This window comes from Adiantum capillus-veneris, chromosome 24, assembly GCF_014529385.1.
Source record: "Adiantum capillus-veneris isolate H3 chromosome 24, ASM1452938v2, whole genome shotgun sequence".
NCBI classification, from domain to species: domain Eukaryota; kingdom Viridiplantae; phylum Streptophyta; class Polypodiopsida; order Polypodiales; family Pteridaceae; genus Adiantum; species Adiantum capillus-veneris.
Window position 1 is genome coordinate 134,969,163 of NC_140954.1, and position 72,089 is coordinate 135,041,251.

The window sequence follows — 72,089 nt, forward strand, 5'->3', positions numbered from 1 at the left end:
TCCTAATAATCCCCTGAAGCTTCCCTTCAAGTTTCGTGCGATTCCGAATAGATTTGCATGGTAAACGGGTATGACGATTATCGAGCTGGGTAGAAGGACATAGACAGATTACTTGGCGATGATGCGTTTGATTTACTTGTAGAATTAGTAGATACATCTCATCGAGTTCACTTCATTAGGCGTGAAAACCTAGTGAGTTTCCATGCCTCATCCGAGTCGCTTCCCCTGTATTGATAAATATGTTGATGCTTGAGAGCTATGCTATGGAAGTCCGTCACGGCGACCCGCAAACATTGGCGCCGCTGCTGGGGAATGCACCTTAGGTGATGAGTGACCGAGTGCGCAGTTAGACTCCTTAAAAAAGACCAGTCCACAAATCCATTTTACACCTCAGTTAGGCTGCTAGACAAGTGTTTAGGGCCTAGGGGAATCTAGAGCCAGTGGACCGGCCAGATCCTCTCTTAGGAGATTTAGGGAGCTGTGAGTGAACATGTTTTAGCATTTTTGCTCTTCAATTTCTCTAATTCGATTGAGTACTGAAAATCTCACCCGAAATCCATCGTGTTTGTTGTGTTTGATTCAAATTCTTATGTTTTTTTTCAGTTCTGTACTTAGGAGTAGGATAAGCAATTCACATTCCAATCAGATTGGGGCAAAAGTTAGAGTCAAAGAACCACAAAACCATAACCTTGGCCAAAAAAGCCATAAGACTCTGAAATTTTGAAAATCTGACCAAACAGGGCTAACATTGATTCAAACAACAGAGTGGTAGCACAAAACACTAGGAAACACTTGTCAGAGGGAGCATACAAAATTTCATCAGATTTGGCTCTGGTACTACGATCGCGATCGGTGTATGTCAGTCTCAGAAGTGAACAAGATTTGATATGTGCCTTTCTAATAAGATTCTAAACAAGTTTGTCTAAAGCAACCACACCCAAAAACATCAAAAATCAAGGGAATCAGGCCACTTGGGTAAAACTAGCCTGACAGACCCAGAAACTGCAAAATCATGACTTTTGGTGATCCAAATGCAAAAAGACTTGGGGCATAGCCTTGAAACATCAGTGTCTACAAGCATGCCAAATTTGGTCTGATTTGGACTCAAAAGTACGATCACGATCGGTGTACCTAAGTGCCAGATTTTGACCAGATTTCATCTGTGGAATCTTCGGGTGTCTACAAACATAAAAGTCTAAAGGACCTAGAGCCAGAAACCTCAAGATACCTATCAAACCACCTGAATACAGATCCAAGTCGAAAATTGCTAAACTGGTTTAGAAATTGACTTTCAGTTGACCAAAACACATCAAAACTGGGAAGGAACCATACAGAGGAATAGCCTGTACACAAAACAACCCCTGGTATCCTTCACATCCCAAATCAAACATCAAAATCCAGTCAAACTGATAAATATGGGAGAAACAGGCACTTCCAACCAAGAAATGATAAAAACTTGACTTTTTTGAGTCCAAATACAAAAGTGTCTGGCAGGTAGTCTTAAAATAGCCTAGTGAACAAGCTGGTAAAGTTTCATCTGATTTGGACCCAGAAGTACGATCGCGATCGATGTACCTCTGGCCCAGATCTAGCTCATTTTTGACCTGATCATAAACCTAGGTTACACAAGATACCAGGAGTTTTCAAAACTCAAATTGGACATATTGTCAACAATCTGCAAGCAAAATTGTGTTAAGATCATTTTGAAGTATTGAATCTGCTAACAGCTGGAATGATACAGTGATCTCATAGCCATCCAGTGTATTCATTTGTAGAGACCGGTCAAGTAACGCCCATGCAGTAGCTGGAATTGAAAGATTTTTCCATCTCCAGGTAAGAGGTTTGGATTCGGTCAGTAAATCCCACTTTCTTCATGTTTTTGAGATCGGGAAAACAAATCAACACCAGACACCTAAATTTAGCGGATCAAACGAGTGCCGCGTCAACGGAGGAGAGTGTAGACCAAGGGATAGTACGCCCATTGGAACCGATTCTTGAAGAAGTCATTTCTGATACTTCTTCAGAGAGATCTTCCGAGTGCTTCACAAAACACTTGGGGCAAATAAAACTAAACGAGAGAGAAAACATGGTAGCAGGACCATCAGACCCCTCGGCCACGCTAAAGCTATTGTTCATCAAGTATCAATATGACAACAAGAAAGGTGCCAAGATATACAAAGACGGTATGGACCGCTACTGTGTGAAAATAGAAGATAGACCAAGCAAGTTCAGGGACTTAGTGCCTGTAAGCTATAGCTGAGACAGGTACCTAGATGATGAGGGTATCATGTATTTGGTAGTCCTAAATCCTAACATTGTAGACAAGTGGGGATTGATGGGCACAAAAGCCAAAATAGACGAGGAACATGAGGAAAGGGCTCCAACAATGAGCTTACCGAATGTGAAATTAAGGCGAGAAAACGAAACGATGCGAATCAACACGGATAATGTCTACCTGGGGTTATACAAGTATAATAATAGAGAGCAAGATCTCTATTATAAATGCGAGGAACCCTACGTTGGGGAGATGACTGAGCGGAAAAGACTTTATGTCTTCACCTACACCGAGGGAGCGGAAATGAAAATTGCTGCATATGACAAGTATGGAAGACGATATGCAGCAATTGACAAAAAAGAATTGGAGGGTTATACGTACTTTGGGGGACCACTTCACCATTACTATGTCACTCCAAGCCCTCTTAGAACAACACCTACAACTGTTGTGCCAGAACCGTTAACCATAGGCGGAGGGAGGACTCATGTAGCTGATTCTTTCAGTTGACCTCATTATTCGATGCCAAGCCCCATGGGAACGTTACATTCCAGAGAATCGATGGCTACGAATCGAGGTAGTACGGTTCCTATCTCTACACATACGGCTGTAGGTCCGATATTTGCAGCCATCCCATCACATTTGCCTCCTAGTAGTAGATTTGGGGCGGGTGAGCCAACGAGAGCAACCTACGACCTCCCTGATGTACGAGAACAATTAAGTCAGGACATGGGAGCAATGATAGTGACCGCAGACCATAGACGGATCAGACCGTCCCAAGTAGCGAAGTGCATGCCAAAGAAGTATAGCGGCTCGGGGGATCCATATGCCCATGTATCGCTTTTCAAAACAAGTCTTAAGAGCGGAACAGATCACTGATTTCCATACTCAATACGAGGGATTCGGACTGACCTTGGAAGGGACGGCCTTAACATGGTTTCAACCTTTAAACCCTGAATTTTTTCCGAATATTGAACATGTATTGTGCGAGTTCGCAGAAGAATTCTCAAAACGGGGTATAAAGCATAATACTGTATCGCAGATATATGCTTTTAAACAAAGGGAGAATGAAAAAGTGAAGGAAGCGACGTTGAGATTCAAGCAATACATTGAGAGATGCCCGAGAAGAGAATTACCGCAGGACGAGAGATTGTCTGTGCTCTTCGTTGAAGGACTTAGGAATGAAACCTTGAAAAAGGACTTTCACTTGAAGGCCTGTAGCACATTTCAGCAGGTTACGAGGGAAGCATTATATCTTGTCGACAACTGCAAAGCATATGGGGAAGTGTCCGAGGATACTGATTCAATAGCCAGTGGCTCTTCATCGATTAAGAGCGAACCCTCTACCAAGAAAGATGCTCAGGCGTCCTTGATGCCGACAGCTGATCAATTGATAGAGGAGGTAACAAAGAGAATGCAACAACATGTGAGATCAAATCCGGTGATGAGACAGTCTCAAACAAGGAAGTGTGACGCATGCGGGGGGGATCATCCGACGCCATGGTGCATACAACAGCCTAAAGCTCCAGTTGCGAGTGGACGAGTACTGAAATGGTGTGCCATAGAGCAGAAATGGATGAATCATAGCACTGAAGAGTGTTTTTATAACAAAAATTTTGTGAGGGAAAGACCGTATGGACCTCCACTAGGACCATCCCAACCACCTCCTCCAAGGTATCAAGTTGGACCAAATATAAATTTGGTAGCGGGAGCAGACAGACCTCAACCTGTGTTGGGTCAATAACCTCCATTACCACAGGAAAATAGGGCCATGATTAGATACGCTCAACCTTGTGAAGCATCACCAGGAACGAATAGTACACTTCAAGTGTCTTATTACGAGGAACCAAATGAGCCTTACGCAACTGAACCCGAATCACAAATATATGCAGACGAAGCATATCAACCGTGGGGAAATAGTGAGGGTATGGCACCACCAACGTATATAGCACAACCTTCGAGAGATCAATATTTGGTAGACGAGAGAACGTTAATGTTCATTGCGAACCAAAATTACAAACCAAGAGGATATCCCAATAGAGCAGGACAACCTATGGGACCACCTCCTCAAAATCAACCAACAATTGGACAGTGCTATAGCTGTGGAAGTACGGATCATTTGGAGCGTAACTGTCCTTTCAAGGAAGAAAGAGTGAAAATTTTTGGGTTTTGCGACGGATGTGGCGTGAATCACATATTACCAGATTGCCCGAAGAATCCGAAAAACAAGGGAAAAGCGACTATGAATATTATGGGGGTGATACCAAGTGCTAGCAGCGGATCAGAAACCAATCGCATGATCCGAATCAACGCGATAACCAGAGCCCAAACCAAGGAATTAGGAAAAAACGAAACTTTGGAGGAAAAGGTCAAGTTGCCCATACCAACAAAAAATGAGAGTTTATCCGTTAGAACTTAGCGAAAATCCTGGAAGGCAAAACGAGACAGGATGAAAACGAGAAGGTTGAAAACGCAAATTGCCATGCAAAACGAGTTGCATGAAACAAGGGAACAACTCAAACAAGAGAGAGAGAGAGTAAGACAACTGAGGCCATCAACAAACCGAGGAAAGCGTCCTCAGGAGGATCAGTCTTGGTTGACAAAGTGCTAGAGCCGTTAGATGCTCTATTACAAGCATACAAAGCAAGGCTAAAAACAAACCAAACGTTAGAGCAGAGATGGTTGACTTACCCTCAACCAGAAGTGGAAACGAAGCGTTTGGAAATGTGTAAACACCTCATTGAGACAACCCAAGCGATGATGGAACCTGAGATAGCTAGAACCCCAGAACAGGAAGTATTGATTCACAAAGAGCGAGACAAACTAAAAATCGATGAACCAAAACGATTAAATGAACCCAAGCGTGAAACAGTGTTGCCACTGGATCATCGAGTTGTGCCAAACACGACTGATGACGCTAAATCAATGACGATGATGCCAATTCCAGAGGTTGAAGAACAACCGCCACAACACTTATGGGAAACCATTAGAAACAGAAAGAATGGAAGCGCGACGTTACAATCTGCTCCAATTCCTGAAATTAACATGGATAACGGATTTTTTCCAGGCGATATACAATCATTATATGGGGATGCGGGAACGGAAATTTCGGTGCAAAGCAAAGCCCAATCCTTGAAATCCCTGCCTTCATTTATAGGTGAACATGAGGCACAATCGGAGATAAGGTTAGTTCCATCCCAGATGAGAACTATCCCACATATGGTTGACTCAAAGAGTCTTCAAGAGATGCTGTCGACACCTATAACATGCACCATCACGCTGTCTGAACTCTTGAGAGTCAAACCACATTTGTGGGAAGACATGGCAAAACATATGGAGCACAAGGGAGTAAAGATTCCTCTTCCGACAAACCCTCCGAGAGAAGAAAACATACGGGGAAGTCAACCCAAAACCCAACCAGTGCCCATAAACAAGGTCGGAGATCACTGCAAAGGAGAGGAGGGTAACACAACATTACCTGTTGAGTATCAGGATATAACAACAATAGCTATCCTAGACAGTGGAGCTGGAGTGGCGATTGCTACAAAGCAAATCTGGGAGAAGTGGGACGTATCGAGTAGCTTACAAAACATCCATCGGAACAACTCCATTCAACATGATTTATGGAATGCAAGCGATTTTGCCACTTGAATTCCTTATTCCCACACTTCGACTCGCGAAACAATTAGAATGGACGGGCCATGAATTATCCAATCAGGTAGATGTCCTAGAAAAACTGGATGAAACTAGATTGAGAGCAGTTGTGTCAATCTACGCGCAAAAAAGAAACATGAAATCATTCTTTGATCAACACGTAATCAACAAGGAATTTGCTACTGGGGATTACGTTTTAATGTATACCCTAAAACAACATTCCCGAAAACTCAAAAAGCGAGGGAATGGACCTTACGTGATTCATGACATATCATCTAGCAGTGCCATCAAACTTGCGACATTAGAGGGAGATGAAATGCCTTACTGGATTAGTGGTTGCAGACTAAAGAAATACAACTTGCCACTAACCACATAAATGCTTGCCAAAATACACGCCGCGAAGGAGCGCAAGAACAAAGCAAAAGAAACAAAAGCTCAAGCGCAGGAGGAGGACAAAGTCAGGATTTTAAAAAGAAAACAAGCATTACAACAACAACTAATTCCTACACCAGCGGACACGGCTCAAATTCCTTTATCTATCATTCAAACTGATGAGCAATGGGAAATAGGAATTGATGTTCGAATCAATGTCAAACTCCCGCATGGCAGGTATCAGCGAGCATTAATTGACACAGGTGCAAGAGTGAATGCGGTCAACTTCTCCACTTACAGGATGCTTACAGATGAACCCCTTGTGCAATCCACACAAGATCTACGAGCGGCAAACGGTGCAACAATGCCAACGATGGGGATAGTAAACTTACCTATCAATCTTGATGGAAATAGTTGCCCTCATCAATTTTTCGTAATGGAAGACGGAGAAATCAGAGAATCAATATGTTTAGGAGTTCCATGGATGAGAACGTACAATGCAGTCACTGAATGGTCAGAACATGCGTTAAGGTACACACACGACTCTAACATGTACATGACTCCATTCGCAAAAACAGATCACTCGTGGACAAGTATCCCCATCTACAATAAGCAACCAGCTATTCAGCCAAAAACAACCCCAAAGTTTATTCAGAAGGTCTGGATCAGGAAATCATTGCTGACCAACAAACCGAGCAAGATATGGCTACCTAAGGGCAAACTCCTGACGGAAGCAGCATCATCTCCAAAACCTTCTGAAGCTACTTCCAAGTGGAAATGGCAACCAAAAATGGATAACGCTAAAATGCCAGAGCTCGAAAGGAACACCAAAACTCAAAACATGAAGCCTGAATCTTCCAAATGGCACTGGAAACCAGTGAAAACTAGAACAGAATCGGTAACGATGCAGTAAACCACATATAAATGGGTTCCAAAAATAGTTGCCGGCACAACACCCACAATCAAGGAAAGAGCAATTCAACTACAAGCTCTCATGTTCCATAAACAGCTACCCTCGCCATCAAAAGCCACTGAACACTACATTCATCTCCCACATCATGCAGAGCATATTGTTACCCAACGCATTGTCTCAAACATCAGAATAGGGCCACATGACACGGCCATGCATCGACACAGAGTTCAAAACCCATGCACATGCACCACCCTTCGTTCGGGACGACTCGGACAAGGAAGGGGGGAGTAACAGTCAGGGCCATTAAGAGGTCCAATGTGTATATATTTACATAATGTGTGTGTTTTTTTCATTATTTAGAGTTCAGTTTTGAACAAATTCGATCAAAACCTGGCATTTTTAGCACTTTCCTTTTTGTATCATCCGACTAGCATAATAATGAGCTGTAATGACAAATCTGGAGCATTGGGATGCTTCTAGAGAAAATATATGCTTAGGGGTGAGTATAATAATTTTGGCTAAATTTTTGCTATTTAATAAGTATTTTCATTTTATTGTGTTTGATTTTCGTTAATAAAACATCTAAAATTTAAAAAAAAATCTCGATCACAAGTGTCGGAATCAAGTTCTGGAAGCAAACACCGAAGTATCATGATAAAATTATCAAGCATGGAAGATATGAAGCTAATCTGAAGATGTCAAATTTCGGCCTCAATGATCATGACTACATTTCGTCAAAATCGCATCAAACGGTCATACGATGCCGGAATGATGAACGGTTCGACCCACAAGTGGTATGCAGATTAAATCAGGATCAATGGTGAGAAAAATCAACCCTGTGTTATGAAAATCTCGGGAAGATATAGATCAGGTAGGCCAAATTCTAGCTCATTGTTCATTGTCACCTTTTGAGAGAGAAGGAGAGAGCTTTTCTGACCTAGAGAGAGCTGCCACGTTTCTGCCCCGTACGAACGGTTGGAGCCAGCATTTCACACCAGATTTCACAGGTATGTTCCCTATTAAGTAAAGATCAAGTCTATTATGCATGCAAGCGCGAATCTTTGCACAAATGGGCGAAAGGATTGAATCAAAGTCGGATTGGGTCAAAGAGGTCGAGGGCCCTTAGAGGCTTCCATACAGAACTTTTTTCAGCCACAGAACACATCAATGTGCTCCCCACAAGGTCAGGAACAAAGCCATGTGGTCAAAACCAAATTTGGTGATGGTACATCGATCGCGATCGGTGTACCTCCCTGACAAAAACTGGGCAGATTTTGCAAAACACCTCCCCTCAACCTCGCCTACAACCTGCTGGTGTCAAAACCAAATTTGGCCTCCATGGTACGATCGCGATCGATGCCCCCACTTGGAGGTTTTTCATATTTTGAGTTGGCCCATGCTTGGAACTCAGTTAAAAGTACACCCTCTTGAATTTTCAAGGAAAATGCACAAATTTTGCTCATAGAATGGGCCCAATTTGTCAAACACAACCAAAAAGGGAAAATTTGACCTACAAGTACACAAATCTAGTTAAAAATGATGATGGATGGTTTGGAAGGAACACTTGTCCGACTAAGGGTCAGGACAGTTGCAGAAAACCTCGGATGGATCTCAATATCTCCTACAAGTACAGATATGGTAATTTCAGTCTCGAATGATCACACAAAGCTAGAATTGGAGCCGAGGATCACTTAAGGATGCTGAAACATCACATGGATATCCAAGAAATGCCTGAAAAATGCACAAATCTGGAAAACCTCCTAAGCAGGGTATAAAGTGCCTGATAAGGTCAAAATCAGACAATGGAGTAGGCTGATAGTAGCAGAACATCATGGGAGCAGTGGGAGCTCCAGAACTAACTTCAACTAACTCCAAGATCCAACCAAAATTCATCAAGAAAACCAAATATGGTTAGACTTAGTAAAATATGGTTAAATAGTGAAAAATTGCTCTAAATTGTTCATTTTAAGTCCAAACTTGAAAATAAATCATCAGTGGGCTAGGCAAGCATAGGAGATCATGACCATCTAGTTTCCCCCAAATTTGGCCTCTGTACTACGATCGCGATCGGTGTACCTCAAACCCAGAATTTGACCAAAACCTATCAGATCCCTTGTACACATCTTGTTCAAGTCACCATCCAAGTTTCAAGCCAATTGGACATCAATAACTCATAAAAAATCAGAGTCTAGTCCAAAACTCCCTTGTAACCCAGAAATGGGACCTGTAAACTCAAAAGTGGTCCAAAAGACACACAGAGTGGACCAAAATGACCCTCCAACTATCAGCAACCCACTCATATGATCAAATCCAAATTTGGCCTCTGTACTACGATCGCGATCGATGTACCTCAGATCTAGAACTGGCTCAAATTTTAATCAGTCATAACTCTAGCCTTCCTAGTCCCACTGGTGAAATATGGACAAGAATGGATGAAATTTGTTCAAGTTATGATCAGTTTTAACTTTTGAACTGTTTTTACGAAAAAGTCTAAATGAGATTGATTGCGAAAAGAAAATCCTGGCAGCTTATGATTCTCCTGACACAGAATGCCTCGCCCAAAGAAAGACAGGCAGTGGACATCAGCACCATATGAAGTGGAGGAGCTTGCCACAAATGAGAAGGCTCACATCTCGGATGAAATACTGGCTCAAATCCCTGTCCACATCTTCATCTCGAAGTTTAAGGATGCTGATGGCGACTTGGTAAAGACAACTATCATGCCACGGGAGATATGGACTCTCCACCAAAAGCCGGAAGTAATAGAGGCTGTGCGGGCGATACACTTGGAACAATTTTTCATATTACAGCCATGGGGAACAGATTACATGAGGGCCCACGAACTCATGAGCTCAATACAATATGATGGGTAGGCAATGCTCACAAACAAAGATGGGTCAAAGGTTAAAGTAAAGATCACGAAGGAGATCATCAATGAAGCCTTGCATTTCCTCCTAGGACAACACGATTTGTTAGCAAAGACAAAGTCACTAGACAATGAGAAGGCATTCGTCAAAGCGAAGGGGAACAAATAAAAATACACTGACATGATCTACGGAGAGCTGGAATTGCCAATGAGATTGATATCTCAACATTTCAGAGTTCAAAAGCCTCCTCGCTACACAGAGCCAATCCTGCACATTGCCGTAGTCATGGCTCTAGTGACAGCAGAAAATAGATCCATTTGCTGCGACTACGGATCTTATATTCTGGATAATCTGATTGAAGAAAATTTGAAAATCTCGGCAAAAAACAAAACCTACATGAGTGCAGGGCCGATGCTAACCAGAATAGCATACCAGGCTTTGGGAATGATCGAGGATTTGCTGGCAGCCAGCTCACAAACGGCCTTGATCCAGAAAGCTAAGTTGGTTGCACACTCTGTAAGGACAACACCTGGCGCTACATCATCGCGCTCAGCAAAGGCCACCACTAAAAGTTCTAGTGATGAAGAGAAAACAGAGACAAATGACGAAGGGAAGTCGCAAGCGTCTAAAGATAAAGTGCCTTCAGAGTTTGATGAAAGTGAGGAGGAAGATTCAACAAAGCCACTTGAGAGAAAACGAGGAGAGAGAAGTGCAATACCGCAGTCGGACATGCAAAAAGCATATGCGGAAGCCCAGAAAAGAGTCGAAGAAAGACGCACCAAATTGCGGGCTGACAGACAGACTTGAGCAGTGGAAACACAACAGGCACAAAAACAAAGATTAGAAAGGGAAAGGCAAGAAAGGATAGAAAATGCAACTCGCCTACGAGCTGAGAAGCAAAGACTGGAAGCAGAACAAAAGGCTGCTGAAGTGGATGTATCCTCGCAGTCCACGGAACAAACGAAGGAAAAAGACGCGGCTGAAGAGCAGAATTAGGCTGAATAGCTTAAGCAGATCCAGAGAGATAGGAATCTGGAAGCGCGACGTGCGGCGGATCTCACCCGCCAAAGAATAATCAGGATTCTAAAGAAAAGGAAAGCGGAAGCATCTGCTTCGCAACAAGGTGAGGAAACTTCCAAAAGGAGACATGTGCGAGAAAAATCGAGTCCGCCTCCTCCCTCGCCAAAATCACCTCCTCCCTCGCCTAGAAAATCACCTCCGCCATCACCCAAATCTCCACCTCCTCCCCCTTCTCCATCGAACAAAAAACAGCCAACTCCTCCCCCTTCAACCTCGCAAAAGGAAGCTTTACTACCTACAGAATCCATCGGATACCAAGAAGCATGCCAAGCAGTGACTCGATTTGATTACAAGCAAACGTTGCGAGAGTTAGAACGGCAATTCCAGTGTCAATATGTGGTGCTGACTGAAAAAGAAAGGCAGGTATAGGAAGCCCGACAAAAGCAAGAATTAGGGCAAGAAGAGTTAGCCAGCCTAAGAACACAACTAGAACGCACAACGGAGGAAAGAGACCTTGAGCGGCAGTAGGCTCAGTCTCTGACCAAAGATTTGGTGGACGTCAGGACAGAACTGACTGCCAAAGAGAAAGAGTACCAAGAGCTGACGGCCAGAGTCTAGAAAGCGACAGAGCATCTTGCCTACGAAAGTGCAAGATTTAAAAGGCTTAGCAACTCCTACAGCACTGTCAAGGGCACTCTAACGGCTTTGATGGCTAATCAGGAACCTGCTGGAGCATTGGTCTCCACATCTGACAATGCCATAGTAGCGAACACTATAGCAGCGCTAAAAGCAGAGCTAGAGCAAGAAAGGCTTCAAAGACAGCTGCTCATATTAGGAATGGTGGCCCAGACAACGGCAAACGAGTTAAAATTAAAAGAAGTGGAGCAGCAACTCGCTCAAGCAAGCGCTGAATTCCAGATTCAGAGACAGATCGGTGACACATTGCTAAAGGAAAAAGAAGATCTTCTTGTCCAACAACAGATCAAAGCAGACAAGGCACAGACTCAACTGTAACTGCTGCTTGGACACCATGCGACAGACTTACCTGGAATCTCACACCAAGGGCAACAGGAGCAGGAATTTGAAGGACCCGATCTGGACATACGAAATGAACTCAGTGAAAGCATTCAGGACATGCCAGAGGGGCTAGCCAAGGAATATATGCTCTATGAAAAGAAGATATTGGAGTCAGCAGCCCTGGCATATTTACAACCAGAAGAGCGGGTGGAAGGGTTTGGCCACAAATACCTCCCGTTTCCTCTGTTGTGCCATGAAGCGAATTTGTGGAAAGAAAAGATGCGGCCAGCCTTGCCATGAAACAAAGAAGGGGGTTACGAGGGCATTGCACTCACAGTGGAAGAAGCTCAGGTGCTTGTCGATGACCACCCCAAGTGGAGGCAGAAGTGGTTGGACAAAGACCACAGGATCTAACAAATTACCACAACGCGCCTCAACATATACAAATAGATCCTACATTCTGCCCTGTCCCTCGACAACGCACTTGGAAAGATTTGACAACATGGAAGGGGTCAAGGCAGCACAAGCTAAATTACCCGGTTCTGACAGCGCAACAACCCCTTACAGTGGCGTACATGGTCAGCACACTGAACTCAACAGTGACTTTACTACGGGATGTCCCCGATTTGGCCTGCCAGATGTTACTAAAGATAGCCCGGATGATCGTCACCTGCATCCAGGTGTTTAAAGACACTGAAGGCAACAATCATCCGTGGAATCTATTCTTGGAAGGACACAGAGGCATCTGCTGGAATCTACAGGATTCACCGCCACGGCATATCTTGATGGCCATGTACTCCAGGCTAATGTACCTGCCATCACACTACTTGAAAACGTTTGAAGAGGCCTTCGTCACAGGATTCTTCGAAATGGATTCAAGGATTTTCCATCCCATGGCGAAGGACCTCAAGGCAAGGTACGTGGCATACCAACACACATTATGAGAAAATCCATTCAGACAACACCAAGAAGCCCTCGAAGCCGTACTACGAACAAGAAGCTTTTTAGCGACACTCGCTTCATTAGAGCCACATCAACGGCCAAAACATTGAACATGCACAAGGGCGTGCAAGGATAAGGAAGGGGGGAGTGTTTGGTGGAAGAGGCAACAGGCGGCCGTGGCCAGAAGGACCATAATTTCCTGAGAAACCATTGTAAAATTATTTTGTAAAGAAGCATCTCTAAGCCGGGAAATTGTCAAGGATGTATGATTATTCTTTTGGGAGCAATTGTATATTAGAGAGCCAGTTTTAAGATTAGGGGCTTATGGCCGGACAAGCCATTTTTGCAAAGACCTAATCTATAAAGGTCATTTTCTGTAAGTTTTGGATCATCTTTTTGGATGAAAAACTGAGAAGACAGCGTACGAATGAGAGCTCCTTCTTGTTCAAACTTGTAATCTTCGCCATTGCGGCTACGATAATCCAAATTCAGTTTTGAAGATTGCATTGTGTTCCTCTCCTCTTGCTCTTTCCTTCAAGTATAATCATTCAAGATTCGGTGGAGGTTTTCGACTACGTGTTTGAGGCTTTAAATCGCTGTTTTGAGTGTTTATATGCGTGTTTTATGTCGTTTCGACCCTAGGAGGGGCTTTAAGGACCCTAAAATGCCCATTACGATCAACTGTTTGCTGTTTTTGTTAACTTTGGAACGAACGATCGCGATCGTGGTACCTCTCCAGAATGCTGTGACAGTGATAGGATATGATCCTAATAATCCCCTAAAGCTTCCCTTCAAGTTTCGTGTGATTCCAAATAGATTTGCATGGTAAACAGGCATGACCATTATAGAGCTGGGTAGAAGGACATAGACAGATTACTTGGCGATGATGCGTTTGATTTACTTGTAGAATTAGTAGATACATCTCATCGAGTTCACTTCATTAGGCGTGACAACCTAGTGAGTTTCCATGCCTCATCCGAGTCGCTTCCCCTATATTGATAAATATGTTGATGCTTGAGAGCTATGCTATGGAAGTCCTTCGCGGCGACCCGCAAACATTGGCGCCGTTGCCGGGGAACGAACCCGGGTCACCCGCATGACAAGCGAGAATACTTACCACTATAATGTCCAATGTACATTATGCTGTTATGAATCCATTTGTAGGATTCAATTTGGCACATGTTGTCACATGGGATACAACATGGTCTAGGAACTCAAGGCGTTCGGTTTAGCCAGTGTGGATCAATGAATGAGGGTCTCTCTCACTCTTGTCACAGAGTGTTTAGAATTACCTCCACACACAAGTACATCTTGTACTTGAAGGATGTTCTTTTTTATACATCCTTACATGAGACATATTCCACATGTGGAGAATATCAGTCTCTGGGCTGAAAGTGGCACCATTATTTCAATTATGTGTCACGACAAAGTCCCTAGCTGCTGGTCACATCTTTTTTATAGACCATTTTTAGCACAACATATCAGGAGCAATTTCGTGGCCAGAAACTGTCGGATACTTAGAATGACTTGTTAAGGTACAAGTACTGCTAAAAAACATTACAAATGGTTGTTTATACATATAGCAAGGTTATAAGTTGTAAATGAAAAAGTTTCATTGTCTGTACCTAGAAGTGATCAATGTTTTACCTTCTATTGCCATTCAGACGTTTCAGCAAGGCTTGCAAAAGATTGCAACTGAAAGTATTTAGTTTCTTTTCAAAACTATTTACATCCTTTTTTAATGTGTGCTACGTGCATCACATTTTTCCATAAGTATTGGCAAGGCTCATTATGGATATACAGGTTCGGGTTAGTTTTTGCTAAATGCATGCACACTAGGTGTTATGGGCCCTGGTGTTTAGCAAAGGCTGATTTGGAATGGCATGCATATTCCTTAGGTTGTTGCTTATGAAGCATTTTTGCATTCTATGTGCACTATCTCTATGAGATTATTTTTGGATCCACTAATCACCAATAGAGGTCATGGCTCGGTTTGGGCGTTTGTGGATTTTTTTTCAAGTTAACCACGATGGTTATTTTGGACATTGTTCGCTCTTTACCAATGTTAAACACTACTGTGATTCCCCGTTTACTAGTCATCTGGGACGACTGTCTGTAAACCGTGAGGAAAACACACCTCAGTACTGTCAGTTATCCAAGGGGATAGGCAGATTACAAAGAGTAATCTTGTGCTAAAGGATCTACTAAGAGCATACATTAGAACAACGCATTTCTGAATAGATGATTTTTTCCCTATTCTAGAATTTGCTTAAGTACGATTTTTGACTTTGAACACCTCTTGTGGTGGGGTTGGAGATTGTATCAATACTTTCATACGTCAAGGACGTACCAGGTGTGCTGACAAAGTATGTTGGCAAGTAACCTTCATTAGGGATGAACATGTAGTTCTTTGTGTTACAAACTATTCAGAATTCTAACACGAGGACATTCTCTATCTACGGACTTTTCAAGATACTCACGCGAGTAGGAAATCTGGCTCACAACTGCATGAAAAGTTACACCAAGGTTTCTTTGCATTATTCCAGTACCTGCAGAAGATCTGAAAACTGGTTATGCCTTTGGACGACTCTTAGTTGTGGTTACTCCTTTACAGTACTCAAGTGAGTTATAAATGGAGTTACCATTTAAACCCAAGTGACTCTTAGTTGTGGTTACTCCTTTACAACACTCAAGTGAGTTACAAATGGAGTTACCATTTAGACCCAAGTGGTTGCAAAAGGACAACAATGTTGAAAATCAAGATATTGCTCTTGGTTTCATTGAACCTCCTCATTGCACCAATTATCGGTCATACAAACAACTGGCTCACTTATGGGACGTCAATAAAGAGAACATCAGTATTCTTAAGAAGATATTACTACTTGTGTTTTCGAGGATGAAAACTCTTCCTCAAGGGGGGAGTAATGTCAGGACAAGGGTCCTACGGGGCAAGGCCCAACCTAGGGAGTCAGGGACCTAGGCCAAGGGCCGGCTGGACCAGTGCGGACTGGGGATCCGCTTAGGGCAAGTGCTAGGAGCTAGCATATATAAGGGGCGGTAGGGAGGAGGATCCCAGGTTCAGTTACCCTAGGTCTTATAATTGATTTACGAGAGAAGCTATTGGATGAGGAAAGAATAGGCTCTCTTGATGGTGAATTGTTCAGCCCCTTTTGTGGAAATGTTGTCCTCTCAAGGTACATGTAGTGCTTAAGGTTCATTGTACATTCTTTGCTAAGTTAATATGGCAAAACACAAAAAGTGTGGAGGCCTATCAAGTTGGTAAGATTTCCTTCTTTGGGTACTAGATAAATTTTTTGACATTGGCTGAATCAGTTTTTGGAGGGAGTATGCCCAAAAAAAAGGCATACTCACAATTGTGAGTGGATGTGTTATATTAGACCAGAAAGAAATGTACAATTACCTCAAGCACATCGGGTGCCTTGAGGGATCAAATCACTCATTTCAGAGATACACGTCCCCTTACTGATGAGAGCTACAAAATAGATACAATTTGTGGACTGGTTGATACGAGAACTGTAATGACTTTGATTGCTTGAGTCAATTCTCCTTCGTTCTTGTGGTTTTCTATAGAGATGACCACTTCCTTGATTTCTTGGATTATCTCTTTGACATTGTGAGTGGATGTGTTATATTAGACCAGAAAGAAACGTACAATTAACTCAAGCACATCGGGTGCCTTGAGGGATCATATCACTCATTTCAGAGCTACACATCCCCTCACTGATGAGAGCTATAATATAGATACAATCTATGGATGAGTTGATTCCAAAACTATAATGACTTTGATTGCTTGAGTCAATTCTTCTTAGTTCTTATGGTTTTCTATAGAGATGACCACTTCCCTTATTTCTTGCATTATCTCTTTGAAATTGACCATCATGTGGTTGTTTTTGAAAACGTGGTCCTACATTTCTAAACTTGACCATCATGTGGTTGTTTTTGAAGACGTGCCGGTTCCTAGATTTCTAAACTTGCTTGAAGTAGCAAAAGTAGACAATTTGTGTGGAGATAAGGATGGCTTTATTTTTCCAAGTCTTTCCTCATAGGAGTAAATCATTCTTGAAGAATAGGATATTACAGGTCTTTTGTATCCATTTAATAATTTTACCCGCGAGGCCTCTTGTAATTGGATAGTGGAGGAACAAGTGAAGGGGATCCTCATAGCCACTTTGCACCCTGAGCATCTATGAAAGTATGCCAAATTTGACGACACCAATATTTCTCGCAAAAAATGATTTTCCTAACCATACGCCATTCCAAAGAGGAATGGCTTTTCAAGGATGAGTATTTGGAAGGTTAAAGTTTATTTCAGATTTTCTAGTATTTATTTTCAAATTGAAAGAGAATTCATCCATTTTCCCTTGCTCCCAAACGGCATTATTAAATTTTGCCCCCCACCACTTTTGTTTTCTTGAAACCAAAAAAAACTACAATATCCCCAAACAGTAAAGTTGCACTTCTCTTCCTTCTAAAATAAAGACTATGCATTCTTTTACTAGCGAGCCATCCATCCATAGTCATCACCTTGATTTTCAAATGTCTATATTATAGTATCCTATCTTGTACTCTAAAGTGGCTTCTCTACCCTTGTACTAAGAACTTGACTCAGTTCACAAAGATTCTCTTATAGAATGCACTTTTGAATATGTATGCACTTTTGAATAATAAGTATTCACTTTCACAATTCTCAATTCTCTCTTGCATTATGTTGTTCTCTTCACCTTCAAAAGTTCACATGGCAGTCCCCACATGGGTCACCTTTTTATGGTAAAGAACTAAAACTTTTATGCAGTCCCCACATGGGTCACCTTTTTATGGTAAAGAACTAAAACTTACTGTGAAGACGAAGAAAAGTAAATAGTGACCTAATGGATAGCACAATCATGGACATCGAGCAAGCATCCCATTTCATCAAAGCTTCTCACGTAAAAGGTATGTAAAAGGGGGGGGGGTTCAAACGAGATGATGGCAAAGCTTTGTTGATCAACATGGAGGACAAGCATTCACTACAAAAAAGTATGTGAGCTTCTATGTACCCAACATTTATCTGTTGATACCCCCTAGAATGAAATATTTGCCGCACACATAAGGAGAAACGAGTGCCCACATAGTGTGCCCACGAGGCTCCCACCTTCATGTAGGCCAATCAAAAAAATGAGCTCCCCGTTGAAGCTTTGATAATTGCCTTTTGCCCGCCACCTCATGCAAATGTGACACGAAGAGGAAAGTTGGAAACCCCCCTCTTCTGGTGCATCATTTGAATCCATGCTAAGGCACCATTATAATTTGGGAGAAGCGAGTAGGGCGGGCAGTTGGTCATCATGCTCTTATCATTCTTTGTGCGATGCAATGCTCTGTCATTCTCTATGATGCAATACACAATGCATGTTCCATGCAATGCCTCTAATGCTTTCCTCTCTTGACCTCACAAGCCCAATGAACGACGCAAGGTAGCATGAGCATGCAGTACATTATGCATTCATATGTGCTTGCACCCTTTCTTAGTCTCCCTTTGCGTGTCTTTCGTGACCCTGAGCCCGTGGTGCATCCTTGTGTGCCTACTCAATCTCCCTCTGCGTAGCCTTTGTGGCCCTGAACCCTCTACACAATGCTGCACTTCGATATGCTAATTCACTATGCTGCCATGGCTTGACGCACACGATCCCAGTGATGGCTTGATGTCCGCCATGGCTCATTTGCCTTTGTAGTGTCATACTCATGTAGTGGATGCACACGTGATAATAGAGGTGGTCAGTACACCCTTGAGAGTATTGCCATGCATTGAATGGAACCTTGGCAAGAGATATTTACAGGTTTGGTGTATTTCTGTTAGAGCTACTCACATGGAGGTGGCCTCTCACTATCCGTGTGCTCGTGATCTTGTATCAATATGGGTGCTTCAAGGGACCACAATCATGATGTACATGTACAACGAGGGTAAGAGCGATGGTGTTTATGGATGCCTTTGAAAATGGATGATAATTTTGGCATGCAGGGTGTCTCACAGCCTCTACTGAGTTCGCAAGGCCATCGCATTTGGGATGTACGGAAGGCCATGTCCGTTGGAACTTTGAGTGCTCGACAAGAGAAAATTTGATAAGAGTGGTGGGTAGATCCATTGGTTAACCTTATAGATAGAAAGAGTGCACTAGGTGTCTTCACGAGAGGCCCCAAAAGGCTGGTGTAGTATAGATGCATGGCTCTCTCTCTCTCTCTCTCTCTCTCTCTCTCTCTCTCTCTCTCTCTCTCTCTCTCTCTCTCTCTCTCCCCCCCTTTTCTCTTAAAATCAATAATGTACTAAATAGATAAAACATGTCCAAAAGTAAATTTCTTTTCTCCCTCTCTCCCTCTCTCTCTCTCTCTCTCCAGTTATGCTAGTAAGTGTATCTTACTTTGTGTGTGTTTTACAAGGAGATGTCATGCTTTATTAGAAGAGAAATATCATGTATACCAATTAGTTTGGAGGAATCTTTTATCTTTTTTAACCTTTTTTTTATAGGAATACCTTTTAAATTTATTGTGAGTAGAGATTTAATATTAACTCAGCAAAGAATATACAAAAAACCTCAAGCACTATATGTTCCTTCAAGGGACAACTTTTCCAAAGACATGGGTATGTACAATTCATAAGTGAAAGACTATGATTTTTCCTTACCCAATAGCTCCTACCATAGACTAGTGGTTTGTTCTTCCTTAGAGGGAATAACCTGAGTAGTGAATTGACTTGAGTAGTCAATGCAGCTTAATGCATGTTTCCATTCTTTGGCTTATGCAATCGACCCTACTCTAGAACGTATGAAGTAAATAAGCTCAGTGCTTTCCCACAGGATATCCTTGAATTGCACTACCACTAAATGTCTCTCAAAGACTTGTAGGTTTTGATCTTTCCAAATTTGTTCCAGATAGTAATACTTGCTTAGTTGTTTGCACACTAGAATTGCTTAGTTCTAAAATGTTCTCCCTCCCAAAACCGCGTCATTCTTAAAGAAGAGCACCTTCTATGTCTTTTGCACCCATTTGCAAACTTTGCAAGCCAGACCCCAAAAGAAAGGGTATTCTTTAAATAGATGCAAGGGGTCCTTTAAAGTAGCTTCGCATCCAGTGCATATGTTTGTGCCAAGCCCTCTCACAACAATCTTATTCCTAGTTGGGATTGCCTCCCACAATACCTTACAAGTGAGGATTTTCATTGAGCTTCGCTAGTTTACCTCCCAAATGTTGATTGCACACTTTAACCAATTCTTTTCTGATCAATTCACTCTCCACGATTTGGTGAGTGGAGTAAACTAATCCGCTTTATACATCATCTTTTTATAAGTTCCTATGGTTTTGGGAAGTGCAAAAATTATAGCTTTGGGCCAACACCAAGCTGTCCAATCGGGCTTTGACCTGACTCCATGCATTGGACTATTGCATAGAATGTTTGAGACTCTATTATGATCAATAGCCTTTCATTCAGATTGAGACTATGTTGCACCACCAACTGGTCCACATCCTTCTATAAAAAAAATTTCCATCTCAGAAATGTGCCAGCTTGGAGATCCCTTTGCTATTCACCTTTTTAGCAGCTTTCCACTAAAATGTATTTAAGGATTCCCCTCCAAGCTTGAAGAGACAAGGGAACAAGTGTGAGATGGAGCACTCAAAGTATTTGAAGGTCTTCTCCATTCCAATGATGATCTCAATTTAGTATCTCCCATGTAGCACCAAGATTTAGAGAATCCCAACTTGGATTTATAATTTTTATTTATTTTTTATTTTTTTTGGGGGGGGGGGGGGTGTCCACCTTTCAAAAATACCTATAGCACGTGCATTCAAGAGGTATTTTTAAAACCCCTCTACACACACACTTCATCATGAATTAAAACACCCCTCTTCCTTCATAAACCTATAATGTTTTTTCAATTTTCCATCTTTAAACCCCTCATGTACATGTAATTTTGTAATTCTTTGATATTAAAAAAAACCCCTTCGGGTGAAGTCATGTGCTACACTTACATATTTTGTGGTGGGCCCCCCGGGGAATTTTTTCTTGCACTTTAGCCTCCTTCCAAGGGCTTCCTTGCGACGAGAAGAGGTCTACTTTGTCAATCACATCTCTAGCCATGACCACCCAGTCCTACCTTTGATTTGTTAAGGAGACTACTACTTTACACACATGGCTTTTGCATGTATCACTCGGTCCAGGACAAGTGTGTATCAATCATATGCACCTATGGGTCCTCATGCTCATGTAGCTCCTACCCCTCCCATTGTTTCAACAACTTATTCTCCACAACCACAACATCCAAGCTCTTATTTCAATGGGACCATACCGTGGCTAGCATTAGCATGTCACATTCGATGTCTGCTATGCCTAGGCCACACATATGAACTTTGGTCCACCACATGGCACAACATTGTACCCAACTTGGAACCCAAGGGCTGCATATATGCCAAGCCCAATGCCAACCCCCATTCCACATGAAGTCCCGAGAGCACCTGTCCCCACTATACCTGCTCACTTAGGTGACTTGGCAACCTTGGCTCAAGCTATTGGTCAATCCATTGCTGAAAATATGCGTAACACACTGGATAGAGAGCCTAGAAGTAAGGCAATGCAAACAATCAAGCTCACACAAAAATTTAGTGGAGACGGGGATATGAGAAAGTATATCAAAGTGTTTGAACAAATATGCGATTCGCTAGGAGAACTCAATGACCTGCATAAGAGTAATGCTTTAAGCTTGACCTTGAGTGGGAAGGCTGGAGATTAGAATAGAACCCTAAGGGTGTAAGAGAAAACAAGTTACCCTACTCTTAGGAGACTGTTCTTGAAAGAATACATACGAGAGGGAGTGCTTTGGGGAGTAGCCTCTCAACTCCAGAAAGCCCAACGAGAGGAAGGAGAGTCGGTCAGAGACTTTATTAGTCGCTTGAAGCATCTGAATTCGCGTTGTAATCCAAATGAGCGCTTCAATAATTACCAATTGCTTGATAGATTCATTAGGGGATTACGACATGAGGATATCTACATTGGCCTAGTCATTAGAGGAATGACCACTTGCGAAGCCAATGCGATCCAATTGGAGGATAATTTAAGGATTCAAGGAGAAAGAGTGTCTGTTGAGCCTAAATATACTAGCTTGCAAGCATCGAAGCATGAGCCAATGACCATAAATCCTATTGCTAAAGAGCCAAAGATATCTGAGATGACTTTAGCAGATCTCACCAAGGCCATTCAAGAAAGTCTTAGAGACAATCGTGCTCTACAAAACAATCATATGTATCCAAGAAGGGAGAAACAATGGTGCTTAATTTGCTATGGTCCGCATAGTACCAGTGAATGCCCTACTTTAAGAGTAAATTTGGAATTTCAATGCCTGTGGGAGACCTATGGTCATCAAGTTAAGGATTGCATAGTATTTCAACACGCGATGACCAATAGACCAACCTTAGCATGGATGGACACACCTAGAGTGCTTGTATTGATGTCGGCCCCACCTCTTGAACAAACGTCACAACACATGGTCCCTAGGGCCCAAAATATTATTCAAACAACACCCTTATCACCTCCAGTGCTAGGACCACAACCTCCACATCCGAGAATCACTTCTGTGAATTCAGTGGTTCATGCGTCATCTATTGCTTGTTTGAAAGGTTGTGAGGAAGATATAGACCCTAATACTGCCTATGGGATTAATGCACTTAAAGAAAGTCCACAATATTATATGGAGGACTATTGGGGACAAGTCAAACCTATCTATCAAGTAGCTTCTCTTGCGGCAAGAGGCCAAAATATATCAATTACACTGCGAAGAGACCACCTCTTCAATGCTACGAGTGTGGGGGTCCACATCGTGTAGCCGAGTGTCCTATTAGATTACAAAAGAATGCCACACTAATGCAAACCAATCAAGCAAGCACATCTAAAATTCCGATACTCATGTGCAATCGATGTGGCATAGTTCATTTGATTGCTCAATGTCCTAGTAATCCAAATGCACCAAAGATAACGCCATTAAATTTAATAGTGGTTATTGAGGAGCCAACACAAAGTATGCTTGTGGTACCAATAAATGCATTGACACGATCGATGCTCCAAAACCAAAATAATATTCTCAAAGAAAGAGATGCAACATCAATTGCCCAATCTCAGAAGAAGAAGAAAACACGAAGGAAAAGATCACAAAAAAAGAAGCGAAGTCAGACCCCAATTCAAAGACCAACAAAGGGACCCCATATATATGAACAACGCTGAAGAGGATTCTTATTTAGGTGAAACCATGGAGACCAAAATGACCATTAAAAAAGAAAAGAACAAGGAAGATCGTCATGAGCCACAATGGCCAGGATCCTAGAAGAAGATAGGAACTTACCCAAACCCTACAGAGTAGATCGAGCGAGTCAAGAAATTAATGGTTTTGGTAGAAGAGACCCAAAGGGATCTAGAGCCAGCACCTAGGAAGATCTAGATTATCGATAGAGTGTTCCCTACACAAAAGCAACCTCACAAAGTCCATAGACCACTAGCCATACCAAGTGTCATCCAAGAAGAAAGCGACTTTAAGTTGTGGGAAAGTGGGCGTACTCCCTTCTTGTTGGAGAGAATGTTTACAGAGGGATTACCTGGCCCTATCAAAAAAATGGAGATCCCACCTTCCCCATGTCAAGGGACTGAAGCCCAAAAAGTGTCCTTAAATATTGCCAAATTGATGGATTTCATGGCTTCGCAAGTTAGAACCACCATCATGTCCAAAGTATATGGAGACCCCGAGCTATTCTTAGCTTTTTGTTTTTTCCTCGATGGAGAATTGAAAGTCGGGCTCCCACAATTTGCACAGATGGATGGAGCTACGGAGGTGCCAATAGAAGAGGAACACTTAGATCCACAAACCAACCTAGATGAGGACTCTGTTGTTGAAATACCTGTTAACAAGTTGGGACAATACTTTGAAGGCGATGAATCCAATGCGACCATACCAATCACTACCAAGGGATTGACTGTAAAGGGAATCCTTGTGGTGGCGCTGGGGTTAGCATTGTAACTAAAAATATTGGACCGACAAGCCCGGTACCTGACTCTACCAAATAAATAATATGGCATCCATCGTAGGTGATAGGAATGTGGGTGAGGGTTAACATGCCCCCCTTCCTGATGTAGATTCCATCCTCGAAAGCTATTGAGTTGAAGCTCGTTCGTTGAGGTGGAAGAGCATTTGAGATGAATGTCCTTAGCCTTCTTCAGTCACTGCAAAATCAAACAACATTGGCACAGTAATTGCATTCTCATATACAATTAAAAAGCATATGCAGTTTTAGGCAGACAAATTGATTGGTAGCAGAACCATTTGTCAGCAATAAACATTAAATTGCAATATAATCAAATGCATAAACAATTGTAAAGGTAAAAAATTAAACAAGTCTAGGGTCGCTAATTTAACGATCGAAAGGCACTAAAGATCGACTATTAATACCATGGGCAAGCTTCTCAGTTTTCTCTGGTCAATTAAGTTGTTTAATCGCGAGAGCCAAGTATTTCATGTCTGAGGGCTGACTAGAGGCTATACCTAGAAGACCTTGTAGTTAAGCTACGATAAAAAGAATTGCTCATGAAATCATCACCTGACTTATTTCCTTTTCTTTGAACCCCCATAGTCTTGTCACAGTGATTCAAATTTGATGTGTGTGCTTATTTTGTATGCTTTGGGTTTTTTGCTTTTCAAGGAAAAGCGCCCACACTGGGAACCTCTAGGGCTCTAGTACCATAGGCGATACATGTGAGTGGAGTACCAAATCAAGCTGAGGTTTGTCTTCAAGCTTAAGATTTTACATTATGGCACTTTGATTTTTTTGTTTGTTCATTTTCAGCATTTTAATTTTGTAACTTTGGGGGTCATATAACACTGTTACCCTTCCTAGACTCATCACATTAGTAAAATCCCTTTATAATACTTAAGCTAAAGGTCAATAGGGACTAAGCCCACTAGAAAGCCCTAGTACAGTTCACACAATGCTGCCTAAATTGGATTAAGAACCTAAGTAACCATTGATTATTAGGAAGGCATTCCCCATGGTATTAAGAGAAGATCATTAACACCTAGCTTGGTCAAACTAGCTTAGTCGGACTGCTTGATTTTTAAACCTAGACAAGTGATTATGACAAAATTTACATTGAATTTAATGTTTGATACTAAGCAAATGCACTGAAGATTATGCTACCAATCACAATTAAAATAGACAAACATGGATGCAAAAAGATAAGGGGCAATGTTAATGGACAAGAAACACGTGTTTGTGTTGATGGTCGCGCTTGATTTGAAGTGTGAACGAGAGAAAGATTCCATGAAGGTCCAAATCCTAACAATAGCAACACGTTCTTGTACACACTAGGAAACACAAAGAATACCTCTAGGAGGCACATCAGTGGGAAGCAAGAACTTTGCTGATCACTAAACTCTAAAACAGAAACACTCCTATCGTACTAATCCTACCTACCCTCCATCACTCGAGTGATGAGGATCAAAGGTGTTTTATGACATAGGTTTCTGTTTCAGTGTACCGGATGTGAATGTGTAGGTCTGGGTCAATGTTTTGACTTTTATTGTGCATACTCGTTTGCTAATTGCTCTTGCTCTTTACTATTTTTGTTCTTTGTGAGTATAAGGCTTTATATATACATTCCCTAAGATTGAGAGATTGAGAGGTCAGGGAGGAAGGTTGAGAGGGGAGTGAGTGAATGATGACTGTCACCAAACACTCCCATCTTCCTTGGATAGATCATACTGTTTGAAATGTGCTTGACACCCTTTGAAGACAATTGTTCCAGTTGGTAATAGGTGAGGATTTTTGCCAGTAGTTTTCTATTACCTTAGGTGCCTCGTCGAGTTGCAAGGGTGGTAAGGTACTCTCATAGGATCAAACTTGAAGTGGTTCATCATGTGATTCTTGAACACTAGGAGATGTGGATTCTTTTGTAGCTTCATGGAGGTCCACTATTATAGGTGGACGATGTGGAGAAGCTTTTACCTCTATGGATGCATTACATGAGGAGCTAGAAGTTTCATGGGAGTCCCCCCTTCCTCTAGCTGTGGAGAGGGTGTGTAGCATTCTGTGATTTTTTTCTTTCCACGATCGTCAATTTGTTTTGGAGCTACAGGATTGGGCGCATATGGGTCAAGTGACAGGTAAGAACACAATCTACGTTTTGGCACCCAGATTTGATCATTTCCTTCATAGTAGCCTTGGGCTTCCAATAGTTTTTTAGGAATCCATCTTAACACTTTCTTACTTTTCTTGGAACGAGTGGAATGTTTCTTACAAGGCTTCTGTTTTTTAGCACTAGCTATGGTCGCTAAAGAAGCTTTAGGGACCCACTTGTATGTTTTCTTCGTTACATTAGGATGAGTCTTGTCAAAAGCTATATGCATTGCTTCTAGCATATTTAAGGGTACGGGCATCGCATCCCCCTTAGGTGTTACCCAGGTTTTCCCCTTGTTTCCCCAAGTTTCTATGGTTGCTGCTAAGTGGACCCAATCCACATTGTCCGATTCAGTCATCCCAGGTAGTACATCCATATAAGGAGAATCTTCCCCAACATCAGTGTCCGCTTTACACGTGTAAAAATATTGCAATGGGACCGAGTGAACTGTGGTGTCAGATCTATGATCAATTATAAACCTGTTTCCTAGAGGATGTGCTCGACCTGTCACAAGATCCACTCGAATGACAGAATCTTGGAACTACAAGTAGACATGGTTTTTAGACCAGTCATGCACCATTTTTGCTTCCCTCATGAAAGGACGTCCTAAGATCATCTCCGATGCCATAGTGTGTTTGGAGAAATCCCCATAACAATGAAGGTAATTTTTAATTTATGTCCAAAGACCTTGATCTTGAGATCTTCTAGCATCCCAATAGGTTTAGCAATAGACCCATTGGCCATCTTCACTACTATGGTTGTGGTCACAAGGTGAGGTCTTCCCATAGTTTCCCAACAATTTTTAGTCACAATGCTAACCCCAACGCCACCATCAAGGATTCCCTTCACAGTTAATCCCTTAGTAGTGATTGGTATGGTCGCATTGGATTCATCAACTTCAAATTATTGTCCGAACTTGCTAACAGGTATTTCCATAACAAGGTTCTCATCTAGGTTGGGTTGTGGATCTAAGTGTTCCTCCTCTATTGGAATCTTCCCAGCTCCATCCATTTGTGCAAATTGTGGTAGCCCAAACTTTAGTTCTCCATTGAGGAAGGCTCAAAGAGCTGAGACTAGCTCAGGGTCTTTATGTAGTTTGGACGTGATGGTGGTTCTAACTTCTGAAGACATGAAATCCATCAATTTGGCAATGTTTAACGACACCTTTTGGGCTTCAGTCCCTTGACGTGGGGAAGATGGGATCTCCATTTCTTTGATAGGATCAAGTAGTCCCTCTGTAAACATTCTTTCCATCAAGAAGTGAGTACTCCCACTTTCCCATGAGTTTACGTCACTTTGGTCTTGGATGACACTAGGTATGGCTAAGGGTCTATGGACTTGGTGAGGTTGTTGTTGCATAGGGAACACGGTGTTTGTAATCTGGATCTGCCTAGGTGTTGGTTCTAGATCCCTTTGGGTATCTTCTATCAAACTCCTTAATTGCTTGACTCGCTCAATCTCCTCTGTAGGGTTTGGATAAGTTCCTATCTTCTTCTTGGATCCTGGCCATTGTGGCTCATGAAGATCTTCCTTGTTGGTTTCTATCTTAGTGGTCGTTTTGTTCTTCATGGTTTCACCTGAATCAGAATCCTCTTCAATGTCGTTCATATATACGGGGTCGTCACCAATCCCTATGTTGGTCTTTGAACTAGGGGTCTGACTTCACTGCTTTTTGCGATCTCTTCCTTCATGTTTTCTTCTTTTTCTGTGATTGGGCAATTGATGTCATGTCTCTTTTCTCAAGAATATAATTTTTTTTTTGGAGCATCGATCGTGTGAATACATTTACTGGTACCACAAGTGTACTTTGCGATGGCTCCTTGGTAACTTCAATCAAGTTTAATGGCGTGATCTTCGGTGCATTTGGATTATTTGGACATTGGGCAATCAAATGATCTATGCCACATTGATTACACATGAGTATCGGCATTGTAGACATGATTGCTTGATTGGTTTGCATTAGTGTGGCATTCTTTTGTAGCCTAATAGGACACTCGGCCACACGATGTGTACCTCCACACTCATAGCATTGAAGAGGTGGTCTCTTAGCAGTGTAATTGATATTTTGGCCTCTTGCCACAAGAGCAGCTACTTGATATACAGGTTTGACTTGTCCCCAATAGTCCTCCATGTAGTATTGTGGACTTTCTTCAAGCACATCCATCCCATAGGCAATATTAGGGTCCATATCTTCCTCACAGCCTTCCAAACAAGCAATAGATGACTCACAACCCACTTGATTCACAGAAGTGATTCTCAGATGTGGTGGTTGCGGTCCTAGCATTGGAGGTGGTAAGGGTGTTGTTTGAACAACATTTTGGGTCCTAGGGACCATGTGTTGTGACATTTGTTCAAGAGGTGGGGCCGGCATCAACGCAGGCACTTCAGCCATGCTAAGGTTGGTCTATTGGCCATCGCGCGCTTAAATACTATGCAATCCTTAGCTTGATGACCATACCTCCCACAGGCATTGCAGTTCCCATTGAATTTTACTCTAAACGTAGGGTATTCACTGGTACTATGCGGTCCATAGCATACTGAGCACCATTGTTGCTCCCTTCTTGGATACATATGATTGTTTTGCGGAGCACGATTGTCTCTAAGACTCTCTTGAATAGCTTTGATGAGATCTACTAAAGTCATCTCAGATATCTTTGGCTCCTTAGCAATAGGCTTTAAGGTCATTGGCTGATGTCCCGATGCTTGCGAGCTAATAGATTTAGGCTCAACAGATACTCTTTCTCCTTGAATCATTAAATTATCCTCCAATTGGATTCCATTGGTGTTGACTGCTTCCCAAGTGGTGATACCTCTAATGACTAGGCCATTGTAGATATCCTCATGTCGTAATCCCCTAATGAATCTATCAAGCAATTGATTATTATTGAAGAGTTCATTTGGATTACAACAAGAATTCAAATGATTCAAGCGACTAATAAAGTCTCTGATCGACTGAGTCTTACCAAACACCGAGCAAAACATTCTGAGCAAGCCAAAAAGCGAGCGAGTTCATGTAACATTTTTTTAGAAACATTATACAATGACCCCCCCCAAATAGCTACACACAAAAAATCTCTCACTCTCTCTCTCTCTCTCTCTCTCTCTCTCTGCTCATGGTAAAGCATTAAATACCACACACACACACACACACACACACACACACACACACTATCTCTATCTTTCTCTTGTAGCACATATATTCATACTATGTCTCTTCTTTTTTGGAATTTATAAATCATATCATGCACGTTCTCTGTCCCTCTCTATCTCTCTCTATGTCTCATAGTTTGTAGAATACACAAACTCTCTCTCTCTCTCTCTCTCTCTCTCTCTCTCTCTCTCTCTCTCTCTCAAGAACACACTCTCTCCCTATGGAGTGTTCTATAATTTAGTCTTCCTCTCTTTGTGCTTCTCTCTCTCTCTCTCTCTCTCTCTCTCTCTCTCTCTCCATCCACTAAAAATGCATACACAAAAATTTTATGTGGGCATAGTCTCTCTCTCTCTCTCTCTCTCTCTCTCACACACACACACACACACACACATAGGGTACGCACATGCACCCAAAAGAGAACGCCGTTCGGTGAAGATTCTAGCGAGGCCCACCACGATTTTGGAGCGTATCTTACCGCTTGTAGAATGTGGTTTGGCCACAGTAACCGGAAAGCAATGCCCCTCCTCTAGCCGTTTGCAACGGTGTGGAAACGATGCCATTCCATTATTAGCATATGTACGCTCAACGGATGCTCATAACGTGCACCAGGATACTGTGGCTGCGCAATTAGCTTTAATGGCCTTTGCAGGGTTTGACTGCAAGACTTGCTGAGGGCGGGACAATAAGCGGAATCGTGGGTTGACAAACACTCGGCCGGTTCTGGGTCGGTCCTGGTGCATGTGTGCAAACTTACGTCCGGTTCTGGGTCGATTAAGCTGCCACTATCGGTGCATGTGCGCAAAGCATGTCATACGACCGTTCGGTGAAGGGAAGACATAGCTACCGATTGGCGGCACGCATGTGCGCAACCTAACACACACACACACACACACACACACACACAAAAGTAAAGATTCTTCTCTCATTTGAGAAAAGGGAGAGGAATAAGATTTACATTTAGCTAAATAAGAACAAAATTCAAAACTCTCTCAAGCTCCACACGCAGGCGCGTGGTGCTTTAGGGAGTTTTGTTTTGATTTTCTCTTTTGAAAAAAAGACAAGTGAATGGCATCAGTTTTGCAAAAGATTAGAAAAAATAAAGCTTTTAAAGCTTTTAAAGGCTTGTATCTCTAAAGTTTAAAGCTTTTAAAGGCTTGGATCTCTAAAGTTTAATACTTTGAACCAACTATTTGAACTTCAATGGAAAATTGAAGTACTAAGACTTAAAGTCTATCCTCATAACTCACAACTAAGTCTCCTTTTTAATCATTTACCGGAGGCTCTACAAAAATTTAACCTTCATAAAACTTAAAAGCCTCACGTTTTTTAAGCTTCCTCAATTGCAACTATTAAAAAAAAATTGGACTTGTTTTTGAAGCTTCCTCAACTGCAACTATAAAAAAAAATTGGATTGGTTGATGACTCCATGAAGTGGATGGTGTCCATATTGTAGGGTCCTTTTTTGTATTCTTTGCACCCATGCACTGTGTTCATCAGAAACATGGCTATAGTTCTCATAGTTTCTTAATTAATGAAGAGGCATTTAATTGAGAGAGAGAGAGAGAGAGAGAGAGAGAGAAAGAAAAAAGAGCACCCTATATATTCTAGAATGGAAAATGCAAAGTGCATGTGTATGTGTGTGTGTGTGTGTGTGTGTGTGTGAGAGAGAGAGAGAGAGAGAGAGAGGAAATAATAGAGAACACGCTACTCTACCACATGAAAAAATAAAAAAAGAGATGATAGAGCACACATTGTATATGCCATAATAATAAAAAATAGATAGAGAGAGAGAGAGTATGTGAGAGAAAAACACACACATACATATTAATTTTAGAACTAATTATAAGTAATACCTTTTGTGGTTTAGATTGTGGTCTTCAATCTTCTTGACTTTTGCTCGGTTTAGGTCTTGCTCGGAAAGTTTCCCTCGAAGTTTGAAACTCCTCTGATCGACTCTCCTTCCTCTCGTTGGGCTTTCTGAAGTTGAGAGGCTACTCCCCAAAGCACTCCCTCTCGTATGTATTCTTTCAAGAACAGTCTTCTAAGAGTAGGGTAAATTGTTTTTTCTTCCACCCTTAGGGTTCTATATCAATCCCCAGCCTTTCCACTTAAGGTTATGCTTAAAGCGTTACTCTTACGCAGGTCATTGTGTTCTCCTAGAGAATCGCATATTTGTTCAAACACTTCGATATACTTTCACACATCCCCGTCTCCACTAAATTTTTGTGTGAGCTTGGCTATTTGTACTGTCTTACTTCTAGGCTCTCTATCAGGCGTGTTACGCATATTCTCAGCAATAGATTGACCAATAGCTTGAGAAAATGTTGCCAAGTCACCTACGTGAGCAGGCATTATGGGTGAAGGCGCTCCAGAGACTACATGTGGAGTGAGTATTGGCATTGGGCTTGGCACATAGGAAGCGCTTGGGCTCCACGTTTGGTACCATGTTGTGCCATGTGGTGGCCCAAGGTTCATGTGGGTGGCCCTAGGCATAGTAGACGTCGGATGTGACATGCTAATACTAGCTGGTATAGTCCCATGGAAATAAAAACTTGGGTGTTGTGGTTGTGGAGCATAGGTTGTTGAAACAATGGGAGGGGTAGGGACTACATGAGTACGAGGACCCATGAGTGTATACGATTGGTACACACTTGTAGGTACTGTTGCAGGCATTGAGCTACCATGTAGCGGTGCTTTACTAACAAATGATGTCCATGGCGTGTTTCTTGGCATGCCCATCATTGGGGTAGGCATGGTAGCCGTGGTGTCATCAAGGGAAAGATGAGCTAGACTTGGAAAGGTAAAGCTATCACTTGTGGGCTCAGATTGCACCGAGACCCCTGGCAAAACAACATATGGGGGATCCATCGGACTTAGCAAGGGAGTCTCCTTTTGCGATAAGGTCGGTTGTTTAGCCTTTCCTATATCCAAGAATCTCATGAGGCCCGTTGAAGGCATGTTGATCCCCTTGTGCTGTCTCTCTAACTCAATGAGCCTATGGATGACCAGACAAACTCTTTGTTGTTGATCCTGCACACTAGTAGCACCCATTGTGGATTGTAGGACATCTAACCAACCCACATGATAGGTGTGACCTGTGTATAGGTCGGTTAGAGTTTCCATTTGTAGTTCGCACTCCCAGTTCTCATTTAAGAACGCTCCATCTAGGATTGAGGTGCTAGGGGTGTCCTTTGAGCTAGATGCAATGTTGCTTTCTAGGGGTTGGCCGTTAGCGGTTGCTAAGTCAGGAGCACTCGATTGCTCTCCTAGCAAAGATATTGACATAGGAGATTTCAATTTTAACTCTCTTCGTTGCTCCGCCTTGTGTAAGCTCTCAATTTCCTTTTCCCTCGTTGCAAGGATATATCGTTCAACCTCTTGCACTTTGGCAAGGCTTCTACCATTGGGTAGTATTACCTCGGAGGGGAATAACTCTGAAGAGTCAAGAGGTGCAGTGAATGAAGTATTCATGTGCATATTCTGTAAGGGCATAGGGTCTACGTTGGTCATGAATGGAGAATTTACTTCCCCACCCCCCTCATTTACATCATTAGATCCATGTTCAAAGCGAGTGGCTCTACTAAAGGTTTCCTTCAAGCGGCTAAGCACGTTAGGCCCGACCGCGGGCCCATGGCATGCATGTCTTGGCTTGAGCTATCGGGATTAGGCATTGGGAAAACCCTCCATGATGTCGTAGTCAGAGGAAGAGTCACTAGCCGCTATGTTCGGGTCTTGGTTTGTACTACCTCGGGTCCCCATTGAGGGCCTGGAACCTAAGGTAGGTGGATAATGAGAACTCGCGTAAGTCAAAATTCTCTCTAGCTGCTCCGTCTCTAGCACACGACCAGAGCACAGATGCATGTGCCTTTGACACCCTACAAACGTCGGCGAATAACCTCGAAGATTGATTGCTTACTTTTTTAGGCGTCCGTTTTCACTCAATTTTTTATATTTTTAATGTTTTTTAATGATCGATTTTTTTATTGAAGTGTGTGATAGCTCAAAACGAGCGTATCACTCAGAGGGTCGCGGTGTGCTTTACAGCACAACGTTCGGTCACCTAAAGCTCCGTTGGTCCTCAAAAAAGTCAATTTTTAGCTACGTGTGAAGCTAAAATACGTAATTTTAAAGGGTGACTGAGGCCTGAGCCTGAGCATGAGCTTGGGCTTGGGTCTGGGAGGTATTTCGATCCCGATCCTATCTTTAAAAATGGTTAAATTTTTTATTTTAAATAATTATTTTTTAATTTTTATTTTTATTTTTTATTTTTTTTGGAGATAAGGTCGTCACGGCCTGCGCGCGAGCACACACACACTCTACCTACCTACTTACAACTAATACACCTACTGTTACACACTAACACACTTCATTAGATCTCACAGATCTTCTTCCTACTGACTGTACTTTACATTACACAGAACTAACAACCTTAATACTAACACCTTATCACAGAAAAAACATTGTACCTTTCAAAACTTCATTAACAAAGAAATACACAGTAGCAACACAAAATCCTTCTTCTCAACACACACACCTTCCTTCCCTAGCTTTCCTACAACTGAAATTGCACCACAAAGAAGCACAGAGTGCCACCCAAGCTTAGTGTATGGCATTCCCCGGTAACGGCACCAAAAATGTGCGCGTCTGTCGCACGTGTCAATGCAAGAAACTTGCCGATACATTGTGTGCGCGCCACAAATGGCTCCAAGCATGCAACTAGCCTAAACTAGTAAGCTCAAAGATGGCGATGGTGTGTCACTCACCGCTCTAAGCTTGCAGTCGTGGAGGATTCCTCGCCGTGAAGAAGAAGGAGCCGCCGTTGCACCGCGCTCAACCGCCTCGCCATCGTCATTCCGTCGCAATGCTCAATCGCACTCTCTCTCTCTCTCTCTATCTCTCTCTCTCTCTCTCTCTCTCTCACATACACACACACACACACACACACACACAAGGAGATGAAGAAGAAGAAGATGGAGATGGAGCAAGAGCACTCTTCAATTGCACAAATGAGAGAATGAGTGAATTTTAGGTTTAGTTGACTTTTATATGAACTGGCCCCATTCACACTTGGTCGCCCATGCTTAGCCAACTAATCCCTTGAATGTTACAGTTAGAGTGCGCCTCTCATCAGCGACGATCACTCTTACCCTTTTTCTATTGGACCGACAAGCCTGGTACCTGACTCTACCAAATGAATAATACGACATCCATCGTAGGTGATAGGAATGTGCGTGAGGGTTACGAGAGAGAGAGAGAGAGAGAGAGAGAGAGAGAGAGAGAGAGAGAGAGAGAGAGAGAGAGAGAGAGAGAGAGAGAGAGAGCATTGTGGCGGAATCGGCGGCGGTGAGGCGGTTGAGTGCGGCATCGACGGTGGCTCCTTCTTCTTCGTAACACAGGATCCTTCACGATGGAAGCATTGAGCGGTGAGTGACCCACCATTGTTTCTTTGAGCTTGCTAGGACTATCTAGTTGTGTGCTAGCAGCCTTTCGAGGGCCCACACACAATGCACAGGCAAGTTCCCAGCCTCCGATATGTGCGACAAAGCGCACATTTATTTATCTACTTATTAAGAATCTTTTATCATTTATTACATTAATTAATATGTTGATTTATCATATTTATATAATGTAATTATAATATACTATTACTATTTTTATCTATAAAACACATAGTATAAATAAACAATGAATTATTTTCATGTAACATTCCCTTATTGTATTATAATATAATGTAAATTTACATTATATGTTATATATTTTTACTTTATATCTATATTATTTCAAGTATCCGAACAATCTCGGTGGATCTAATATAATATTTGGTACAAAATAAAGTAAAGTAAGGTGAAAGACTAAATTAAAAACAACTAGAACCCTAAATACTTCAAACCATAATTGTCATCATCATCGTCTATGCACGTGGATGCCTGGCGTTGTGCGAGAAAGTATTGCAGCGCTCATTGAAAAGCTTTGTGAGAATGTCCGCCTCTATAGGGAGTCGTAGTGGAAGGGGGAAAAGAGAGAGAAATGAAATGTTATATTACCCGTCTTCCAAAAGCCTATGGACCAAACTGATACAATCCTTATGGATCTAATACAATGTCTGGGTAGAAAATCAAATGAACTACAATAAAAGACCGAAAAAATCATCATCAACATCGTCGTCAATGCCCAAGGATGCTCTGCAATGAGCGTTGTTGTAGAAAGAAATGCTTCAGTCACACGGAAGAGCTTCGCCAATGCCCGCCGCTGTAAATAGTCGTCCTGAGAGAGAGAGAGAGAGAGAGAGAGAGAAGCAAGGATTGCATGATTAGCCATGCTAACTAAGGGTGGTTAACCGCTATTCGGTAAAGAGGGAGAGACAGAGTGACGCTGAGGTGATAAGTAAGTGTGGGAATGCAAGTTGGGCCGCTCCTTGCTCAGTTTTGCATGGCGTATAGTGGTCTACACACCTAGATGTGCATGCGCTCCTTAGATTTCGTGGTCATTGTTAGTCGGGTCTCATTTGTCACGCAAGGGGTACTAAGGTTGTCCAAGGTGCATGAGAAACTGATGCAACACTGCCTGTCAATGTCTGCACTACCATGCGTTCGCCTACTCAATGCCCTAGCACACGCCAAGTCTACATTGGTTGGCGAGAGTCAAGTCCAAGGCGGTTCATTGCATGTCAAATGACAATCAAATACCACTGTTGGGTGTCGTGATTACAGGGGACTGTTGTTTTGGGCAGCAGTGCCAAGTCGGTTGTATCTTGCGGGTCGGGCTCTGGAGGAGATGGGGGGTCACCACAAGCGTTTAGGAAAGCCCAATAAGACGTGCCTTCTAGTATTGGTTCATAGGGGATTTGCTTATCAAGAGATATTTCCACAGGCAATAGAAGTTTGGTCATTGCCACAAACTAGAGTTTGTGACACTGCGGATAGTGGTGTGTCTTAGGTTGCCTCAACAAGCATCGCCCTTGATTTCAAAACTTGACAACATATCTGTGAAGCTCTTAGGTGGTAACCATCACCTCTACTTTTCTTCCTCTTCTTTTGCATTATTATATTAAAGCATACCGTCTAATAGCCGTTCTTCCTCTTCTCCCTCATGCAGATACTATTCTCGTTCATTGTCCTATGAAAAATCAAGTTCTTTGGCTTCTTCTTCTTCCTATTCTTCGTCTACTTTACAGATCCTATGATGATGTTTATCGTGCTTATTAATATCTATATATATATATATATATATATATATATATATATATATAGACACACACACATTAATACTATATAAACTTTTCACACATGATAAAATTGTGATCCTACTATCTTATTCAGATATCTTTCACTAATTACAAATAAATGAAGGATCAACACCACGTTTTCATGAAAAAGGTAATATAAAACAAGGACATAGAATGATAAATTTTGAAAACCAGAAGAAAACAAGAATTGTGTAAATGCACTTAGCTTTTGATTATCCGAATCTACAATATCTGGAGCGTAGCCTCGGCTCTAGTACCACTGCTACAAATGAAGAGGCGAAGAGCCCTGCAAAATACCCAAAATAGCACAGTGCAAACCATAAACAAACAACTCTGCATACTTGAGGACTCTCACAAATCCATAATCGTGCTCAACACGAACATGCAGAGACAAAGAGTGAGATAGAGTGAGACAGCACATGCAAGTGCACCTTCTAGAGCGGAGTGTTACGTCGGCACGGCGAGAGAGAAAAGAGGAGAGGAGAGAAGCAAGCGCACCTCCTAGAGCGGAGTGCTACGTCGGCAATGCGAGAGAGAAGAGAGGAGAGGAGAGAAAAAAAATGCAGACAAGAGTGAGCATTTTCCTCTTGCAGGTATTTACTTATAGATTTCTTGAACGCTCAAAGTGAGTACAAATTGGCTGGCTGATCATAAATGGCCAAAGCTCACAAAGAGCACTTGAATAATAACATGTACATGTATATCTGTTCACATAGGCCTTAGCTCTGTTAAGCCTTTTCCACCTATCAGCTGCACTAGGTATTAAAATATCAATTCCATTACAATAAGTCATGACTAGTTAAGTCATGTGATTGAATTTTAATGGTCTGGATAAGTCATGATTAGTTAATTAGTCATATGATTGAGGTCTTAGTGGACTGGATACGTCTAATTCTGGAAAATACTAGAGTGTTTTGAGTTATTATAAACATTGATGTTAATATATGCGTACACTCAGGGGAACTCTCAAATCACTCTTATATTAGAAAATCCTCATAACGATGCTATTGATACAAAAATTCAGGAGAAGAAATTGTTTGTCAAACAAATGCAACCACCTTTTTTTAAAGGAGAGGGTGCTAATGTTGATAAGGACGCGGAAGTATGGATTGAAGCTACGGATGACTAATTCTTGGCTGCAAATACCGCACTTGCAAACCAAGAAATACTAGGAATGTTTTGCCTCTTAGGGGAAACAAAATTATGGTGGAAACAACATTGTCGTGGCTTGCAGGATTTGGAGAACTCCCATAGTTGGAGAAAAATAAAGCAAGAAGCGAAGGAAAGATACTTACCTCCTATCCATGAGGCAATAAAGATGAATGATTTCTTTAGCTTCGAACAATACAACTTATCTCTGAAAGAGTACTACTTAAAGTTTATAAGGCTTAGAAGTTATGCACCGTCAATGACCATAGTGTAGTAGGTAGCCCGTTTCTATCAAGGTTTAAGAGAATCAATTAGCTCGCAATTGGAAGCCCTAAAACCTACTAGTGTACAAGGTTCCTTACTACAAGCTAAACCCTTAATGAAGGAGCAAGGGGTTAGAAAAAGAGTTGAAGAGAATTAAAGCTTCAATGGTACTGGACAACCAAGTAGATTTTCTAATGATAGGCAACCACAAAGAGCTTATGCCGCTAATGCGCAAAATCCTCCACGTTTGGATGTTCGATGCTTTGAATATAAAGAGTTGGGACATTATCGTAACAATTTTCCATATCTAGCTAATAGAGCAATAGTAGCAATTGAAGCAAACCAAGGATACCACCCTTTTGGACATAACGGTGGACGAGTTGGTGACGAGAGAAAGACTACTCTCACTTTTTCAGGAGATGAGAACATCTCAAATCCCTAAGTTAGGGAGATTGTAGCATACCCAACATTTATCAATAAAACCTATTTTAGTTTTTTTACAAAACTGTTTGAGGTTCGCAGTTTTGTAAGCCATAGTTTTAACGGAACAATCGGATTAAAAATCAGAGTTGGAGACTATTAGTTATGGTCGTTAGTCACTTGGCAAAGGCTCTATTGGTTAAACAGAGAAAGTCCGTGGGTAGCAGCAAACTCTTAAGAAAATAGAATAATTCTTTTTTTTGAAATATAAGACTGTCTTCATTAGGCCTTGTTTGAGAAAGAATTGTTTTGGTGATGTTTGAAGGGTTGTATGAAAGAGCCTGTCTCCGTATACAAGAACCCTGTTTGTACATGTAAAACAATGTCATAATAATTAAAAAACAAGAAGAATGGATAAGTGCGGTGTGGAAAGGGGGAGACTAGTATCCAAACGTTGGTACAACTCGATTTGGTCGACCTCAAAAAGTGTCAGTGGGACAGGTGCACGACATCGGGTAGGTTGCTGGTCGCAAGCTTGGTCATGTACTAGATGCAGCTTGGAGCAGGTGCGGTGGAGATATGTATGTCAAACACGGCAAGTTACAGGTTGATGGTGGTTTTTTGGGAGCTCTACTAGCCGACAACTTAAAGGCGTGTGTGCCAATTCGATGGACAAGTTCACCGGGATCAAAGATTGCGATGGTCGTGGCAATCATCACTTTCTCGTTGGGATCTCGATGTCCCAATATTGTCTGTGCGAGCGGAGCTACATGTGTTTTTTTGCGGCCATGTTGAACTTGGGCACAAGAGCACGGGTCATCGTGCTAAGGGATGCAAAGCTATACACAAAGGATCGACCGTGGGTTGCCTCTCGTGGCAAGGCGGCCCAAGTCGCAAGTTAACTTTTTTTTTATAAAAAATTTGCCATGCTCAAAAAAAAAGAAACAAGGGCGGGGCTGCAGTTCATGAAGAGAGGGCGACCAGTTGCATGGAAGAAGGGGTCATGCAGTGGAGGGGAAGGCCAGGTGGTAGTTCCAGGAGAGGAGGGCGCCATCTGTGGCATGCAGGCCGTGAGGGCTGAGTCAGAGCCAAGAGGAGGACGCCATCTGTGTGGGGTTCCGAGTGCATGGAGGCGGGCTGGGAATGCCATGAGAAGGGGCTGAGGGCTGCCAGTTGCAAGAGGCCGAGGGGACGGCTACAGATAGGAGAGGGCTGCAGGGTTGCGCCATCAAGGAGGTGGGGCCGGACGAGAGGCGAGGGGCCACGACCAGTGGCCTTTCAGAGCCTGGGCATTATATAGCTGCAAGGACATGAAGCTGAGGACGCAGAACTGCATAGTCGAGATCTCATGGGGAAGAGTATGGGGGATGTGAGAAAAGGGAGAGCTGGGTAGTCCAGGAGGGTCGACCAATTGGTGGGGGAGCACTATCAGAACAAGGTAAAGGAAAGCCGCCATCAGAGAGCCGTGAGGTGGAGCGCCACAGAGAGTGGGAAGCTTGTCCCTCATGGGTTAAGAGATGCCAGAGGGCCACTTGGTAGCACTGCACGGTGGCCAATTTGAAAAGAGGCAAAGAAAGGAGGGCAAGCTATCGGGAGCTGCAGACAGAGAGTAGAGCTCTCCAATTAAAAGGGCTGAAAATGGGTTGTAGGAGGGTTTGCCATTGCAGTTATAAAAGGACTAGCCTGGAGTTGCATAGTGAGGTGGCCGAGAGTTTCAAAGGGCAAAGGTGGGTGCAAATCTGCAAAAGAAGCAAGAGAGGAGGGCCTTGCCGAGGCTCTGATATGACCGGGAAGGATAGAGCAGCCAAGTAAACTGAGGTTTTGCCAAGCAAGAGAAGCCGTCGAGGACCAAGTGCAAGGAGCATCAAGCAACACGAAGCATCACGCTATGAAGTCGGCGACTATCGAATTTGCCATCATTGTATTTGATTGAGTTTATGTGATACATAATTGGTTGTGGTTTTTTGTCGAGTTTGCCGCCAATATTATCTGCCTCGTGTTTTTTGCCATATGCCCGTGATTGTGGCTCCGGGAGTGTGTGTATGTGAGCAAGGAGGGAGGTAGAGAGATTGTGCAGGCAGCTTGTATGTGTGGTCGAGGCGTGTGTCGCCTCCTTGTGTGAGTGCATTTACAGATTGGGTAGTTGTATGCATCCAGTGGTGTCGGGATATGATGGTTTGTTGATGGGTTTATTATACTGAAGTGCTCCTATGTGAGTGTGGGTAGTCGTGATTGTTCGTAGGCGAGTCCATGGTGTGAAGGTTGACAGATAGTGTACGTGTGTACGTGTTTCTGTATGCGTAGGGGCGTGGATTGATCCCTGGGCTATAGAGAGGCGGTCATATTGTGTATCGGATGTTGTACCCTTTTCCCCCTTCCCAACGTGTCTATGTCGATCTAGGGACGGATGGACTCGATTAGTTGTGTGCTTTTCACAAGAATACTAGTTAGTTTAGAATAAGTCTCATATTACATGTAGGATTTATGAATGGCGGCCGTGTCTCTTAAACATGGAGAAAAAGGTGTTGGTATGTCAATGAGATTTTATCTTTATGATGTAGGAATTATCTTCCATTAGAATACTTAATTTATCGAATTGGCTTGTGGTGTACAAACCATATAACCATGATCATGATGGATAGAGGACATCCTCTCTTTTGTTGTTCGTATCCTTGCTTCGTGGAATCGGAGCAAGGTGTCGTCAATGGAACTTGAGAATAAAGGAACAATATCTATCAATTTGCCCCATTTTTTTGAGATTGGGAATCTCACATGCACCCAAGAACCTCCTGACCTTAATGAAGTTTGTGTATGTCTCTTTCATTCTTTGGATTGCATCCACTTTTTCTAGACATGTTTTTTGCCATATGGTCCACACATGTGTCCAACAATAAGCACTTTGTTGACACCAGTCATAGACATTTTACTTGGTGAGAATGTGAGTTTCATTTCCTCCACCAACCTAGAGAATATCCTCACAATCATCTATGTGATTTGTTACAAACTTACGACACCCTTTCAAATCCACTGTTTCATCTTTCTCACCTTCTTCACATCCTTTGATAGGCAAATCATCAATGAAAGGCATTGTGATTTGAGGAATAAAGTCTCATAAGACCTTGTTCATACCATTCATCATATGTGAAACCGAGTCATTTGCTCCCTGAGGTAAGGTACACAATACCAAGCCCAAAGGTGTCCTCATGGTTGTTAAGTTCTTGCTTTCAATTCATACCCTAAGTAGATGTTTCCCATTGAATAGATGGCCTTTCCTACAAATCCTTCTGCAAAGTCATCCACAATTGGACCTGTACCCACATTCTTGATTATGACCTTGTTTACAAGTTGCATGCCTTGGATGAAGCATAAAGCACCATACTTCTTTGAAACTATGAACCACCTAATTGATTATGGAGCACGAGAAGGCTCATATATCCGGCCTGTTTTAATTTTTTCATTCAGTAATTCTACTAGCTTTGACAAATGAGCCTTTGGCACGGGAATATGTTATAGATTCCAAGATACATGAGAAATTGTGAAAATCACCATAGGAGCAACACATCTTGGATTTCTAGTTGAAATAGGTGTATTTGCCACAACATTGACCACTTGACATGTAAACTTAAAGGTAATAACTTTCTCCCCATAGATCACAAATCCCTTGTTTTTTTTTTTTTTGCAAAACCCACAAAATGTGGGTGAATATATTATATAAACCAAAAAAATTACATCAAACGTGCTCAATATGAGCCACGGATACTATAGGACCCACAAATTGAATTAGATACATCGGCTGACAAAGGGTGCCACCGTGAGATAGAGAGATCAGTAATACACAACACGTTTGGAGGTTGCCGCCAAGAAGAGAGCACTACCATTGCAAACTGCTTGACCACCAAACCTTCCAAAAGATATGTAAAGCTACAAAAGGAGAACATGACTAGTCGAATACTGTTGCAAGTGGTGGGGCCCGTGGTCTCATCACCATGAGAGCTCTCAGGGTGCCACCAAAGAACTCCTTCCTTCGAGAGAGACTCTTTGAAAAAGTATTGGCTTGGGGTTGTCACCAAAAAGCATGCCCCGCCACAACCCACCTCTTGACCGCCAAGTTGAAACTAATATACCAAACCACCGACAAGAGATCCATCGCCTTTTTTTCTTCTTTCTTTTAATCAAACTAACAGTGCTAGTTGTAGAACCTAAAACATTTATCACATGACCAATGAGATCTAACTTTTGAACCTGTACTTTATCTGCATTAGTTTCAAGATGGGAGTCTTCCAATGTTGAACCAACAAGCAACTCTGGTTTGTCCTGAACCACAATTGTGGGGCATTCCAATTTATCTTGCAACACCTCTGAAGGGTTCTCAACCTCCTTGCTTATCTCACCCTGTTTCATCTCAATATCCCCTGCCTCCTCTGCATGCTTGTTGGACGTTGTCAGAGGCCCGATCTCCCTAGAAACACATCTCCATGTCGTCCTACCCATCGGAGTGCGGGCCACATCAACCTTGGGACAATCCTTAGCGTAGTGTCCAATCCTTCCACATTTGTAGCATGCGTTACGGGCCGGAACGAAGCAAAGACCAACTCTTGCCGAAAGGCACCATAATCTCCCATCTTGAGAACCAAGTATCTGGGAATAGGTCTTCACATATCCCACATAACGCATACTTTCACATCCAAGCTTGGAATAACCCTGTGCATATTTGGGATAAAAGGTACCCGACCCAGAAGGTTAGCATTAATAATATCTACATGGCCCCAGAGACAGAGAGGAAGGATCTTAAGCGTGACCCACACTGGGTAGAAGTTCATAAACTCTTCATTTGGACAGAACTGGGTGACCATGGCATTGAGTAAGTGAAGTAAGATGCCCCCTAGATAGCACCCATGATAACCAGATCTTGGATTGTGTTCTCGGAAGAGCTCTCTGCCACATAAAATCCTTTGCCAACAGCTGTAAAATGGCAAGTTTTTATTGCTTGTCTGTGCTGCCGCCCATTCCCATAAGCTATGGAAAGTCATCCGCCGGCCCATAAAGTACAAGACCACCGAGCGAATAGAACAAATCTCTAATCCTTGCAGCGCTAGCTCATGATTGGTGTCTGCATGTATCACATACCCATCCTCAACCTTATTCTGATTGCGCATGTTCACCCCGTGTAAGATCTCCGATGTCAGGATACGTACGCGAAAGGGAGACGACTTTAAGATTTTCTTCAGACCGGAGACATTGTTATCGAATTCATTCGCTCTTTTCCTACTATAAGGACATGGGTCCTACGGTCAGGCCACCGGCACGGCCGGATAATGTGTATGCTAGGGGGAGGCTATAAGATAGCACGGTTGGGTGGAGACTTGCATGCGCATTACCACCGCCCTTTCACTGGTATCAGAGCTCCAGCTACATTTATGAAACTCATGGATAGTGTCTTACGTCCCTATCTTGGAAAATTTGTTGTGGTTTTCCTTGATGACGTTCACTAAATTTTGAGCATTTTACTATTTCCGAGGGTCGGGTTGATGATTTTGTCGAATCTAGCGTTTTCGATAGAAATTGTTATTTTTGGTGTGCTTTTGCGTGTCCAAAGTGTTCGATTGTGATTGTCGACAACTTTCTAAGATTCCTTGAATTTTCCAGGAATTTTTTGGACTTTTCTTGCAATTTTTGGGATTTTCTGGTGATTTTTTGGAGTTTTGACTAATTTTCGGCCTATTTTTGGCATTTTTGGACGATTTCGAGCTTCGACGCCCGTGCCTTTTGGCGCATAAAATCTCCGCATCGGATAAGTTATTTACGGTCCGTTGGGATAGTTTTCGTTGACAAATTACTCTTCTTCTTCTTTTTCTCGGCGCCTGAACACCTCCCGCCTACACTCCCTCTCTCTCTTCTCTTACTCTCTCTCCTCCTTTGGAATGTCCAATTATTAACTCCCTCAGTCTAACCCCCTCACTCTCACTCTAATCCCACTCACTCACTCTCTAACTCCCTCTCACTAAAATCGCGATTATTAACTTTCTCACTCTAACCCCCTCACTCTCTCTCTAACTCCCTCTCTCTCCAACGTGTATCCCTTTGTCATGTACCCCTCTCTCTCTCTCTCTCTCTCTCTCTCTCTCTCTCTCTCTCTCTCTCTCTCTCTCTCTCTCTCTCTGCTCAGAACACTGCTCGCCACTCTCTCTCTCTCTCTCTCTCTCTCTCTCTCTCTCTCTCTCTCTCTCTCTCTCTCTCTCTCGTCTCGTTCTGCATGCCCACTGAGCCCACTGCCAATGCTTCCCCGCCTCGCATCCCGTGCATCTAGCATGTTAGCAGGACAGTGCGCCAGATCCGCCGTACCCTCTCTCTCTTCTCTTTCCCACAATCAGCGCCAACACCCCCCTTTATGAATGTCGTCAACTCCTTTGCCCAAGCTCGTACACCGCCTCGCTGACCACTGCCTGCCTGGCTTGGCGTAACCCCATGCGCACTCACCCTCTCTCTCTCTCTCTCTCTCTCTCTCTCTCTCTCTCTCTCTCTCTCTCTCTTCCGGTGGCTGTAGCCCAGAGCCCACGCTCGCTCACCCGCTTTCTCTCTCTGACCTGCGCGCGCCACTGCTGCGCCACCAGTGCCGGCTGCTTGACCCGGTGTCTATACTGCTGCCTTAACATTCACACAACACACACTTCGCGCTGCTGTCAATCATTGAAGTCGCTGCTTCATTCGCGCTGAAGTCAACGTTGTCAACACAGACGCCAGATAAGACATGTAAAATAAATTTTGTAATTTTTAGTTAGTTAAATTAACTAAGTTTTTTATTTTTCTTATAAAAAAATAAAAATAAAAATTAATCACATAAAAATTAAAAAAATCACAAAAACTCTTCTAAAAAATAAAAACAATAAAAAATCTCATAATTCCAATAAAATTTTAAAAAAGATCTAAGAAATCACAAAAACTCATCAACAATCAAAAAAGAGATTAAAATTTACCAAAAAAAGAAAAAAAACTCATAAAAGAATTCACAAAAAATTAAAAAAACTCATAGAAAATCATAAAAAAATAAAAAATTGACACAGATAAATCCCAAAAAATTGTAAAAATTTCATAAAAGCTCAAAAAATTCATTAAAAAATAAAAAATTGATCAAAAAAATCACAAAGAATCATAAAAATTTCAAAAAACCTTTAAAAATACCATAAATTTTACAAAATTCACAAAAAATTTATTAAAAATTGATTTTTTTCCAAAAAATCATAATAAATAATAAAACTACTAAAATTCTTAGAAAATTCAAAATTTTATAAAAAAATTAAGAAAAATAAAAAGAAAGTCGTCCAAAGTGCCTGCTGAAAAAGCCAGAAAGGCACAAGAAAAAGCAAAAAACAAAGCCCAAAGAGTCGCAAATGGAGCAAACAGCACAGAAGCGAGCAAACAACACACCCCCTAGAAAATCACACCACAAAGTGAATCAGATCAACCGAAAAAAGCGAGCAAAAAGACCAACTTGAAGCAGTGGAGCGTCAGTCAAATTTCAAAAATTTTGCACGCTAGAAATTGGCTAGTACAATAATTGCACTGAAAATTAGCTTCTAATCAGACGAACAGAGGCACCAATCATAATGGATTGCAGATTAGGCTATTCAGAGCCGAGATTTTCATCATTTCAAAGACCCAGATCAATTCTTACACTTTCAAGCTAGAGTTAATCAACTCTTGTGAGTCTGAAGAGCAATCAACTGCAAAAGTGCTTTGGCACAAGCAGTTTTATTAAAACCGAGCAGGAGAAATTATGCTAATCAACACTAAAATCTGTTAGGAGATAGTTTTTACAGAACCAGTCAACATGGACTCAAATCGAGCCGAGAGTTCAAGTAGAGCAGAGGAAGCTAGTAGCAGTGGTAACATATGCACAACTGCAAAACAGAGCAGATTTTACAGCTATATGGCTACAATGGAGATAAAGTCTTATATGCAGATTCAGAAGGCCAAAGATACTTAATGAGCAGTAAAAGCAGCACAGGAGCCTAGATCCTATTGATCATAGTAAAGCTAGATTTAGAAAACTCCCAGATGTTCACAGACTTCAGGGGAGCCAGGTATTGCAAGCTCAAAGATGAAGTGCAGATAGAAGTGCAAAAAATCAACCCAAGTGTCTATCTAGAAATTTTCATAAGCCAACCAAACATACAGTTGGTGCATATGCGATCAAGAATGGTCAGATCTATAGTCGAGAACCAGAAATGCAAGATCCAACAGATCAACCAATAGAAGCAAATTTAATTGGAGAACCAGGTCAAAGACACTACAAAGGTCAAGATGGAGCAGTCTGTAGCTTGATGCTTAGTGTTTTAAAAGAAGATGCCAAAAACTTGGCCAGCACAGAAGCTAAAACTTCTCAGTTAGAGCTTGACATGACAGAGCCAGTTGAAATACCACCAGTCATGGCGTATTGCTCAGATTGTGGACGAAAAGGTGGATATTTTTTTGAAGATTGTCCAAGAAATCCAGACAACAAGGACACATCAATCGTCAAGCAAAGGTACATAGAAAATTGGAAATGCGAATCTTGATGTAAGTACATTTAACTCGTCACTTTTAATGCTATCGGATGATTCTGCATTACCGTTAGAAGCACTAGTAAAAACACTGCAAGTTCAAAATCAGCAAAAAAATGCTCAGGCACCTGAAAAGTGTAAAATTGATTCTTTGAACAACAAGTTCCTGCATGAATTTGGTCAAGGTGTCCAGATATCACCGAAGGTTGAAAAGACTGTTAGGTTTGCAAATGATTTTGCATCCCATGCCACAAGTGCGCATCATTCACGAGTCTAAGGGACACATCAAACAGAATGATGTTAGCTTTGTATGGTACACATAATTCATATGCACACTATGTAGACCAAAAAGGGAAACTGTACAAAAAGGATCAACCAATGTTTGAACGGCCCACATACCAGCTCATAGAAGTACGTCTTGTGATAGATAAAAAAGGATGGTTCATTTCAGAGGAAAGAATCTATTATAGCCCATCCTCTCTAGAGCTGAAGGATATTACCTGAGTGAACCTAGAAATTTGTTGAGAGCCAAACTCTCCTCCATCGAAAATCAAGCTTCGATGTTGTAACCCAACGAGCATATACTTTGACCAAAACAGTCGTAGATATAGACGAGAGTCTAGCATCTATGATGCCTTGGGTCCTGAAACCACAAAAGCTCATATCATAGGAGACCCATTGGATAGACAATATCAAGGCAAAGATAATGCTATCTACAGCTTGACTTGAGGAATAATTTGTCATGTTTCACGGAGATACATAGGAAACTATGCAAAAGGTTTACAAATGCCAAACATCAAGAATGCTATCCAAAGTGTACCTTTACAGTCCCAATGTTACAGAATTGATATTTTATTATCTATTGCAGCTGTCTGGTGTCAAAAGCATCAGCAGATAATGGATAACGTGGAAGGATATTACATTTTATGTATATTTGATTATTCAAGTGCTCTTTATGAGCTTTGTCCATTTATGTCCGGTCGGCCAGTTTGTACTCATTTTTGGGCATTCAAGTAATCTATAAATAAATACGTGCGGGAAAATACTCACTCTTGCACGGGGGGAGATTGCACCCAGTGTCTGTGTATTCTTCTCTCCTCTCTTCTCTTATCTCTCATCGTGCCGGCGTAGCACTCCGCTCTAGGAGGTGCGCGTGCAGGCTTCTTTTCTCTCTATACCGCTCTATGTCTCTCTTTGTTCGAGTACGGCGTTGCATACACGCTATGTGTTGTGCCAGGTATGCCAATTTGTGCTTTTCATGGATTGCAACGTGTTATTTACGTATTTTGCAGGGCAACGTGCCTTCCGTTTGTAGCAGTGGTATCAAAGCACAAGGATACGCCCTTGGTAACAATCAGTATCACAAAGATCCAAAAGCTAGCAATTGAGCAAGGATCTATACGACTATGTACCAAAGCTAAGAAAACTTACATTATTTTTTGTTATTTTTGTTATTTTATTTTTTTCTTCTTCTTGATTTATCAAAATCGTCATTTTATTTCTCTTTGATTATACTTATTTATTGTAACTCTTTGGATACTTAGTGTTAATCCTACATTAATTTGTAATTATCAAAAGAATCTGACTAAGATATATAAATCATGATATTTCATATATTGAGTGAAAAATATTGCTAATATCTCATTTAGCACTCTATAAATAACGATATAGCTTGTAATTTATTCATGATGCACGAGATAGAGGATACAAATAATAGAAGGAGAAATCATTATATCGACGCACATCTAGCGGGATAAGAAAAAAAAAGCCCGATAGACTTCAAAGATCTATTCGATGAGGCTTTGATCTCGAAGCAGCCAAGGCTCAAGATCTACTACACTAGGGTGTTGAATGAGAAGAAGAGTGTTATTTTAATTGAGGAGCATATATTCGACGAATCTTCAACTTGCGACTTCTCATTGACTTGCGCAAATTGCAGTCCAGCATGCATTGAACAACAGCATCGTCAGCAAAATTGTTGCAGCCAACCAGTTGACGTTGACAATTTTGCCATAGCTCATCGACAGAGCTTCCACAAAAGACGAAATCTACACTATGGATGACAATAGTGTGGTATGGCAGGACACCGTAGGCCACGTGGTAGGTAACCAACCACCATCACCAACCCTCTGACCTCTCTCTGGCTCTCTGCACCACTCCTTTGTAGATCACAATATAGACTCGCTACCAGTACTTTTCGCCCCCTTCACACCCGTCACCCATTGTTATCTTCCGTAGTTAACTATCTCTTTCTTCTCTCTCTCTGTTGCCGCCAACCTTTGGGCTTGCATGGCATCAACCCACCCAGCAATCAGTGACTCCCGTAGTTCTGGGTGGACAGCAGTGTAGCACCATCTACTTCTCTTTTCCACTGCAACCAACCCACTCTCTGTCTCTGTCTTTGACGGCTAGTCGAATGCCCTTTCTATCACTCTCTACCGCCGCCTTCAACTCAGGTCACCCCCAATTTTGAGCGGTTGAGCATGGGCGATGCCATGAAGCCATCTCACTCTCTCTCTCTCTCTCTCTCTCTCTCTCTCTCTCTCTCTCTCTCTCTCTCTCTCCATTGGCGACCACCCACTCAACTCTACATGGCGCTCACCTGTACCTACTTCTACATTTTCCAATCCATCGCTTCTATCCTTTCATGCACCAACCAACTGCTCCCGAGTGCTTTTCTGCAACACTCCAGCTAACGATCTCATACTGCCAGGGTGCACGTTCAGTGCATGGTGGCTCCCTCTCCTTCACTACCCTTCTCAACAACCGCAATCTCATAACTAGTTTGTAGCGTGGCCTACTAATGAGCAGTTCCCCACACAGTTGCCAACCATTCAGGGTATTTCATTTTAATTTTATTCTCACCTCACGTTCGCACAATTTGCCTCCGACTATTAGCTGCCACCTGTGTTGCTTGCATGCTTGTTCCTCATAGAGAGCCATGCTGAAAATAGCCACAGGTGCTTATCTCTCTCTCTTTACAACTATCACCCACTCCCTCTCTCTCTCATCCACTCTCTCTTGACAGGAACCATGCAACGCACGCTCCCTCTTGTGGACCCCATATCGTAAGCAGGACACAAAAGAAAGGACAAACACGTAGAGTGATCTATCAACATAGTCGATGGCTCACAGGAGGAGATCAGCACGCTCCCTCTTGTAGACCCCATATCATAAGCAGGACACAAAAGAAAGGACAAACACGTAGAGTGATCTATCAACATAGTCGATGGCTCACACGTGGAGGCGTACCCGTGCTCTAGCAAAAGAGTGGTATGGGTGCACAAAGTAAAGAGACCCAGCTTGAAGAGGCCAACGATTCCACCTAGCGCTTAAAACCTGATGGTAAGCTTGAAAGTATGCCGATCTAGGGTGCCCAAAATTTCCTTCCAAGAATCCACATTGAGATGAACAGGAAAAAGGGTGGCGTGCTTGGAGACAACAACAGTGGGTGGCAGCGCTTGTGATTAGAAACACGAACGACGAGTCGATGCGTGAAGATAGGGTTGAAAGCATTAAAATGATTGTCCCTAGCTACAATTCAGCTGCAAGGGTTGTTTTCAACCTATCCAGAGGGCACTACAGAATTTGACACAGTATTGCATTTTATTAGAATTTTATTTAATGTGGAGCTAGTAGGAGAGCCACTAGAAGGGCTGCAGGTAGATTCTATGTAATCATTTGGAGCTAGAAGAATTCCAGAATCCATCTTCCCCTATTAATGTTTGCTTTATTTATTTTTACTTTTTTAAAATTTATTTATTTGACAAAGGGGGTGGGTAAAATCTCACGCTCCTTCTGTTAGTATTACAATCGTATTGGTTATGTCGGTCTTTCCAATTGTACTACTCAAAATTGAACGATAATGCCCTTTGCCAGGTATCCTTGAGCATTGACAATGATGCTGATTTTACTCACGCCTTTAGGCTTTTGGTTATGTCGGTCTTTCCACTTGTACTACTCAAAATCGAACGATAATGCCCTTTGCCAGGTATCCTTGAGCATTGACAATGATGCTGATTTTACTTACGCCTTTAGGCTTTTGGTTTAAGTCTTTTTTTCCAGTCTTTTACTTTACTTCATTTTATTTTTGTACCCCGTCATTGGTTTCAATCCACAAAGATTGTATTAATGTGGTCTCATTCGTAATTTTAGCATTTTGAAGACGGTTAATATCACATTTCATTTCATTTTCTCTCTTTCTTCCCCCCCCAACCAAAGTACGGGCCCTACCTTGGTATTCAATTGTTCCCAAGTTGATGACCTCTTGCCCTCCACACACATTCACTCGTCAATTCCGATGATATATGCATACAGACTCACACAAACACACACACACACACACACATACTGTAAGTGTTCTATATGGTCTTTCATAGCTTGAAGCTAATGCTCGTGGCTACGCGGTGTGCGATTTGTGTGTCTATATTTAAGACGGCGATAACCGTTGCTATGTCTCTTGGTATTTTAGTGTTTGTTGTATCCATTCAAAGATGACCATTGAAAGTAGTTCCTACGAAATTTTTCACGAGAAATTCTCTTTGGATCAGAGTACTCATAGCAATGTTTGTCGATCGAGTTAGGGCTTACCAAAAACAATTTTCCTAACTGAAGACAATGAGGGCACACCTAAAGCTCTTTTGTTTTTAGGTCAAAATTCAAAGATTTTCAGGTATTCAACTAAAACTTGTAAAACTTTGCCGATTTACTTGAAGGAAATCATAGAATCTAGCCAATGTTTTGCTATTTTAGCTAGTTTCAATAACACGGGTGAAATTTTACTAGCTTCTAATTTTCTTGTAACAACAATCAATGGTTTAAAAACTTACTCACATATACAATCCACCTCACCGATATCTGACAACCATCTATACGACTTGAACTTTATGGCATCTGTACTTTGGTTTGCTCTAACTTGCATAACATTACTCAAATGATGAAATTTGCTATTGACCTTTGTTTTCAAGAAATTGTTTAGCATTTGATGATTTGGATACTAGTCACTTCTTCAAACCACCTCCAGGTAAGTAATTTATCATTGTTTTCCACGGTATTTAATTCTACTTAATGAATCCATTCCTATAAATATATCTATGGCTATCATATTTCTTAAGAGCTCATAAATTACACAACATATATCATCTGCCTATACTGCAATGACATCCCAAAATATACTCCTACAATATTACTCACTAATTTGTCTACTTGCTTGGAAGTTTATTTTGTTGGTGCATATATTTAAGGACACAAAGTCAAGCAGTTTGCAATAGGGATAATACCATTGGAAAATTTGAAAGCAAAAAGATCTTTTACTTCTTTGTATTTTCTTATGGCATATGAAATTAAGCATCCCTAAAGTTCTGGGTCAGTGTGCTTGCACTGCATGTACTTTCTATTGAGAGGATTTTGCATTAAGCTATGCAACTACTCATATGAGCCGCGGTGCTTTGAGTTAGTGAACAACAATTTGTAAGTACTCTACTACTCAACTATACTTCAATGTGGTGTCACACAGGTAGTACATTTTTTGTCCTTTTTATGTCTAGCCTAGTCCATTGCTCACCAACACACAGATTCGCCGATTTAGGCAGTGTGTCGATACTCATCTTGGTGCAGATCCACCGATTTAGGCAGCACATTGAAAATTACAGATTCATGATTTTTAAACAATACCAAATGCAGATTCACCGATTTAGGCAGCACGCCTTATTGGTGTAGACTCGCCAGTTGAGGCAACACCGATCACAAAATCATGCTACAGTGGTGGCTGGCCTCCACTGTACTGGTATGATTTTGTTACCTGGGTATAGAAAATGAAAGATATTTTGGATTTGGATTTGGAATTGGTATATGATGATTTTCTGTCGTGACAGTATTTATAAAACTGAACTTGATATTGATGAGGATTGATTTACAAAATGATGAGTGTGACCAATGATATCCTGATTCATCAGGGAATGACATATACTGCTTATTCTAGTGGTATGGGACACTAGAATAGGTAGTATGTGGATGACAGCAGGCATAACCAATGTGTCTAATTTTATGGGATTTTTTCTTTTACTATTTGATACAAATTTCTAATCATTGTTTTTGACAAGTATTGTTTGCAGATTTTTATCTTCGCAACTGAGGATAGTTGCTTTCCAACGGAGAGGTATGTTATAGAATTGATCTTTTATTATCTATTGTAGCTGACAGGTGGCAAAAGCATCAGCAGATAATGGATTATGCAGAAAGATATTACATTTTATGTATATTTGATTATTCAAGTGCTCTTTATGAGCTTTGGCCATTTATGTCCAGCCGGCCAGTTTGTACTCATTTTTGGGCATTCAAGTAATCTATAAATAAATACATGCAAGAGGAAAATTCTCACACTTGCACGGGGGGAGATTGCACCCAGTGTCTATGTATTCTTCTCTCCTCTCTGCTCTTATCTCTCGCCGTGCCGATGTAGCACTCCGCTTTAGGAGGTGTGCCCGCAGGCTTCTTTTCTCTCTCTGCCGCTCTATGTCTCTCTTTGTTCGAGTACGGCATTGCATACGCGCTATGGGTTGTGCCAGGTATGCTGATTTGTGCTTTTCATGGATTTCAATGTGTTATTTATGTATTTTGCAGGGCAACCGCGCCTTCCGTTTGTAGCACCCAAAAGGTTAGACTAAATCAGAGCCAAACAATTTTGAACTCTTACAATGAAGCAGGCTATAATGATCACCCTAGGAAGGGGGGAGCTGTAAATCCATCAACCTCAGCTTATGTACCAATAATCGCAATGTCAGTTAGAAGCCCTAGAGCTTCTAACCAACAGACCCCTTCAAAACACAAACCATTGAAAGATCATATGGTTGTTGGAACTTTCCAATTGACCCAGATTCCCTCAGAATCTGCAGACAAATGCTTATATGAAGATTATCAGGGGTAAAATTTTTAGATGATCTCCACAAGTCAGAGTCAAAAGCCGACAAATCCAATAGTGTTCAAACAGTTACATATGACCAGGCTCACATATGCATATCGAGATGCACAGGGTAACAAATATCAGCAAGATCATGACCTTGTACAAACTCCTACGGATGGCCTTGAAGTCAAAGACTATCTGAAGATGATGCAAAGCCTCAGGATTCTAGAATAGGTGATAAAAATGTCAAAGTCAATAGAAACTAAAGTTCAAAAAGCTACACAAAGATCACCACCAAAATCTCCTCTAAAGAGACAAATTCTGCCAGACTAGACAATGGATCTTCTCAGATCAAAGGTTACTCATGTGCACGTAGACAATGCTCAACAATTGCAAAAAGGTGCAATATTACATCCAATGGAGTCAACATCAATTGAAGCATGTGTTCAAAGCAAAGAAAATGCAGATAAAGCTCAACCAAAGAACACTGCCACAACAAAAGTAGTCAATTTGAACACAAATCCTGAGAAGATTAAGTGCAACATTGTTGGTGAGAATGAAGAAAAAATCTCAAGTGAAGTAACGCTAGATTTTCAGTTAGACAAGAACTTTATGTCTTTTCGCACTTGGAAAAAAAGTGGCCAACCACAGTTGGAAGATGCTCCTGAATTGTGAGCATATCAGGAGACAAACGAACAGAATGCTGGGGAATTATCTCCACCACCATTGAAGTAAGTTTACAGAACATTACTTGTTACCATATACATGTGGTAGTGATGTGTGTGAACACACTAGGATCGCCAGGGCATTTTTCCCCTCTTTAGGAGGTTTTTTTCCCCCGAGCATTGTATATACGCCCATCACTCTAGGGCTATCTATCTTTCCATTGCACACTAAGTAACACACTCTCTATTGTGTGCCTTGAGCTTCCTTCGTCTTCTCCAAGATGTGTGCGTTTCTCTGCAACCCTAATTCCAACAATTGGTATCAGAGCAGGTTACGTCTTCTCGGGCTTAGTCGCCAGCTGCTCCAGCACACGCCTGCTCACTTTCTCCGATTACAGTGAGGTTTGGCGAGCGTTCGTAGGTCGACAAATATTTCGAAATTGCTCGGAGAGCTCAGTCTGCTCAGATTTTTGATTCGGGCTAATTTCGGCCTCTGTTTCCACTACAGACAGTGTTGCACAGGGTATTTTGTCATTTTGTGCAGAATTTCTGTCAGTGCCATTTTTTTCATAGCAGGTGCCTTACAGTCTTCTACGGTTTGTGCTATATAGCATGTGTTGTTCTTGCTAGGGTTTCTCCTATTTTCGAGAAGTTTTCACATCAGGTGCAGCATTTACCATGGCTGACAACAACACAGATGTCTTCAAGATGTTTGCTGCTGAGGACAGGTTGGATGGGGACAATTACCCTATGTGGGCTTACATGATGCAACATGTTCTTGTGTCAAAGGGCGTCTAGAATATTGTGCAGGGCATTGATGTATGTCCTGGTTCTGAGGATGCAGGCGATGTTGAGGATGTTGAAGGTCTAACTGCAAGGATTGCTGCTATTAGAGTTGTTTTGCCTAATGCGGAACAATCTCGTTGGGATGTAAAGGATGCGCAGGATCATGCATTGATTGTGTTGTCTGTGAAGTGCACCATTGTTCCTCACATCCGTTCAACAAAATCTGCAAAACAAGCTTGGGATATTTTGGCTGGTCTTTATGCAAGCGGCAATGAGGCTAAAATTGCTTTGCTGCATAAAGAGTTGGAATCGAAGATTATGCATGAAGAAGATGATATGGATACTTTCCTTGCTAGTGTCAAGGATATCAATGAGTAACTTATTTCTACAGGTGAAGTCATTTCAGACAGTTCCCTTGTGCAGACTGTTCTTGATGCCTTACCAGATTCTTACCAGACTTTTGCTAGTACTTGGAGACCTATGACCCAAGGAAATCCAAAAGTTGTCAAGTTTGATGCATTATGCACATTGCTGTTGCAAGAGTCACTTTCTAGAAAAAACAGGACTAGACAACGTGCAGTTGAACATGCTTTTATTGCTTCTCAAAGAAAGGGTGGTAACAGCAATGCAGCCACTTCTTATGGTTCTGCTGAGAGTGGCAAAACTTCTGTTCCCAATGCTTCTGCTAGCAGCACTTCGTCTGGCAATTTTGGTGATAAGGGAAAAAAGAAGATGCGTTGCCATTATTGTAAAGCTAATGATCACTTGATCAAGTCGTGTCCTAAGTTGAAGGCCAAAGAGGCTAAGAAGAAAGAGGATGTTTCCACTGCAAATGCTGGTTCCACTACAAATGCAGCCATTGTTGAGTCGTCTGTGAAAGGAGACTGTAATGCTGATGTTGATGCAGAATGGGCTTTTAGCGCAGAGTGTACTTACAATCGTGTTGTCCATGATGCATGCCTGTCAGTTGCTGCAGATTCACATATGTGGTATTTCGATAATGGTGCTACAAAGCACATGACCTCACATCGTGAATTGTTCACCTCTCTCGAGTATGTCCTCATGGGAATTCAGTCACTTGTGCCAACAATGCCTCTTATTCGGTTCAGGGAGTTGGAAAGATTGTGCTTACTGCTGCAAATGGCAGTTCCTTCACACTTGTTGATGCACTTTATGTACCTGGGATCAAGAAGAATCTCTTATCTATATCCGCACTTGCTAGACTTGGACTTGTAGTTAAATTTGTGGATGACAAATGTACAGTTCATAATCTCAATTTTGGTGATGAAATTGTTGCATCTGGCCTCTTGTGCCGTGGGCTGTATAAGCTCACTTTGTATGACAAGTGTGGACAAAATTTTTCAAATGTTGTTGCAGATTCAAGGGCTATTTCAGATGCAAAATTTTGGCATGCATGTTTTGATCATCTGAATTTTTCCAGTTTGCTGCGTTTGCCAAAATCTGATATGGTTGCTTCTTTGCCGCCTCTTGAAGCACCTGTCAAACATGTTTGTGAAGGCTGTATTTTGGGTAAGATGCAGCGTTCTAAGTTTCCAAAGGATGGTTCAGTTCGGACCACATGCAGGTTGCAGCTTGTGCATAGTGATGTTTGTGGGCTCATGCAAACTCCATCCTTGGGCAATTGCCTTTACTTCGTGACTTTCATTAATGATTACTCCAGGCATGCATGGGTATTTCCACTTAAAGTGAAGTCCGAAGTTTTTATGTGCTTCAAACAATTTCTGGCTATGGTTGAAAATGTCTCAAAATGTACTATGGGCACCCTCCGTTCCGATCAAGGGGGGGAGTATATGTCTCATGAATTCAATGCATTTCTAGCTAGTCGTGGGATAAAACACCAATGTACAGTGCCTTATACACCTCAGTAAAACGGTGTTGCTTAGAGGAAAAACAACTCACTTACAAAAATGGCACGATGTATGGTCAAAAGTCAAGCTTTTCCGCATTCTTTTTGGCTTCAGGCCATCATGTGTGCCACTTATGTACTAAACAGGTGTCCTACGGAAGCTTTGCAGTCTATTACTCCATATGAAGCATGGCATGATAGAAAGCCTTCTATTGAGCACATGCGTGTTTTTGGCTGTTTGGCATATGCTTTGGTGCCACGAACACAGCGCATAAAATTGGATGATAAGGCTGTCAAATGTATTTTTGTTGGTTATAGTGCTGAAAGCAGTCTTGTTGTCATGTACTAGAGACAGTAATGTAAGCTCACAGGACATTTATGACACTTTGTTGCCTCTTTTCAGTGGTGGAAATACGAATGTAAGTTCCAATGAGGCAAATGTACAGCTTATGGGGTTTCTGAAAGTGTTACAGATCAGCCTATTATTACTGATGCAGATGTACATGATGTACTTGATGAGAAAAAGGCTGAAAATGAGCAGGCTAGAGGTATGCCAAAATGGCTGGTGCACACTTTGCGTGACAGTAAATTGGATGCACCTCCTGTCTAGTCGTACTCGTTCATGCCCTCGCCATGCATCTTATGGATCAGATTGTTATGCTTTGGTTGTGTCTAGCTTACATGATGTTGAGGAGCCTCTGTCTTTTGATGAAGCATAGAATTCAAAAAATTGGATGGCTACCATGCAATCAGAATATGATGCGCTTTATGTGATTTGCCTCCTGGCAAAAAGGCCATTGGTACGAAGTGGGTTTACAAGTTGAAAAGCAAACCGGATGGTGAGATCGATCGCCATAAGGCTTGACTTGTTGCAAAGGGTTATGCACAACAAAAAGGCATAGATTATGAAGAGACTTTTGCTCCCACTTGTCATATGACTACTGTGATTTTTCTATGTGCATTTGTAGCTCATTTTGGTTAGGATGTACATCAATCAGACATTGTTACTGCTTTCTTGAATGGTGACATATTTGAGGAAGTCTATGTAGCACAGCCTCGCCGTTTTGTCATAAAAGGACAAGAGGACAAAGTGTGCAGATGTAAGAAGGCTTTGTATGGGTTGAAGCAATTTCCTCGAGCTTGGTATGAGAAAGCTGACACTCATTTGGTCAAATGAGGCTTTCGTAACAGTCCAACAGAAATCACATTTTATGTAAAGCGTGAGGATGATGTACTTCTCATTGTGGTTCTTTATGTCAATGATTTGCTGATCACTGGACCAAATGAGAGACATATTGCTGAATTTAAGGCTGATTTGAATGCTAATTTCAAGATGAAAGATTTGGGGCTATTGCATCATTACTTGGGTATACAGTTTAAGCAGTGTGATGGTGGTATTGCCTTGTGTTAGAAAAGTTACATAGAGACATTGCTATGTAAGTTTGGACTTGAGGATTGCAAACATATTTCCACTCCCATGGAAATAGGTTTGAAGTTGAGACTACATGATGCTGGCGATCATGCTGATGTCACTCTTTATGAACCAAACTGTTGTTTTATGCATAGCCCATGGTCTAAGCATTGACAAGCTGTCAAGAGGATTTTTCGCTACCTTAGTGGCACTTTACATCTTGGCTTGTTTTATCTCAAGGGGGGATAATTGCCACCAAACTTACATGCTTTTTTAGAGTCATATTGGGCTGGTTGTTTTGACACGCGAGTGTTTACAAGTTGTTTTTGTTTCATGCTTGGCAGTTCATGTATATATGGTTGAGCAAGAAGCAACCTACTGTGGACACTTCGAGTTGTGAGGCTGAGTACATGGAAGTCTTCACAACTACGGTTGAGAGTGTGTATGGCTCAGACGCCTTATGGCTGATTTGGGTGTTGGACATGACAGTGCCAACACTATCTACACTAACAGTCAGAGCACATTGGCAGTTGCAAGGAACCCAGTTTTTCATGCTCGCACAAAGCACATTGAGGTGCATTACCACTATGTCAGGGAGAGGCTCTCAGCAGGAGAGATCAGCTTGGCTTATGTGCCAACACAGGACAACCTTGCAAATCTTTTCACAAAGGCATTGTCTCGTGAGAAGCTTGAAGCTTTCCGCAAAGCTTTGGGCTTACACCCCTTTGTGGACTGATCATGTCCTCAGGGCATGGCACTTCCCTTTACTCATGTGCCAGCTCTCATTCACCGCATCACTCTAGGGGGGATTTGTTACCATATACATGTGGTAGTGATGTGTGTGAACACACTAGGACCGCCGGGGCATTTTTCCCCTCTTTAGCAGGTTTTTTCCCCCAAGCATTGTATATACATCCATCACTCTAGGGCTATCTATCTTTCCATTGCACACTAAGTAACACACTCTCTTGTGTGTGCCTTGAGCTTCCTTCGTCTTCTCCAAGCTATGTGCGTTTTTCTGCAACCCTAATTCGAACATTACTGCACAATTTCATGTGATCACAGCAAAGGATATGCCAGATGACATCATAATGGGAATGCCATTGGCCCAAAGGGTCCTAGAGATACAAAGTTCAATGAAGATGCAGTTGTCAAAGCATACAAAGAATGAAAACAAAGACTGAACACTTGTGGACGACAACACAAGATCCTCTAGCACAATTAAAATGGAGACTTATATCAAAGAAGATCTTATTGAAGATGATTCATCTCCATCAATCAGAACTTCAAAAGAGCTTAAAGAAAATCAAGCAATAGCAAGTGCAAATCAAATAGAACAAAGAACAACCACGAAATATATTGAGCAAAGAATGCCACTAAAGCTAAAAGTTAAGAAGAATGAGGTTGCAAAAAGTCAAGAAGCAATAGGAAGTCCAAAGATCAATCACTCATTGCCAGTCGAATCAGCCGATGCAAGTCACATTGGAAGATAGAGTCTCAAGCCACCTTCCATAGAGACACATCTAGATCAAGATGAGACCATGGCAAAATTAACACAGAGATCTTCAATAGAACCAGCAATGAGAATAGCTATAGTTCTTAGTAGTACAAAAGGAGCAAGTGTCAGATGCAATGCTCTATTGGGTAAAGAAGGAAAGTGCAATATGGTTGCAAACAACAATCAGAGCATTTTAGAGATTACTCCATGCAAACATGATAGCAAAACAATGTTGGGTTTGCATACAAGTCAAAAAGAAATATTTGCTACCCGTAGCATCCAAAATCATGAAGAGCAGGTAAAGTTTTAGGTAAAGCCTTTTAAAAAATGCTTGTAGATGTAATCCTTGGACATCAGTGGTTAGAACAACACAAGGTCTACAACGAAAATACAATGTTAATACTCTCTTTTACAAGAGGTAGTAAGCAACAATTACAAATACCGTTAATGCTAGATTTAGAGTTGCAAAAGTCACAAGAATCAAGGACAAATCTTGCAGACAAAGGTAAAGTTAAAGTGGAACTTCCACCGATTAGCAAAGAAAGTGTGACAACATATGCCTCTACATCAAAGAACCCTCATGGATCAGCTTCTTCAAGCAAGCCAGGCTTTCAAAACTTCAAGTCAAATGCTGACCCCGTTGAAAACAAAAAAGCAAAAGATATTTCAGCCAAAGTACTCAAGAAAGAAAACGAAATTCAAGCAAGTGTTTGTTCTGAGAAATTTAGTCAAAGTCAATGATCCAGGACGAGAAATCAACACAAGAAGATAAACACATGGGATGGATAGCATCACAATGGAGCTTAAAGGAACAGGAGTACTATAGAGGTAACAGACAGATATGGGTACCAAAACCACATGTTAGAGTATATTAAGTAACGACAAGACCCTCTCAAGAAAGAAGACCCACAAGGTATCAACCTCGACAATATCCTAGGATACCTAAGCAGTATGTATACAACAGAACAACATTGAAAGATGCTAAAGTCTACCACAACTCTCAAGAGGATACAGAACAAAGACGGATCTCAAAGAATCCTCCTCTTGGACAAGGATTTTACACAGGTTATACAAAGATTTGGCTACCAATCAATCGCAAGCCAACTGCAACTACATTAGACCTCCATGAAAATCTCAAGAGCTCAACAGACCCAGAGCAAAGTAAAGTCAACAAAGGAGATACAAAGGTCATGAAGAGATTTGGATTCCTAAGTCTTTCAATGAATCAAATCAAAAGCCAAATGTCGACAGCCAACAAAGGCCTACAACAACATCAAAGACTCCTATCAACATGCCCAATTGGAGAATCAAACTAATAATGGAGTCTTTGCAGTCAAAGAAGGACAACCCAACCAACAAGAATGCAGATTCAAAGATGATAAAAAAGGTATGGCAAAAGAAACCTTCAATGCCAACTTCGTTCTTCACTAATCCTCTTTTTGAGGATTCAAGTTTACTTTTACCTGAAGAAATGTTTGTAGTAAGCACAAGAATGTAAAAAGTCAAGTCGCTAGGGTGCAAAAAACACTCTTTGACATAGTCAGATATGGGCTGCTAAGCCATAAAATGAGCAAAGCATTAGTCCCAAAGCTTCAAGTCATAATAAACTCTGTGCTAAGAGTCGTAGTTATTAAGCTTACGCTCAAGCTGGAAGAGTTGAGCATTTTTATATCATGTCTCTCATGCTGGATGAGATGAGCATAAGAGTCAAAGTCTATTAACTTACAATTGGTGGTGTCGTAGAGTCCAACACTCACACACAGTGCACAGTAAGATGAGAGCACATATCCTCGACAATGAAAACCATTCTTAAATGGGTGCCAACTTGGAAAGCTATGTCATATGATTTTATAGCTACACCATCTTTCTGAAGAACTCCTCAAAATATTTCTTACACAGCATATTGTCTTCCATCTATTTCTGTGTATGCATAAATAGGATGTCCCATCATTGGACATATGCATTAGACACTCTTTTTTGCTTCCACGTATGCACCTTGAGTGGAATACAACATGCAAACCAATGTTCCTTCATGCTATCCTCTCAAATTTGCTACCTTTTTTAATTCCATATCTATCAGCAAATAATCCCTTGAGTACTTTATTAATATGTCCAATGCTAATAAGTACCCCAATAATGCGCGTATCCCAAAGGCACTTTTTTTTCACTGGATTTTTTCCCTTTGGTCATCCAGGTATTAGACCCTAATTTAGAACCTAATCATGCTACTTCCCTTCTACATACTTTTCAGAAATAAACAGTAGCCTCATCATTATGTTATTACAACGAACAAATGCAACATCATCTCTCACATCAGACATATTCAGACCAATGAAGATGCTATAGCAAATTGAACCTCATCAACAAATTCAACGACACTTGAAGAAATCAGCCCATCGACAACCAATCAAAAACCTTCCACAACCTCCACGGACACTTTTCAATAGTGCCAGAGGACGGGCACTAAAATTGGAAGGGGGGAATGTTAACTGAGTCAACTTCAGTTAACCGGAGTTGTTGAAGACCGAAGACGTACGGATGCACATCGAAGTTCAACATGAAGAAACAGTAAAGATTGGAGTTACACATTTTCCCAAAATGGGTCATGTATTGTAAATTCTTGATTTATTTCAAACCATTGTAATATTTTAATGTGTTACGGGATCAATGGGAGTTTCAAGCTGTAAAGAATAGGTTAGTTAGTGTGCCTAGGTAGCAGATTCAGTAAGTGGTGGAACCCTAAAGGCCTTGGGTGCCCAAACATTGCATATTTTTACCCTAGGTATATAAGGCAGTGTGTAAAAGAAATTATTAGGGTTCTCAAGCTCATTTGGTGAGAGCATTTCTTTTACCCTAGGTATATAAGGCAATGTGTAAAAGAAATTAGGGCTCTCAAGCTCATTTTTTGAGAGAACTCTTTGGTTAGAGCTCTTAAGGTGTGTGGCTATGGAGTCCTTGAGCTTCTCCTTGCTCGTGTGACTTGGTTAACACTAATCAATGCTTAATTCTCTTTCACTATGCCTCTCTCTGCTTCTTATGATTGCTTATGATGTTTCGATTAGCTATATCGTAACTAATTAGTGGTTAACCCCTCTCTAATCTTGTGTGATTGTCCTCTCTTGCTTGTGTGTGCATGTAGGTTTGATTGGAGTGTGGTGCTCGATAGATGTCACAGGAACAGAATAATAGAGATAGACAGCAAAAGATAGAGAAAGAGATCTTTGTATTGATAGAGTCTGATACAACAGAGGAGCAATAAAATATATGGGTGCACTCCGTTGTACGGAGCTCGAACCTCCCGACCACCCCCGAGCTTCAGTTCGCTTGCATGCAGCGTCTCACTCGCACTCGCACTCGCAGAAGAAGAGATCGGTGAATGATCCCCAAAACGCACCACCCGTCTTTCTATTCTGATTTTTCCTCCAAAAGCATGCGACCTCTTAAAATAGCCGCTTTTCTATTTTTGGCGTTCGGTCGACTCGACTTGCGCGCCAAGTATACCTGCGAGAATAAGGTAAGAACGTGATCGCGAAGCGATCCGTAAAGGTTAGATTTTTAAAACTTTTTTCAACTATCTTCAACTGAACATAACTCCCAAACGGAGCCAAAATAGCCCAAGTCCGTCTCACACAATCTTGTTGCCCTCGTTGTGCTCTTCGACGGCTATGTGATGGAAAATTTCCATAGCCTGCTCTGATTTGCTGAAAATCAACCTGCAAAACAACATTTTCTACAAAAACGATGCAAAAACAGCAAATCCCACTTTTTTCTTAATCTTTGGCCCTCAACGAGCATCAAAACATCAAAATCTGTAAAGACTCAGAGAACCAAAGTTGTTCCTTATAACACAGGCTTCAATCGCTTCATACATCACTTTTTCAAAATCTCACGTTAACACCTTCAAAAATGCCCCAGAAAGTGCCTTCCGGATCAAAAAAATTTATTGGACGAAAACAATCCACACATCCTTCTACACAGTGGACTAACTTTAAGACGACCAAAACTTCCCAGAAAAACAAAATTTATCGCTAAAACACCTCAAAATTAAGTCCTGTTACAATAGATCTATGTGTGTGTGCTTGCAATTAGTGTGTTGCATGATAGGATTAGTGTTGTGTGCGTCTTGCAATCGTTAGTGTGTGTGATTGGGTTGATTAGAGGTGAAGAGAAGTGGATGTGGAGATGTCCCTTGATTGTGGCTTAGCTCCTCTATAGACCGAGAAGCTCACCTCATAGAGTCAACCATTTGTGTTGCCATGATTAGCTCACTAATCGTGTGAGTGTTTCTATGCCTTAGCCAGGTATTTCATCCCTCCGGATTGATAATTTTGTTGGTCATTGGAGCTATGCAACGATGGAACCCCCAACAATGTGGAGTGTAATTTTAAAATGGGATCCCTCACACTCACATGTCTCTGTACAACCAAATCAACATGTCTCTACACGTGCATATTGTAAGGTCTCTGACCCCGATCAAAAGGAACACCCTTGTACCATGAAATAATCATAATGGAATAAGTTACTATTTTTAGCAGTTTTCCAGATTCTGTCAGTGCCATGATGTTTAGAATGTTATAAAGCTTCAAAATGTGAATTAAAATAATTTTTGTGAAAATTTTCCAAAAATAGTAAGTTTTTGGTCACCCGACCCGTTCAGTTTTGATCGTCTCGAAAAACTGCACCCGTACCCCAAATTTGGGAAAAATGCATTTTTGGACCCCGAGGGCTGCTAAATATGGCAGGTACTCGGGCCAGTATGCCTTAGTTAGAGCTTCGTATGGAAATTTACGGTATCAAAATCCGATTCGTATGACCCGTTTTAGCCTAGAACCAAATTTCGTAAAAATTGTCCGGGGAGGTACCGGGGGCCCGGTTTGTGTGGGAACAGGTCCCAGGCCACTCCAGATCAGCTTTAGCAACTAGGGGGCGCCCTCTTGCTTTGTGGGAGTCTTGGGAAAGCTGCCAAGCCTGCAACTCAGTCTCAAAACCAGTTAACCAAGCCAACCTGACACTTGGTGGGCAGAGAACTGGACTTGCCATGCTTAACTGGAGAAGCTCCCAGATGCATTTAGCAACCTAGACCGATTTTCAGCCTGTAGGAGCCTATTTAAAGACCTGCACACACACACACACACTTATGATCACACACACACAGTGCATACACACACACCCACATACATTGGGGAGGTGCTGCCGAATCACACACGTATTGAAGAAGAAGCTAGGAGGGAGGTGCTGCCGAATTTTCATCTCAAGAAGCTCGATTAGATCAGAAAATCGAGAAGATTACCAGACCTTAATCACGGTAACGACAGATTAATTAATGCCATCTGAAAATCCCTTTCTCTACCATCAAAATTTCTCGTACATTATGCCTATTCCTAGCCGAAAATCTCTATGACTACTCTCTAAATTCTCCTTATTCGTACTCTATTATGTAATCATCATTCCATAGCTGAATTATCAGCCATTCTTCACTCTCGATTAATGATTAGAGCATAATTATCAGAATCTTCTCTCTTTAGATAGCATAGTAATTAATCGGTAAGCTAGTATTTGTGCAGATTGAAGAGAATCACTATTGTAATCACTCATTAACATTGTAGCTTAATTGAATTCATTTCTCTTATGCATGAAGACGTAATTAAGGAGAAATTAATCCGTCAATAAGTCTCTAAGAATTGGTTTTTCCTCACACATATGCATAGGGTAAATCTGCATCATCTAATTGCTAGGAATAGTTTAATCATACTTAATCCAATTCGCTGGTTATTCCAATAGTGAAATCCTAATTATTCTTGATCATGTAAGCCGAATAATTATCTTAGAGCCGGTTCCCATAGGATTATGTGCCATCCTTAATGATTACTTTATGAAAGAAATCTAGACTCTCATATAGGAGGGATTAATTGATGTCACTAATCTACCCATTGGACTGTTATGATGCTTGTGAACTTTAATTAGCTCTTTCTCCAAGCTAATCATTTAAAGTAGTGAGAAATGGCCCCAGTTAAGAGGACGCGCTTCGGTGGTGCCCATGATCGTGAGGCAGGAACGAGCAATGTCAACGGGAAGGGGAAGGCTCCCATGGAGGAACAAATACCGGCCATCTCACGGGCCATCGATGAAGAAGTGGAAGAGGTAGATCATATTTTTTATTCAAGTTGTTTAAATTAACATTGCATACGCTAATTAGGAATGCTCATATCCCCAAACATGTTGGAGAAATCCGACGGAAACCTCGGCATTGAAATCATTGTACATTAAGTTCTAAAGTAGGAAGGTAATGTTTGATGGGTATGCTGTTTGCAATAGGAAAGAATGTTTGCTAGGAAAAATTTAGCTCAGCATGTTCATTTTATTTCCAATGTTGAATCAGTCCTGACCCCCCTACTGATCACAGGGGACAGAGTTCCTCGTTAAGGGCTCTTGAATCCACGACTTGCTTTCTATGCGGTGGATACCCACGACTTGCTTTCTATGCGGTGGGAACCCACGTCTTGCTTTCTATGCGGTGGGAGTGTCCATGACGTGCTTTCTATGCGGTGGACATACCTAGTTGTATGGGCAGCTAGGCGACAACGGGAGGAGTGAACTCTCGCTGGAGGGGGGATGTTGTACCTCCAGGACATTGGAATTTTTATGAATAAGTTTGAGTAGAATTTTTACTAGAATTCTGTCTTGGTGTTGTTTGCAATACTGGTTGAAGGGCTGTTTTAACGAACCATGTGATTCGGAATTAAACAAGGAATATTTATGTTGAACAACCTTTGTGGTAGTAATTAGGTCACACGATGAAGTGTGAGTGTGGGGGTGGAAAGTGGGGGCTTGGCTCGGGTTGCCAAAGCCTACGAGATGGGTGGTCCCGATGGGTCGGGAACTCTCTGTCCCCATAGTGCTTACTCGATATTAGTATTACTCATTGCCCCTAGAGCGGCGAATCCTCGAGAGTATGTGCCTCTGAAACATGGGGAAAAAGGCACTCGGGGTTTCTCTCCTCTTGGAAGGTGGGTCTTAGGATCGCTAGATAGTTCAAGTACGCTTCCCCTGCGAGGTGGAGCTAGATCTACATACTAGTAGGCTCGATCTCGACTCACCTTGTGATGAGAGATTGCCCGCTAGTCGAACCCTGAACCATTTTGTTTGCTTCCGCAATAGATCTAGTGGCCACTAGGTTCGCCATCACATCGGCCGGTTGATACGGCGGGGTGGGGACCTCACACATATAAAAACTCCAACACACAGAGCTCCACTCCTACTCAGGAAGAGCTTAAGCGATGGAAGAATTTTTTCATTGATGATGGCTACCTACTGTCATAAAATCTAATATCTAATATCTAACCAACCCAAATGATTTTCTCATATTAAATTGATCACTTAATGTGAGGGAATAAACGGGAACAAGTGTTAAGATATAGAAATGTGCTTATAGATCTATCTCAACACGGGGCCAATGGTAAAGGGGTCCAAATGAGAGATGGTCTATCAAAGATCAAGGCTAACAAATGCAGCATAATACCTTAGGGTTAACTTCATTGAAGACCTCCAATAATGTGTGTAAAAGTCCTTTGACCTTAGGTAAGCTAGGGTGAGCTTGAGGCGCGGGAACCCGACCCAGCTCGACGTGCTTGTCATGCTTGATGACTAAGGTGCTTGAGGTGCTTGAGATTATTGAGGTTCTTAATCATTGAGATGCTTGAGGTTCTTGACATGCTTGAGATGCTAGGGTTGCACTTGAGGTGAGAAGCCAACCCAAGCTTAAAGTGCTTAAGAACCAAGCTTGTGGTGGGAACTGGGCCTATGCATGAGGGGCTTGAGGTGTCAAAAACTCAAATATTCAATCCCTACAAGGAGGGGGCGAGCCCTACATGAGGGGGGATGAGAGAGAACACCCACACACTCACACAAAGCATGCATGGTACAAAGAAAGCAAAAGGGACACTTGTCAAGTTCCTCCTCATGTTGCCCTCATGCTGTGCCTGAACCCTATTGGTTGGCCACCCAAGGGGTCCAATGATAATTTAGGATTTAATTAATTGATTTATCATTTATCTAGCCCTCTCTCTCAAAGGGGAAAGGGGGACACTTGTCTCAAGGATACCCTTGCTGCTTGTAATGCCTCCTGCTTATGATTGGCTAAGCTTCAAGCATGAGCTACAAGGGGGGGTCTCGACCCAAGCAAGCTAGGGGGTTGCTTAGGGAGTATACTCACCCACACACACACACACACAAACAGTCTCATTGTGTGCTATGCAAAGTGCAAGAGCTCCCTCTCCTTCTCCAAGCAAGTAGAGGTTGAGAGCCTACACCAACACTCTTGGATATGGAGTGCAAATCCAACCAAGAGCCATGCTTCAATGCTTAAGCTTGCCATCTCCTTCTTCTTCATTACTATGCTATTATGTATAGTAGCAACAAGAGTTATGATAAGTGAGGAACTAATTCTTTCTCCTACGAAATGTTTCTTCTTCCTCTTCCCTACCCTCATTCCCTGCTAGCTCTCTCCACCTTCGAAGGTGTTTGAGGTCTTGGGATTGAGGCTTGGGATAGCTAAAGCTTTCTTCAAGTTTATGTTATGTTTGTGATGCATGAAGCTTTCCATCTTCATTGCATCACCTAGGTCACAAGGAACACAAAGATTGTATTGTAACAAGTCTCTCTTAATGGGAGAAATCATAATACAAATGCCTATTGGAGGGGGGATTGGCTCCACATAAATCCGGTCCTCAACCGTTGTCATGTTCTCTAAATTCTCTCTCTTGCAAAAGTATTGTTCATGCCAAGTTAACTAATTGCTATGATTATGTTGCTATCTTCAATTATGTTCACTTGCTATGCTCACAAAGTCATTTCTCAAACGTACTCTCATTAATTTCCGCTACTCACAAATTAAATAGGCCAATTCCATTACACCTACTCCACAAGAGTAGAGTATGTGTGCCAAAGGACTCATACGCTAGGCGTCAAATATTATTTGAGTGTCACGATAGTCCAAGTGCTGATCATCTAGGTATTCGTAAGACATATGCCTTAGTTCGACGGCAATTTTATTGGCTAGGCTTACATCATGATGTTCAAGAGTACGTACTAAATTGCCAACAGTGCCAAGTTAATAAGGGAGAGCGTTTCAAGGTAGGTGGCCTTTTATATCCTTTAGAGATTCCACAAGGTAAGTGGGAGAGTATCTCTATGGATTTTGTAGTAGGACTACCTACTACGAATCGTGGCCATGATGCCATATGGGTAATTGTAAACCGTCTCACAAAGATGGGTCGATTCATTCCCACTAAGACTACGGTTAAGACAATGAAATTATCATGACTATTTGTAGAGCATATATATAGACTCTACAGTCTTCCAGCTAGTATCATTAGTGACAGAGATCAAAATTTTGATAATTACTTCTGGAGAGCTGTGTTCCAAAAGTTGGAAACTAAACTTAATCTAAGTACGACTGATCATCCAGAAACAGATGGTCAAACCGAAAGAGTTAATCAAGTGCTAGAGGATATGCTACGAGCGTACGTTAGCAAGAAAGACTACTTACCTATATTGGAATTTGCTTATAATAGTTCAAAGCATGTGACTATAGGGTTTAGTCCATTTATGCTTTTATGTGATTTCAACCTAGATCACACGTTACGGTGGGGTTGGCTCAGGAGAATATACAACAAGCGAAGGATTTTCTCAAGAACATTTTGATATGCTTCGAGTTGCTAGACAGAATGTTAAGCAAGCTCAAGATCGATATAAGAAGTACGCAGATGAGCATCGTCGTCTTGCTACTTTCGAAGAAGGAGACAAGGTTTTCCTCAAGGTTTCGGAGCATTCACAAAGTCTGAAGACGGTCGCCCACTCCTCCCACTCCTCCCAAGAGGAAAAGATTAACACATAGTCCTTGTCCTCATCACTCTGAAAGGTAAGAGAGGAAACAAAGGAAGACAAGGGCTAGGAAGTGGTCACCCTGTTCTCCTTCTTCTTCACCTTCATCCTCTTCCGACGAAAGTTATGGCTATTCTCCTAGAGAATACAAGAGGGGAGGACATCGCAAAGCATTTCTTGCATGGCGAAGGTCACAAAAGCTAAAGAAGTTCAAGGAGGGAGGAAAGAGTATCTCTTTTCTCACCTATGATGGCACCTTTGGTGCTACCGACAAAGTGTTGTCTTTCATCCAGCAATTTGATGCGGTCTTTGGATACGAGGGCTTCACAGAGTTCTCCATGCTACGCCATGTAGCTATGCACTTCCAAAAATCATCTCGTCAATGGTGAGCTAGCCTTCGTGGCAATGGTGAAGCCCCAAATACATGGAAAACTCTACGAGTTTCCATCATGAAGCAATTCCTCGCAAGCGATACAAAAGACAAAGTGCTTACTGCATGGAGTAGCTTGAAGCTTCTCTCTCATGAGTCTATCCACAAGTATGTACACAAGTTTTGGGATTTACATCTCAAGGCTACTGTCTTTCAAAAGATAGACTTTGCCGAGCAAAGGCAGCAATTTTGTGCGGGATTACCTGAAGAGATGGCCGAATACATCAACTCTCAACAGCGTGGCACTATTAGCGAAGTAATCCATCACACCATGGTTGCTTCACGCATCAATTTCCATCAAGGGGCTAGACGTAATGTCAAGCCCATGGAAAACAAAGACAAAAATGATGCAAAGGGGAAAACCAATGCTCAAAATACTTCCCAAGTCACTTTCAACAACAACAACAATCGGTTCAAGGAGAAGGGAGTTTACAAAGGTAAAAACAAACTCTCTGATCCTGAAGAGCTTGAAGCTGTTTGCAAGGACCATAAGTGTTTCAAGTGTGGGGAGCAAGGACACGGCTATCGTTCTTGCCCCAAGAAGAATACTTACAATGAGACTCCTAGGGCTTCCACCATCGAAGCTCCAAAAGAGGATGCTCATTGCAAAGGATCATCACTTTCCTATGCTTGGGGAAAGATAAGAGAGCATGATGCCTTCATCTTGTTTGACCCTGGCTCTACTCTGAACTTCATATCGATGGAGTTGGCCGCCAAGTTGGGCATTCAAGCTTTTGAGATGGGAGATATGGTAATGACTGACACAGCTTTCAAGGGACAGCAAGCCTCCGTTACTCCCTTGATTGGGAAGTTGAGGCTTCATGTCCAAAGCTATGTCGACAAAGAAGACTTCTTCATCTCTCTTCTCCAGCATGAGGATGCTATCCTAGGGGTACCATGGTTTGATCGCATGGTTGCCAACATGAAGTTCCCTAAAAGGAGAATCTACTTCACCTACAGGGGAAAGAACATGTATATAGATGCTAGTGGGCGTGGTCGCACTATTCCACTTGTAAATCCTCTTGCTTTTGATAAGTCAATGAAGAGCTCAGTTTCTGCGTACATGATTTTTTTCAAAGAGTCTCTAAAAGATACTAATGTTTCATCAAATGTAAATGGTAGGAATCAAGAAGAGTTAGACTTGTCTAATTTTCTAAAAGGATTCCAAGATGTGTTAATTGATGATATCCCTATGGACTTACCTCCAGCACGAGGGGATGATGACCATCGCATTGAGCTCCTTCTAGGAGGCTCACCGCCTAACAAACCTCCTTATCGAGTCTCACAAGCTCAACAAGAGGAGATCATGAGGCAAGTACAGGAATTGGTAGACAAAGGGATGGTGAGGCATAGTTCCTCTCCCTTTTGTTCTCCAGTCCTTTCAGTGCAAAAGAAAGATGGTACATACCGTATGTGTGTGGACTATCGAGCACTAAACCATATCACTATCAAAAACAGATTTCCCGTGCCTCGGGTAGAAGATCTATTTGATAAGCTACAAGGCTCTACCTACTTCAGTAGGATTGACCTTAAGAGTGGCTATCATCAAATAAGGATAGTGGATGAAGATATCTTAAAGACTGCGTTTCGCACAACGTTTGGTCTTTATGAATATCTAGTC